Source organism: Homo sapiens, chromosome 15 (genome assembly GCF_000001405.40).
Source record: "Homo sapiens chromosome 15, GRCh38.p14 Primary Assembly".
In the NCBI taxonomy this organism is placed as follows: domain Eukaryota; kingdom Metazoa; phylum Chordata; class Mammalia; order Primates; family Hominidae; genus Homo; species Homo sapiens.
This window is the reverse complement of record NC_000015.10, coordinates 101,732,561-101,803,484: the sequence shown is the minus strand read 5'-3', so window position 1 is coordinate 101,803,484 and position 70,924 is coordinate 101,732,561. Positions and strand designations below refer to the sequence as shown.

The 70,924-nt window shown below is 46.3% G+C and overlaps 4 pseudogenes across 1 annotated transcript, besides 3 other annotated features; 3 read left to right on the top strand and 1 right to left on the bottom strand.

The window, feature by feature from the left end:
* On the top strand, nucleotides 23,971-28,204 carry GOLGA8VP (golgin A8 family member V, pseudogene; annotated as a pseudogene).
* Nucleotides 29,972-30,247, top strand: RN7SL209P (RNA, 7SL, cytoplasmic 209, pseudogene; annotated as a pseudogene).
* Nucleotides 36,203-36,282: an enhancer, noted in NCBI's record as "active region_10196". NCBI's record gives its function as "activates an Ori minimal core promoter by ATAC-STARR-seq in GM12878 lymphoblastoid cells {active_cell/tissue: GM12878}" and the evidence as "EXISTENCE:reporter gene assay evidence [ECO:0000049][PMID:35858748]".
* On the bottom strand, nucleotides 36,462-38,856 carry DNM1P47 (dynamin 1 pseudogene 47; annotated as a pseudogene).
* Nucleotides 39,114-40,313: an enhancer, noted in NCBI's record as "BRD4-independent group 4 enhancer chr15:102303375-102304574 (GRCh37/hg19 assembly coordinates)". NCBI's record gives its function as "activates an origin of replication core promoter dependent on BRD2, P300/CBP, MED14 and CDK7 cofactors, and independent of BRD4, by STARR-seq in HCT116 cells {active_cell/tissue: HCT116}" and the evidence as "EXISTENCE:reporter gene assay evidence [ECO:0000049][PMID:35650434]".
* Nucleotides 56,696-57,066: a silencer, noted in NCBI's record as "fragment chr15:102286622-102286992 (GRCh37/hg19 assembly coordinates)". NCBI's record gives its function as "represses an EF-1alpha promoter that drives an FKBP-Casp9 reporter gene in an ReSE screen in K562 erythroleukemia cells {active_cell/tissue: K562}" and the evidence as "EXISTENCE:reporter gene assay evidence [ECO:0000049][PMID:32094911]".
* UBE2Q2P13 (UBE2Q2 pseudogene 13) lies at nucleotides 57,747-66,391 on the top strand (annotated as a pseudogene). The gene is made up of 3 exons (NR_168283.1): nucleotides 57,747-57,850; nucleotides 58,889-59,044; nucleotides 66,116-66,391. The product of NR_168283.1 is annotated as a UBE2Q2 pseudogene 13 (transcript).
* Nucleotides 66,392-70,924: the final 4,533 nt, after the last annotated feature.

The following is a 70,924-nucleotide window of genomic DNA, read 5'->3' as shown; positions in this document are numbered from 1 at the left end:
CTTGGCATAAAAAGTCATGTGTAATACCTCCACAGGGGGAAAGGGAGCTAATTAGCAGCACAGAACAGTTACTGAAATGTTGCTATAGAGACCTGGGATTGCCATCCTGAGTACATTTGGCCAAGGGAATTCATTCTGTGCCATCCACGGAACCTTGGCCACAGCAATTAAAGGGGAAAGCTGGCAATGGGTCACTTGAAGGGAAGGAAGAGGAGAAACTAGGGACCTTTTGTGTATAAAAATTACAGAATTTTTTTTTTTTTTTTTTGACACGGAGTCTGCCCTTTCGCTCAGGCTGGAGTGCGGTGGCACGATCTCGGCTCACTGCAAGCTCCGCCTCCCAGGTTCACACCATTCTCCTGCCTCAGCCTCCTGAGCAGGTGGGACTACAGGTGCCTGCCACGCCCGGCTAATTTTTTGTGTTTTTAGTAGAGACGGGGTTTCACCGTGTTAGCCAGGATGGTCTCGATCTCCTGACCTCGTGATCCACCCGCTTCCGCCTCCCAAAGTGCTGGGATTACAGGCGTGAGCCATCGCGCCCTCCTGTTTTATCTTTTTACCTGCTTGTTTTCCTTATTTATGAGGGAAGAAACTCCGTAAGAAGGAAAATATATACTTTACAAAGGGTGAAATCAAGTTTACCATTGCGGAAGGAGGGAAGGAAGGAAGGAAGGAAGGAAGGAAGGAAGGAAGGAAGGAAGTGGGGGGAGGGAGGGAGGGAGAGAGGAAGGGAAAGAGGCCTCCAATGTGGCATCTAAAATGTGATCCATGCCCCACTAGGAAGGATAACTAAATTACAGGTAATAATAGGTACAGTTGTGTAGTCAACATTTGGTTAGTTCTTAATTGTGTGTGTGATATGGGGAGATGAATAAGGTGTTATAAAAGCAGCACACGAGGATGGACTCAAAATGCTAGTGCAGCTGAAATAGAGAAAATCAGTAATGGATTTAACCTCTCATAGATTAAGTTTTTTTTATTTATAAAACAAAATCAACAAAACAGAAAACCTCTGGTTATGTTTTATTTCTTTACATCAAAAATATGCAGAGAGTCAGTGAAAGGGCCACTGATAAATTCTAATTATACAGAGTATACTATATCACTTATCTATTGCTGCACAACAAAGTAGCTTAAATCAATAACATTTTACTTGCTCATGTGTCTGCAATTCAGGCTAAGCTCAGCTGGGCAGTTCTTCTGCTGGTCTCGCCTGGGCTTTCTCATGAGACGTTAGTTATCTGGCAGCTTGACTGGGGTTGGAGGGTCTATGATGGCCTTACTCACCTGTCTGAAGCCTAATGCGGGCTATAGACTGGGCCTCTCTCTCACAGGGTCTTTTATCATTCATTAGTCTTGCCCAAGCTTCCTTACATGGTGGTGGAGGATGCTATGAGTGGGTGGGCAAAGAGAGAAGCTACAAAGCAACTTATGCCTAAGTTCTGGAACTCATGCAACATACATTTTGTCATATTTCCTTCATCAAAGCAAGCATAACGCCAGGCCAGATTGAAGGTGGGGAAATAGACTCCACCTCTTCGCAGGAGGAGCTACAAAATATTGTAGCCATGATTTTCAATCAGCTAAATACTCCATAGCTAACAATTCTCAGTTGTATCGATTGACTAAGTTTCATTTAGAAATATTTTTTATATAGGCACGTGATACACATCCTATCCAGGGCTCTAAGGTGCTGTTACTCCAACTTTCACTAACTCAAAGGAACATCAGCTCTCTCCCACTCCTGCTTTTGTCTTAGATTCAACAGATTTGTAATAAGTAATTTTTATAGTTATTTTCTTAATGAGTTTATATCCCGATACAAAACTTCAGTTAAGTCACATGACCTTCTAGAGTCTTCACCACCAAGGACAGTCCAGCCTCCTACTTGTCAAAGAAGGTTCAAGAACACTGAGGTAGAGGCACAGTCACATTACTTGAAAGAAGTCTAGAGGCCCTGTGGAAAGAAACTTTTCACCATCAACAAATGAGATCAAACATATACAGAATGATTTGATGAACTTGAGTTGTCCAAAGGAGGGCAGTCCGATGCATCTCAAATAAAATCATTACAAAAGCAAAAGATATCTAGCAGAATAGACCAGACAAAGCAGCAAGTCCTGGTGACTGCATGGGCAGCAACTGAGCAGGGATGTACATGAACACACTCTAACACAGCCTCTCTACCCCTCCCCACACAGTCCCCAGATTCCTACAGTTTCAGGCAGTGGCATGCAGGCTATGCAGAGATAAGCAATTCAGGAGAGATGAACAGTGGCTCAAGCAGATAGCTGTGTGCCACAGAGTGGCTCCCATCCTAATACTCTAGAGAGAACAGTTGGGAAGAAGAATCCCAGAAAAGATTAAAATTCTGCTTATCAAGCAGGGCAGAGAAATGAGACTGGGAAGAATATTGTGTAAGTGTGACACATTTGTATTCAGCAGGTCTTGCAGCCTGGTGTTTTGATTGTCTTAATTTTATTATTTTAACTTGATTCCAGTGTGCGTCTGTTGATTGGCGTGTGATGTTATTATTCCAGTGTGCATCTGTTGATTAGCATGTGATGTCATTTATTAAAATATTGAATGCCAAGATAAATATTTTACTTACTCCAAATACTATTATCTTTACTAGCCAAGGGTTACATCTACAAAATGAATTTGCCAATATGAGGAAGGTTTTACTTACAAATCTCTTAATTTGAATGCCCATGAAGAAAGCATACCAATATCTGCTGATTTTAGATCTTGCGTATTCCACCTACTGGTGCCTTATACAGCACAGATGCATGGTTAGTGTCTGCTATTACATATGGCATCTATGTTTATTAATTGCGGCCATAAGAAGTCATTAGGGTTTCAGAAAAAGCTTATTTCCCAATTAGTTCACTTGCCAATTGGCTCACTTAATAAGAGAGGATTCTATTGTAACCAAAGCAAATTCACAGAAAGCTTGTCTATTCTTCCAAAATGTATGCTGAATTCATCAACTTTTGTTTTCTTTTTTATGGTTTGCTGATATCCTTTTTTTGTTGCTGTTTACAAATAGTAACTAAAATTTCATATACATTTTTCCATATGTTGCCTGACTATATTATCTTCTGTGCTGCTTTTTTCAACTTTTACTTTAAAATAAGGGGGTACATGTGCAGTTTGTTACACAGGTATATTGCATGGTGCTGAGGTTTGGAGTATAAAGGAATCCATCACCCAGGAGGTAAGCATCTACCCAATAGTTTTTTTCAGCCCTCACCCTGTTCTCTCCATCCCCACTCTTGCATTCTTCAGTGGCTATTGTGTGTGTGTGTGTGTGTGTGTGTGTGTGTGTGTGACAGAGACTCACTCTGTCACCCAGGCTGTAGTGCAATGGTGCAATCTCGGGTTACTGAACCTCTGCCTCCCGGGTTCAAGCAATTTTCCTGCCTCTGCCTCCTGAGTAGCTGGGGTTACAGGTGTGTACCACTAGGCCTGGCTAATTTTTGTATTTTTAGTAAAGAAGGGTTTCACCATGTTGGCCAGGCTGGTCTCGAATTCTTGACCTCCCCCTGCCTTGGCCTCTGAAAGTGCCAGGATTACAGTCATGAGCTACCTCACCCAACTTTATTGTTCCCATTTTTATAACCATGTGTACACAATGTTTAGCTCCCACTCACAAGTGAGAACATGTGGTATTTGGTTTTCTGTTTCTGCAGTCATTCACTTAGGATAATGGCTTCCAGCTGCATCCATGTTGCTGCAAAGAACATGATTTTGTCCTTCATGGCTTCATAGTATCCCACAGTGTACATGTACCACATTTTCTTTAGCCAATCCACTGCTGATGGCACTGGGCATCGACATATTTTTAAGTCATCACATTCGTACTAATTTGATATGACAGCCTTTGGAAACTAATACAGAGATTAATCTGTCGTTAGAAGTAAAGTGGATTCAAGAAAGAGATTATATTTATTTGTTTTATGTTTTCAAGCTTAGAAGAGATGTGGCCATGTTTGAATACTGATATAAACAAACCAAAAGAAAGGATGGTTTAAAAATATAGCAGGGGGAGGGAGTAACTGAAAGAGCAAAAGTCCTGAAGAGGTGGCAGAGGATGAGATCTATAACTCAACCACAGAAAGGGCCCTGCATCCTGGGGATCCTGCCTTCACCTAACCAATCATATTCTCCCTCCTGGAAATTTGAAATTTGGGGTTCATAAATGCTGGTCAGATTCTGCTGGTCCCTTAAACTAAAGTGATGTAGCTACAGGGATGGGACACAGAAAGAAATACAAATGAGAGGCCCGCGACCTCGAGCATTGGAAGAAATAGTGGGTTTAGTTCCTTCTCCTTCTCCCATTCATGGTGCAGTTCCTGGTGGTTCTGCTCTAGAATTCCACCAAATACTTCTGTGTGAAGATGTCTCCTCTTCTCATATCTGTTACTTGCAACAAGAAGCTGTGACTAAGAAACTGACAGAATTTGGTTTGAACCCCAAATCAATCACTTTCTAGGTGTGTGACTTCTAGGCTGAGGCTTTCTCATTTATGAAGCAGGGATAGCAAAACCTACCTCATAGGTTTTATGTGTTTTTAATGAGAATACATATGAAGGCCCTGAAGTATAGTAGATATTTGGTTACTGTTAGTTCCCCTGGCCATTCCCTAGGGGTAACTTGAGGAAAGCAGAAAGCTCTGCCCAAATAGTTTATTTGATAGTTAATTGTGATAAGCACTTCACTTGGAAATGGATACTAAAGAAAATCTCACCATCAAAAATGGTTGTAGAGGAGTATAGAGAAGTTTTAAGCTCCTTTGGAAATCTGGGAATACATAAGGCATAACAAAAACTGAGGCATAATACAAGAGGACGTTTCCATACAAGGCTGCCAAATCACTGTCTCTTCCCCAAGGTCCCTGCCAATCATCCCTATCTCTGTTTCTGTTCCCTACCCCATCTCCAGACAGTTAAAAAATAAAAGCTCACCCAGTAACCTATCATAGATAGTCTATAAAGGTATCCTAGATTCTGTTTATTTAACCTAAGACACAGTTCTTAAATTGTACTTTCCATAAGAAGCAACATTATGATTCTAGCACTGGAGTTGGAACAGAATAACTTCATCCTCACATTAGGAGTAGTACGCAAGGTCTTCGAAGTTACACAAGGTCTTTAAAATTACCCAATGGCAGGATTCATGCAGTTGACATCACCACAGATCTGGGTTTTGCTGCTGCAAACAGGCTGACCTTAGCACAAGGATGACTGTGTCTCGGATCATACTCTACACAGCACCTAAAAGATGCAACAGGGAAACTTTAGGCAAAATGATAGGAAATCGTTTTACCTCTCCAGATTTTCTTTTCTAAATGAGGGCATAACAATGCCTGCTCCATATAATTTTTATGTATACATTAGATAGTGCCTGGCACACAGCACTTAATAAATGGTAGCCGAAAGGAGGAGAGAAGCCCTACTGGTTAAATATACTAGCTAAGGAGGAAGCGTTTTATATACACCAGAAAGAGCTGTGCTTGAAGCTTAGTGTTTTTTTCTTTAAGCTTTTGTTGGAGTACTTCGGACATGTCTAATGGTATAGAATCAAGAAGCAGTGTATCAAGTTTTGTATGAACTGGTTTAGGCAAGTTTGTCAGGCTGCCACAAGTTCAGCTTATGATTTCTTTTTTTTTTTTCCAGATGTTATTGGGGTACAGGTGGTATCTGGTTACATGAGTAAGTTCTTTAGTGGTGATTTGTGAGATTTTGGTGCACCCATCACCCGGGCAGTATACACTGCACCCTATTTGTAGATTTTTATCCCTCGCCCCTCTCCCATCCTTTCCCCCAAGTTCCCGAGTTCACTGTATTATTCTTACGCCTTTGCATCCTCATAGCGTAGCTCCCACATATCAGTGAGAACATATGATGTTTGGTTTTCCATTCCCGAGTTTACTTCACTTAAAATAATAGTTCCCAGTCTCATCCAGGTCACTGCAAATGCCATTAATTCAATACTTTTTATAGCTGAGTAGTATTCCATCACATATATATACCACAGTTTCTTTATCCACTTGTTGTTGATGGGCATTTGGGTTGATTCCATGATTTTGCCATTACGAATTATGCTGCTATAAACATGCATGTACAAGTATCTTTCTCATATAATGACACCTTTATCTCTATGTGCCCAGTAGTGGAATTGCTGGATCAAATGGTAGTTCTACATTTAGCTCTTTAAGGAATCTCCACACTGATTTTCATAGTGGCTGTACTAGTTTACATGCCCACCAGCAGTGTATAAGTGCTCCCTGATCAACACATCCACACCAACATCTGGTTTTTTTAATGTTTTGATTATGGCCATTCTTGCAGGAATAAGGAGGTATCACATTTATTTGCTTGGTCCACATGGTTTTGATTTGCATTTCTAGGTTTGGGGTATATTTTCTGTTTCAGTTATGCCCTTTGCAGTGTCTAATTAATTCTCTTGACAAAATTTTTTAATGTTATACGTTATTGAGTAAGATGGTAGGGAAAAGGAGGAGATGACCAGGGTTCAAATCACTTCTACAAACACTAATTGGAATTGTAATATACCAAGTTCTATTATATAGAAGATGATCATAAAAAAGAAGAAGGAAGACGAGGAAGAAGAGTCATGGACTATCCCTCAAAGAATTCACAGTGCAGATGAGAGAAAGGTAAAGAAATATTTTTAAATAGAGTGATAAGTATAGTATTGAAAGGTCCACATAAAAGACAAAGTAATAAAATATGACTGGAAAATGTAAAGAGGCTTTACCAAAGAGGTGACAGCTGAATGATAGCTTGGCTTTGAGCTGTGGTAGACAAAGCTGCATATGCAGAAATGCAAAAATCTGAAGTAGCATAGCATGCTCAGGTGTTTACTAGCAGTTTGTGCATGGGAGGGCTGTGGTTTGCAAAGGGAGATGAGGTTTCCTGGATAACCATGTGTGCCTTGGACTAATGAGAGAAGATATGCTCAAAAATCACAGACCAGCTTGTTATCAAAGAGCACAGAGGGAGGCTGGGGTTTCCCACCCCCAATCCGGGCACAGTGGCTCACGTCTGTAATCCCAGCACTTTGGGAATCCAAGGCAGGTGGATTATTTGAGGTCAGGAGTTCAAGATCAGTCTGGCAAACATGGCGAAACCCCGCTTCTACTAAAAATACAAAAATTAACCAGACATTGGTGGCTTGCACCTGTAGTCCCAACTACATGGGAGGCTGAGGCACAAAAATCACTTGAACCTGGGAGGCGGAGGTATTGCCTAGTATATGAGACCATTCATGTCATTTTGATAACATTAATTCTATAATTCTTGCTTGGTATATTTACTTTTAATATTTTATTTTCTTTAATTAAAAATGACTATTATTCCCAATAAACCAACCACATTTTTTATCTTCATCAATTTTTGTGTTCTTTGCCTGAACGTAGAAGTTTACAGGCTGATCTCAACTTTTATGTTCAACTTGAAAAGAATAGTAGCCATAATAATAATTTTTCTTTTTAATTTTTGATTTTTTAACTAAAAATAATTTCCCATTACCAACAAAGAATTCTGAGTAGAATACAAAGACTTTTCACAGTTGGTTGTATGCCCTTTTGCTTGGAGGCAGGTTCAAATGTTAAATTACTATATTGATTATAGAGAAGAATAGATCTTGAAAGGCTGGCTCTCTGGGGCTATCCTATCAGAGCGTAATTAATTTATCCAGTCTGAGTTTGACAGATGCACAATGTCTAAGCAGAGAATTCCTTTAAAATTATGCTGTTTTATTCCTGGCAACTCATTTTGAGTTTCTCTGATGAGTCACTGAAGGAGACTTCCTTCACACATCTGCCTCCAGTGACTAAGTCAGCTGAAAATAAACATATGCAATACAATACCTCAAGCATCTGCATCAACTTCAGGACCCTATGTGGGGTCACAAATTATATTTTTAAATATATAAAATACATCATATTTAAGTTATGCTAAACAAATAACAATAATGTTTCCAGCTAATGAGAGTTAACCATGGTGCCCTAATGTCTGGCTTCAGTTGTCGGCTGCAGAGTGGAGATGGTCCTAGAGAGAAGGAACAAAGAAAATGCACATGTTTTGGGTGGGATGAAAGAAGAGTGGGAATAATTTCAATTATAAATATTCTTTTTTTTTAACTTCAGGTGACTATCCAGCAGGCAGTCAGGTATACATACCTGGGATTCATGGGTATTGTCAGAGCTGGAGATACAGATTTGAGAGTTGTAGGTGAGAGAAAAGATCACCTAATTAAAGTGTGAAGAGAGAGTTTAGATAAGATGAAAATCTGGGAACACTTTGCATTTAAGGGTTAAGCACAGTAGATTTAGAAAGGGAGACAGACAGAGAATGTTGAGTATGACTTGATCTAAGGGGAAAGCATCATTAGAACGAGAGACATTAAAGACTCAGGAGAGACAAATGACTGACAAAGTGCAAGAGGATTTGTGGGGGTGGGAAGGATTAAAAATATAATGGAGGCCAGGCAAGGTGGCTCATGCCTGTAATCCCAGTACTTTGGGAAGCCAAGGTGGGAGGATCACTTGAGGTCAGGAGTTTGAGACCAGCCTGGCCAACATGATGTCTCTACAAAAAAATACAAAAAATAGCTGGGCGTGATGGTGCACACCTGTAATCTCAGTTACCCAGGAAGCTGAAGCAGGAGAGTTGCTTGAAAAGGGAGGCAAAGGTTTCAGTGAGCTATAGATGATAGATAGATAGATAGATAGATAGATAGATAGATAGATAGATAGCATATATATATATATATATATGAGTTTGGAGGAGCTGATGGCTTTCGTGTCCAGTAACCTCACATTCCTGAAAGCATTAGTACAGGCGGCCATCTGTTGAACAAGAAAGGCAGGGGAGGGATGTGCAAAAAGGTAGCATAATGTCTCAGTTTCTGAGTAAAATGAACAGCTGACCAACTGCAAAGAAAACTATTCAGGTTCTCCCCTGGAACATCCAGATGATTTCACTCACCGCTATCATTTTCTCATTGCCAATATCCTGAAAACCCTACATTCTGCTCAGTTAACTTCATAAGCCCATGAATAGTCTTTCTCACTCCACATTATTCTGCTTCCATGGTCACCCCTCCCTATCTGAATCTCCTGGCTCACTCGACTCTTATGATTCCATTGAACTCACCCAGATAAGACAGGTTAATCCCTTCATGTCGAGCTCCTGAATTTAATCACATCTGCGGAGTACATCTGCAATGTAAGGCAACACAGTCACAGGTCTGGGAATGAGGGCTTGGGAGTCATCTCTGGGGAGGGGCATTTCCTACTCACCACAGTGGTTTTTAGTCTTCGAATGTAAACGTGAGGCCTGGGATAATCTGTCATCTTGTGACCAAGAGACAACAAACGGGAGAGAAAAACCGTTCCAAAATGCAAATACTAGCATGTACCTGGCCATGGAGCTATTACTAGTGGATGTATAACTGGGACTTCTTATATGACATAGGTAAACTCTCTATTGGTGAGCCTTCTTAAACTTGGGTTTTCTTTTTCTTGGAGCCATCCACAATAAGAAATGTATTTTATGTTATGACCAAATAGTGAGCCATAATCCTTATTTGAAAAACATTGTCCTAAGAATAAAGATTATTTAAGCTTTTTACTGTTTTTTTTTGTTTTCTGCACATTATACTGCATTTTATTTGAGCTATGTAAACAAGGCAATATTCCCATTTAAATCACTTGTTAAAAAGACTTCTCAGCACTGAACTCCATACAAATCTTAGCACCATCTAAGTCAGCTACTCTTTGCTAAAATCCCCCTACTGTTTGTATTGAAGATTCTGTTTCACTCTGCTTTTTCTACTCTGTAGTCTTTTTTTAATTATTATTTTTGTAGAGATGGGGGTCTGGGTTGCCCAGGCTGGTCTCAAACTCCTGATCTCAGGTGATCCTCCCAACAACACCTCCTAAAGCTCTGGGTTTACAGGCATGAACCACCATGCCTGGCCCACTTTGTATTCTTTCTGATGATTATCCTTCATCCTGCTGTCCTCTAACTGTAGCTCCCTCAAGGTATTTTACTTTTAAAATTTATGACCAGGACCTTTATTGAGAAATGCATTTTACATCACAAGTTACCACACACATAGGGGTAATGTTTGGTTTTCAGCTATATTTTCACAATTCGATTTTTCTCTGAAAAAATAACTGTTATGTGGATAAAACAACTAAATTCCTATCAGATGTCAGCCCCTTTGTGTGCTAGAGCCCACTGCCTTGCATCATCTGAGAACTTATTTATTTTGGACAATTATCCAATCTCTTTCCTGCATCGTTAATTTCTTACCTTCTACAGGATTATGCCCTAAATTTCATTCTGTTACACTCATGGAAAGAAGAAGAAACTGGAGATGGAGGAGAGGGAGGAGGGGGAACTATGTCTGCAGCTCTACTCTAGTTCTCTGCTACCCTTAAAAGTAAAACTTCTAGAGAGAGCCATCTATAGTCGCATTCTCTACGTCATCACCTGGATTCTCTCCTAAGACCACCCTAACCGAGCTTCCGTTTTCACTGCCTTTATGAACGTTTGTTAAGCTACGTGCAGTGAAATCCAAAGGTCGCTCTTCTATTCTTGTCCGAAATGTCTTAGAAGTGTTCAGTGAAGTTTATCACTTGCTTCTATGATGAAGGCTTTCTTCTCCTGGTTTCAGAAACCCCATCGTCTCCTTGCATCTCCTTTGTCACTGAAACTCTCTTACTGTCTCCTCGGCTCAATCATGGTATGCCCCTGGGCCCTTTCCTGGTCCTGTACTCCTTTCTATATAGAGGTAAAGCATTTTTTTTTTTTTTTTTTTTTTTTTTGAGACGGAGTCTTGCTCTTTCGCCCAGGCTGGAGTGCAGTGGCGCGATCTCGGCTCACTGCAAGCTCCGCCTCCCGGGTTCACGCCATTCTCCTGCCTCAGCCTCCCAAGTAGCTGGGACTACAGGCGCCCGCCACTACGCCCGGCTAATTTTTTGTATTTTTAGTAGAGACGGGGTTTCACCGTTTTAGCCGGGATGGTCTCGATCTCCTGACCTCGTGATCCGCCCGCCTCGGCCTCCCAAAGTGCTGGGATTACAGGCGTGAGCCACCGCGCCCGGCCGGTAAAGCATTTTAAACCCATCTAATCCCTGGGCTTTAACCAGTATCTGTATAAATAGGACTTTCAATTCTATATGTCTCATTCTGAACTCTTTTGGACTATGATTTGTGTAATCACATACGGACTTGATATCTCCACATAATACAGAATATTGGAGGTACATATTGCCTAATGATGATCTTCTTTGTCCACTTCATTTCCTGAAACTGAAATGTAGAGAGGTTGAATAACTTAACCGGTTTCCTATTGCTAGTCAGAGGCACAGTAGATATGCCTTCAAAACAGCGCTATCAGCTACTCCTTAGTAGGACCAAAAAATTAAAAAGCACATAATGCATGTATTAAATACTAACAAGCAAGAGTGTAAGATTTCTTTCTGTTTGTTAGGAAGCTTCAGTGTCGGATAAAGCTGTGCTGGACAGACTCCTGTAAATTCAAGCCCTGTGGTGGGGCTCTTTATGTCCCATGCTGAGTATGGCAGCCGAGGCATAACTGCATTTCTTTTAAGCTTTCCCCCAAAATTCAATCTGATTTTTACATTTTTATCTTTTCTCTCCCTGCTGGTAGGTTTCACTGGACTGATATAGATTTACATATTCCCCAATCTGATTATATTCCAGTTTATTGATTAAAAATTCCCACTGTGATATTGTTATTACAAAGTGAGGCATAAGTTTTTAGTGAATTATCACTTTTGCAGATAGTGATCACTTGATGGGAGGCTCTCTTTCAATTACCCCATCAAATAGTTATTGTTTATTTAGAGCTTGCTGAGAGTCAGATCATTTACGTAAATTTCTAAATCCCCAAGACTCAAAGCTGATTTCCAAAAATATTTGACTTTAACAGTATAGTTTCTTCAACTGAACTGTCTTTATTTACAAGCCTTTTAAGGATCAAGAGGAATTGCAGGTTTTGACACTCAGCATGTGAAGGCTTATATTAACTATTAAAGAATGAATTTCCTACAGAATATTTTTTCTCAACTGGGTCTTCATGCAATAATGTTAATTATCAAGATAAACGATCCAAAATGAGATGAAAGCTAAACATCAAAATACTGAACAATTTCTCCATGATCATGGGGATGACTCCATTAAAGCAAATTGCAGCTAAATGCAGGGCAGCAAGAAGGGAAACAGGGCAACAAGGAGATACATTATCTGTATCAACAACAAAGCTCTAAAGCCAAAATATTTAAGAGAAGTACGAATGGTCCGGCTTTGGGAAATAAACCAAATGTCAACAGTTTGCTATCACAATGATCATGAATGCCAGGTACTTTGAATACTTAGCATTTTGCATGCCAGATAGTTTACTGGGCAACACCGGTTACAGCAGTGTAGGCTGTACAGTGAATGGCTGCTGGTTTTCTTTTCCCCTGTAACAACATACCGCTACAGTAACTCTGCATGCTTTCATTTCAGTAACCTCTAGAGGTCCTTTATTACAAGGTATCAGAGCACTAAAAAGATTTCTGGGACTTCACTGAGTTCAAAAAACAGATGCATATGACAATTTCTGTAATTGTTAGCAGATACTTTTTTACATGGGGCAGGTTTTGGCTACAGCTACTTTTATTATAAAAACAGAAGATTTTCAAGGAAGAAACCTAATGCCCTCATTTTATGTTATCAATTTTAGAAAGAAATAACAATTAAGCATCAGTCAATTACCTTCACTTGGGAGAGGGAAGAAGAAAGCATAGCCCTCAGACAGACTGGGGAGGCAGGAGAGAATTATGCAAAACAGGAGGTTTACTAAGGTCCTACAGATACATGCCTGGGTTCTTCCAAAAATGCCTTCACCACTCTCAGATATTGGGCTTAGGATTCTAAAGTATTGAGCTCAGTTCTTGTGGCAACAGGACGTAAGATTCTAAACAGTCTTGGTTTGAAATGGAATAAGATTATGTGGAATTGCTTTAACAAGGCATGTGTACAAGTTGTTCTTCACTGCCAACCCTTTCCCTCCACTTTTGCTTCCTAAGATGTAAAGCCGTGGTTTCCTGAAGTGATTTTTTGCATAGGTGTGCCTAAATATTGTGGAACACAACAGCATTTGCTCATTATTAAATGTGTCAGATTCACTATCTTCTACTGTTTATTTTCAATGCTACATTTGTTCCTGTGTCCTTGCTCCACAGTTTGTGAGTATACTTCCTGGTTACAATTTACTAGTTAAAAGTAAAGTTGGCCTGGCATGGTGGCTCACACCTGTAATCCTAGCACTTTGGGAGGCTGAGGCGGGCAGATCACGAGGTCAGGAGATTGAGACCATCCTGGCTAACACAGTGAAACCCCGTCTTTACTAAAAACACAAAAAATTAGCCGGGCGCAGTGGCAGGCACCTGTAGTCCCAGCTACTCGGGAGGCTGAGGCAGGAGAAAGGCATGAACTCAGGAGGCAGAGCTTGCAGTGAGCCGAGATCGTGACACTGCACTCCAGCCTGGGTGACAGAGCGAGACTCCATCTCAAAAAAAAAAAAAGTTAGAGGAAGCACTAATGGTACTATTTTTACTACAATTAGAAAGACAGGTACTCATTTCCTTCACACTCAAAAAGAAAATTGGTTTTATGATTTTGTGGCAAGGCTTGATCTACGGATGGAGTATAACTTTTCTGTAATCACTGTATATTAGTTTTCCAACCTCAGCAGATATTTTTTCTGAATATATTTGAATAATTTCTCATACTCTTCCTGTCTTCTTCACTTTGTTGAAACAGATCAAGCCCAAGTATTTTTGGGTTGTCTACCAATTCCAATAGAGAGCCTTGATTTGGGATTAGGTTACTCTGAAATATTTTCCAAAGTAACTCAATTTTACAGAATCAAAGTGTACTTGTGGCTCATTTTATAGCTATGGAGAATATGTATTTCTAATTTCTACTTTAGAGGGTTTTTTTTTTAACCATCACAACTAGGAATTTTAATTCTTTGTCTGAAAAATTATACTGTACGTATTTCCCTCAAAACCATTTGGTACAAAGTACTGCCCATTAGAAGCAAGCTGAACATTTTGAATATATATTATTCATCTCATACAGGATGACCTTGCTCAGTAGGTCATAATTTGAAGATCTATTATGACTGTGATTAATAGGACTTCTCCCGACCAGTATCTGAAATAAATGCAAATGGCCACTGTAACACAATTACTTGGTTTCCATTTTAAAGTCTTTCCACTTAGAAACTAAGTTATACATAGAGGTTACACATCTCAGTCTGGCTGACAGACTCTCAGGTGGGTGGGCCTATTACAATCTATGCAAACAGGAAGACCAGGTCACTCATTAAACCATGGTCAATATAAATGGTGCAACGGGTTTTGTCCCAAGGACCGATGGCTAGATAATTTGACAAAAGGACAGAGAAGGATGGTGAAAAAAAAAAAAAAAAAAAAAAAACACAGATCAATGGCTATTAATTTGAAAGCAACACATATCCTAGAAAGAAACAGTTTATGCTGTTATTTAGAATAATTACCATTTTCAATTAGCTGACATTTCACATAGCTTTGGGACTATAGCAAGGCAATAACCCTCAACATCTAATCTCAGCCCTGCCTTTTGTCAATGATCTCCTGATACCGCTTCAAAGGCAAACCCAATACTTTGTGAGCAATGGCTTTCTTTGTCATAAATAGCAAGTAGTGCACAGAGTTCAAAGGAAGTTCAAGTGATATACACACTAAGGCAAAATATCTCATGTTAAAATTTCCCTGAGTACGTGAATATTTTTTTCCTGGCCATTTCCTTAATGAGCATATACTTCCAATGCAATAGAGCAGTAATTTTATTGTATTATGATGACACTATAAAAACATAAAGGAATTAAAAGTTCCAATGTAGATTTCTATCCCATCAGTGTCAATATAAAATTTACATAGCTTTTTAAAGCTAAATTATAAACTTAATTATTCATATCATTTTAAGATACTGTTTGGAATTTGAAAGTATAATATGATACATAGTTTAAAATAAATTAGCCATTTCCTATTTGAAAAATAAAATTCTCAATCTGTTAAGAGAACACATCATGATACTGATGAGAATCACTTGTGTTGAAATGCTTATTTGGTCAGCACACCAGACCATTAGTCCAAAAGCACAGGACTAAGTCTTGTCTATTCTGCGGCCCATGCCATACATACTTAGTCACCTAGTCCTCTGCCTGGTAGAAGGCTTCAATCACTACACTGGAGCTGAAGAGAAACAGTGTCACCGAGTATAAATAAAAACACTGCAACCCATAACTCCTGAAACACAAAACTCAAAGTCTGTATCTTATTGGTTACTGGTTAGTTGTATCATCTGTATTGGGCATTGAGGTACTAGCAATAATTAAAAATATAAGCTTGCAAAAATATTATAAATGCATTAGACCTAATAAAGATCTAGACAATGGATGAAAATATGTGGTTTGTGCTGTCCAGACCACAATCCTTGGAATCTAGTTGTGAAATGCTGCTCTATTCCCCTTAATAATTTTTAGAAATATCATCAATATCTGTTTTTGACAATTTTTATTAAAGTGGCAAATGGTCGTTAATCATTTTTAGATCAGTTTTTCCATTAGATACCAGACAGAATTATCTAGGTATGAAAAGCCAATCATAAATAAGGTACTATTCAGTTAAACCGCTTTGTTCACACAGAGAATCATGCTATTAGTTTGCATACTTCTTAAGATTTTAATTTCACACTCTTCAGTGTCACAATTATATTGTCAATTAAGTGTGTCATTAGCAAAACTGGGAACCCTCAGACATAACATTTCCATTCAAGTCAAAATTTATACTGAGTTGATGTCTAAAATGCTTACACTTACAAGATCTATCTTATTATAGCTCGGATAGTGTATTCCACTTTTTTGTCACTCTATATAGTCATCTACAAATAAGCAACAAAATAAAGTCATTTAAAGACCAGAATTAAGTGTCTGTTAAACTTCTTAGGTGTTGTAAAGTATTCATCTATTGACCCTGCTCTCCTAGGCTCTGAACAAGTTGTTCTATTTGGGCAACTGGCAAGAGGTATTTGGATCTTCTGAATAGAATGCCCTAAGAGATTCATAAACCTTTCAGAAGAAGAAAGGGTCTCAATACTTATTGAAACACTGCACATGAACTAACTTACTTATGTTATCTTATTTAATCTTCATAACAACCTTACTAGCCTGAAATTCCCAGCAGACCAGGAGTAGCACTGGTTTTACTCAACTTGTATCTTAAAGCAGCCAGCCAAGTGGAAAGAGAACAAACTTCCAATAAATATTCCTAGAAAGAGAAGCGGATAGAAGTGAAAGGAAAGATTAAGATGATATTATTGTACTCATTTTAAGGTTGAAAAATCTAAAATAAATACAGAAGGAGTAATATGTCCAAGATCACACTGGAGGAAGTTATGGGCCTAGCATTTCATTCCTGATCTTTCAGAATCCCAAACCGATGGTTTCTGGGCAAAATACGCTTCCATTCATATATGTACCTTCGTTCGCATTTTTACAACAATACTTCATTCATGCTAGCCACCAGCTAAGAGGGTCCCAATTATCTGGAATCTAAGTCCAAAGGAACACAATGATTGAACAAATGAGCTGTCAAAATATTTCTGCATCACTCACTTTCTGTAAAAACAGAACCACCTATTGTGGCAAGTCTGGGAACAGGTGAGCCCTTATTTCACCCTCCAGCTCCACATTTCGAGTCTCCTTATGAGTCAAGCATGCAAATGCCTGAGCTTCTTCACTTTGATGTTCACATAGTGAATATCTAACACATAGACATTCACAGAAATCTTCACAAAAGTAAGTTTTTGAAGAAATAAATTTTTTTATGAAGTGTTATTTGAGCACTCTGGAGCATCATACAAATGTAGGACAGACCGAAGGGCTACATGCAGCTTAATTTGAGTTAACATTTTTTGAAATTTTATATTGCAAAAGTATACGTATTTACCGTTGTGAAATTAGAAAGGATAGGCAAAGAGGGCGGTCTACAAAGCACTCCCTAGATCCACCATACTGAGACAATGCTTAATGCTTTGATGAATTTATTTATTTTATACTTTCTATGCGTATGCATGTATTGTATACATACATGTTCATGGTTAAATATAAACAGTTCTCCTTGGTGTTCTGTTTATCCATTTATTGTTATGAAGTAAATCCCCAAAGAGTACATTTCCTTTGCCCGAGGGAGTCTTTTGCTACATACTGCTGTACATAATGAAAACTAAAAAAGGGGCTAACTTTTCAGCCTTGTGACGTTATGGTGATTCAAACAGAGGCTTCATCAAAGGCAGATTCAGCAATGAACTTGGTGTGTGTAGGTGGTTATGCTTGGCATTATTGCCTGTAATAGTATGATAGGGATGATTTCAGTGTCTGCCAAAAGGGAATTGGTTAAGTAAACTGAGGTACATCCAAATGATGCATACTGTGTAGCTGAAAAGAAGAATGAGAAAGACTCTGTACTCACCTAGAACTTGGATGTATTCTGTGTGTTTTTTTAAAAGGGAGAAGGAATGGTATCGTATGTGTGGTATGCTACTTTTTGTGTTGAGAGAGAAGGGTAGAATAAGAATATACATGTGTATTTGCAAAGATAAATTCTGAAATGATATACAAGAAATGAATTAAAAGTGGCTGTGGAAGGAGAATAAGACTGTGAATGGGATTTTGTCACATACTTTTATAGATAGTTATATTTAAAATTTTTCTGGACTATATATTTGTACATATGACCCTTTTAAAAATAAGTGAATGAAGGAATGAAGTAGGATTATGAGAAAGAGATAAGAAAAAAGGATCTAAGGGGTTGCCCATCTTCTTAGTACCCAGTGAATATTAATACATAATAATAGCAGCAAAAATTGGAAGAGTAGCCCCAAGAGGGTGGTAGGGAGTCAGCCTTTCCTTTCTCTTTTCCTCAATTTCATATATTAAAAACATATATATACTGAGAACAATAAAACAATTTGAAACAAAAATGTCTCCAGATCTCTTCAAAGGAAGATGGGCAGCTTTATGTAGGGCACTTTCCAAAAATGGGCTGGTTTCCCTCAAGAGGCGGGGATTCTAGCCTACATGGGATACATATGGGAGAAAAAATAAGAAAAAGAAAAGAGATTTAAATATAAATAAATGAAAACACTTCTCCCTGATTATAATAATTTGGATGACAAATATTAGAAAAATCTCTGCCGCTCAAAACATTCTGGTTTGTTGCTTTTTATACTTTTTTATGCATGTAAACATTTTAAAAAGTAGAATCTTAATAGATAGCCTTTTGTCACTTACTATATTTTGGGCATATTTCTGTGGCAGTATTTTCTGGCGTCATCATTTTTAATGGTTGGATGTATATTAATTCATTTCCTTTCCTTTCCTTTTTTTCCTTTCCTTTCCTTTTTTTCCTTTCCTTTCTTTTCTTTTTTCTTTGTTTCCTTCCTTTCCTTCGTTTCCTTCCTTTCTTTCCTTTTCCTTCCTTCCTTCTTCCTTTCCTTTTTCCTTTTCCTTTTGTCCTTCCTTCCTTCTTTCTTTCCCTCCCTCCCTCCCTTCCCTCCCTTCTTCCTTCCTTCCTTCTTTCTTTCCCTCCCTCCCTCCTTCCCTCCCTCCTTCCCTCCCTCCCTCCCTTCCTTCCTTCCTTTCTTCCTTCCTTCCTTCCTTCTTTCTTTCTCTCTCCAAACTCCAGAGTCACATTTCACTTAATTTTTATCCTGTCAAATTTCAAAGCATTTTAACTTGGTGATTTTAATGTAAACAGGAGCAGGAGATAATGTAATTATCTAGGTCTTGCTCTGTCACCCAGGCTGGAGTGCAGTGCCATAGTCTTAGCTACTGCAGCCTCAAATTCCTGGGCAGAAGCAATTTTCCCACCTCAGCCTGCCGAGTAGCTAGGACTACAGATGTGCGCCACCACACCTAGCTATTTTTTAAAATTTTCTGTGGATATGTGAATTCGCTATGCTGCCTAGGCTTGTCTTGAACTCCTGACTTCAAGTAATCCTCCCACCTTGGCTTGTCAAAGTGCTGGGATTACAGGTGCGAACTACTGCTCCCAGCCGAGAGTTTAGTTTTGTTCACTAGTGGTGTTCTTGGTATCTTTTCTTATTTGAGGCTTTGGTGCTAGTGCTGAAGTATTACACTCAACACCCAAGGTTTACAGGACTTTTGTTTTAATATGGAAGAGATGGAACTGTTTAGTTCTGCATCTTTGCAGGTATACAAAATGTGCCTACCAGGACTCTGCTTTATATCCATTGAAAGTAAGAAGTAATACAGTAAAACTTTGCCAGGCTAGAGGCTTTGAAGGAATGGAGTGTTCTGGTTGAATTCTATTAACTTGGAAGTATGAAGGTGAACAAATTCAGAACTTAAATTTCCTTTGAATGCAATTTGAAAATACAGCCAATGATTCCACTTTTCTTCTCTAGTAAGTTTGGACATTCCATTCTACTTGGTGTTTTATTACAGAACTCCTAGTGTGCCTGAGTCTTACATTGTGAAGATACTTTTTTAAAGCTTTAGCAGTAAGAGGATGTAAATGGTTTTGTATGAGATCAGGCTGGATGAGAACTGATACTTGTAAACATACTTTTTAGAGTAAACCTCTGATTGCCACTTGTTTTCTTATGGAACTCATAAAAATAAAACACATTGGATGGAGGGTGGGAGTAGGAAGGAGAGTTATGTGTTATATGTTTTAATTGGATGTCATTGTTTCGTATCAAGACAGAACATATGGTATCCCTGGCTTTGGACCTACAGAAGGAAACACATTTTTCTACCTGCTGTATGGCAGAGGTTCTTAAACAGCTGGAGGGATTACTGCAGCAAAGATTGCTGATCCCTACTCCAGAGTTTCTGATTCACCAGGTCCAGGGTAGGGCCTGGGAATTTGCACTTATAAAGAGTTCTCAGGTGCTGCTGGTGCTGCTAGTCCAGAGACTACATTACTCTTCTCTACTAACTATAAATTGCAGAACTCTAGACAAAAACTTGGTTTGGTCTGGGATAAGAAGCACACAGGTTATGGAGCAAATCTGAAAGATTCAACCCTTGATCCCAGCCTAGTGTGGATTTCAGGTAACAAGCAGTACACAGTGACATAACACAATTCTTGGTTTTCATGATTGCAAGTCACAGGCAAGTATCAAGTGAGAAATTCAGTTTCATTTGCAAGGCTTAGAAAGGCCAGGTGATTCTAGAAAAATGGGCCTTGTATTTGTTTTAAACCGGTAAAGAGCTTTGAGTGCTTATTAAATTGAAAGCTCTTTAAATTTATTTTGTATTTTATTTTATTTTATTTCTTTTGAGATGAAGTTTCACTCTGTCACCCAGGCTGGACTGCAGTGGTGTGAGCTTGGCTCACTGCAAACTCCGTCTCCCAGGTTCAAGTGATTCTCCTGCCTCAGCTCCTGAACAGCTGGGATTACAGGCACCCACTACCATGCCTGGCTAGTTTTTGTATTTTTAGTAGAGATGGGGTTTCACCATGTTGGCCAGGCTGGTCTCGAACTCCTGACCTCAGGTGATCCACCCGCCTCAGGCTCCCAAAGTGCTGGGATTACAGGCGCAAGCCACCGCATCTGGCCCAAAATCTTTATGTTGTTACAGATATTAGACATGTTTCTTGTTTAAGAAAAAACTTTTTAACAGTAACATAGGAGAATAAGAGAAACGTTTTTCCAAAAAAGAGAAACTATTGTGATTATTTTATCTTACTGGAATGTTGGATAATATAGTCTGCTTCATTAATCATCAAGCGTGCTATGAATTTTTCATTTTTATAGGATCTTTATCTCATTTATGGTAATACTGGTAATTTTTGTACTGTGTTTGAAGGTGAAAAATATAGGCCAAAATCATAGACCTTGCATAGAAGCTGGATAATGAAGACAGCTCTGGAGGAACACATAGATACACACACACAGACACACATATATATAAAGTATGCACACATACATTTTTTAAAGTTTTAAAACTTTTAAAGCAAAAGCCAGCCCCTCCCCTGTCCCAGAGTGGGTGGTCCCTCCACTCTCTTAGAGTGGGCGGGGACAGCAGTTGCATGGGCAGCTTTCCTTGTGAGCCACAGGGCCCTCTGGACATACTGCTGCCTGGCCAAGCCCCCTTTCCCTTTCATCTTTGTCACTGACCAATGGGCTTGGAGCATTAAGGCCACGCCCCTGTTCTGCATTCTATTGGGGCCCTGGTTACACCTCCTCTGGCTCAGTCACACAGCTGCCTGGTAGGCAAGTGGAGGTGTTCATCAGTGCTCCCTGGGATTTCGCTCACGTGGCCCCAACCCCGCCTCCCTCCCCACCCCACCTCCCTCCCCACCCCGCGATGGCAGAAGAAACTCAACAGAGCAAATTGGCCGCAGCAAAGAAAAAGGTAAAAACGCACCAGATCACGGCCCGCCAACCCAACCACAGATCCCCTCTGACGACAAGACCACTGCCAGAGTCCATACCACTCCTGAGGCACACTGGACTGGGCCCCCCAACTGTGGCACCTCTGGGGTTCCCCCAACAAAGTCTTGTCAGTCAGCCCCACTCCTTCAGCAAGCAGCCCAGTCCCTGCCCTCACCAATTGCCCCAGGTTGACTTTGGGCGGGTGAGTCCTGGGGATCCCCACTCCATTACTGGGCCCTCACCTCCAGACGCCCCAAGCTCAACCTCCCTGGGCTCTTTGGGCTTGCATCTCCAAGGACCTGGGTCCCCCAGCCCCTGGCCCCACCCTCGTCAGTCATCCCTGGGTGACTTTGGGCTGGTGACTCCTGGGGCTCCCTGCTGCAGACTGTGCCCTCCCCTCCTGCTGCCTCAAGGTCGACCTCCCTGGGCTCTTTGCGCTGGTGTCTCCAAAGACCTGGGTCCCAACCCTGTGTTTCCCTCCCCTGTTGTAGAGCGGCAACTCAGACATCGTGCTGATGTGGTCCCTCCACCCCACCAGGAGGAGTGGAATGTAGTGATGTCACAGTCTGCCTAGGAACTGTCATTACTGCAAGACCAGCATTTGATCTTATGACCCAGCCCCTAAGCATTCTTTCCCCATTTCTGGTTCCTCTGGTCACAGCACAAATTTCCAGCTGGAAGGGGAATGGACTATGGGACCTAGGAGCAAGAGGTTTCAGGCTGCCTTACTCTCTTAACATAGACATTGACAGTGGGAAAAGCCTACACTTTCCCCATGAGCATAAAATGTTCACAGTATCTCTGGTTGGCAGTGGGGGAATGGGTTGGGTTTGGTTTTTCTCCCAGGCTTCTACTTTCCAGAGAGATTTTAACATTTTTTTCCTGAATTCTCCACCTCATATTCTAATTCTCCATGGTTCTGGGACCAGACTGCCCTTCATTCAGTGGTCTCCGAAGTGAGATTGGCTCATCTTCTGTGGAATAGATCTTGGTAAAATGAACATGACAGCTTGAATCTTCCTCATATTATCTCAACCTGGGGTACTTTGAGTGCCACAGGATAATTGTGGGACATCTTCCTGAAGCATCAGTTTCCCTTGATTCTCCTGAGATCATGAGAAAAAGCATTAATGTACTTATGGATGACAGTCACATAGGTTTCTAAGAATATACCAGATTTCTCTCTTAAATGAGGGTTGGGCTGTCCTCTTTCTGATAAATTCCCAGATTTAACAGAAAGGCTGCCTTCTGCCATGAGGACACATTGATATAAAAGTTTGAGAGGTACTGGTGCACTTCTTCACACTAACAGACGTGTGAGGATGTATGACTCTAAACCACATGGCATACAGTTCCTGCCTACTTAATGTTTACTTTTCTACCTCTGCCTCTGGTTTTGGTCTCTGGCAGCTGCTAATTCTTGGCAAAACCCCAGAGCATGGAGTCAGAAGGCTGAGTTTCAAAGTTCCAGTATTGCCTTTTTCTTTCTTTCTTTCTTTTTCTCTTTCTTTCTTTCTATCTTTCTTTCTTTTCTTTATTCTTTCTTTCCTTCCTTCCTTCTTTCTTTTCTTTTCTTCTTTCTTTTTTTCTTTTTCTTTCTTTTTCTTTCTCTGTCTCTTCCTTCCTTTCTTCTTTTTTTTCTAGCCATGATATCAATCCCTCTCAGTCACTAAATGATTGTGACAACACCTTGTACAGTTGTTGGTGTCATTAAATCAGATGGTGTATAAGAGTATTTTGTAAAAATTATAAAGGAGGATGTGGCTGATAGTTCTCATGAGTATTACTGCTCTTCTTTCCCACAGTTAAAAGAATATTGGCAGAGAAACAGCCCTGGTGTTCCAGCAGGAGCAGAGAGGAACAGGAAAACAAATGGCAGTGGCCCTGAGACAGCCACCTCTGGTGGTGGCCACTCACCTGGGGATGTGAGTCTTGGCTGGCCAGGCTCCTGGGGACAGGGGACCCAAGGGGCAGTAGAGGATAATTGTTAGGATTGTGGATGGACTGTTAGGTACTGGTTAAGAATTCTGGGTTTGAATCCTGCCTCTCCATCTGCTAGGGCAAGTTGCTTGAGCTCTTTGGGCCTCTCTTTTCACATCTGTATGATAGAGGTGGTATTGTTTGACTTCCTTTTGTGAAGTTTAAATGAGATTTGTTATTGTTGTTTTTATGTTAATCCCTAGTACATGGCCTGCTGTAAACACTGAGGACACCCAGGATATGGTCATTGCTGTTTGATTTTCCTCATCCCCAGTCTCAAGGGGAAGCCAGGACAATGAGAACAGCCACTTGCCATCAGGAGTCACTGAAAGGGCCCCAGGGTGGGATGGTGGGGAGATAAGAACCATGAGAGAAGTTGGCACAAAGGAGTTTTGGGAGAAAGGGTCCAAGATAGGCAGAAAAGAAAATGTTGCCAGTTGATGGGGAAGAAAGGAAGTCAGAGGGCTTAGACACTAAGGGGGAAAGAACATCTCCACGTGCACTCTCATCTCTTGTAGTCAGCACCAGGTGTCCATGGGGAGGGCCCTACATCATCTGCTACCCTGAAGGATCTGGAGGTAAGAGGCTCTGGGCGGAGGTGCAGTGACCCTGCAGGCCAGCCCTCCAACCTCCTCCCACAGCGGGGACTAGGTGCCCCTCTGCCTCCTGAGACAGTCCACACACACCTCAGCCCTAATGATTGTTCTCTCTACCTCTTCCCCTACTCCACTCCTCCTGCACCTCCTCCTCGCTGCATGTGCCTCAGAGCCCATGCCAAGAACCAGCAGTAGTCCCAGACTCCAGGTCTGTAAAAATCAGTCAACTGAAGAACACCATCAAATCTTTGGTAAGAGTCCAGTGGGGTCCCCCAATTCCACGCTGCCAATCCTGGGCTCGTTTCCCCTTGGGGCCCTGAAGAAAGGGGCTGGGGGCCCCTGGTGCCAAGGGCAAATAGGGAGCTGGGGCATCCAGGCCTCACCTGGAGGGACCCCAGAACATGCAGCATGGCTCTTCTTTTGCTGCCCTCTTTGCCGACTCTCTCCTCTCCAGACACCCCTGCTCGAGTCCTTGCTACACACGCCCTGGGGTTGTTGCCTCTCGGGGAAGTGCTAGCCTGACTGGTTTTCAGCGGCCCCGTATTTCTGCCATGACTCAGTCCCTAATTTGCTCTTTGATTCTGGACAAGCCACCTTTCCTTTTTGGGCTTGTGTTTTGAGAGGAGGTAGTGAGTATCAAAGGTCTCTGTCAGCTCTGAAAGTCCGAGATTTAAAGGCCCCCTAGAATGGAAACCTCAGGGCCAAGGGCTCCTGTCAGTCCTTTTCCACCCTATATCTGCTGTGAAGAACCGTACCTGGCCCGTACGGGCTCAGTAAATATTTATTGAATGAACGCACTTTTCTAAATCACAAGCTGGCAGAAGGAGGGGCCTTTCTCAAACTCCATCTCTAGAGGTTTATGTTACTCTCCTCTCAAGAGATTCCAGATTCCGACTTTGAGTTTTGTGGCTGTAGGTGAAAGCCAACAAAGACCCAAATCCTCTGTCCTTGGGAGCTTGAAGAGAGTTTACCAGTTCATGTTCCCATTGGGTCTGAGAACTTTGCCTTTAAAATCCATTCCTGGTCCCTGCCTACCACTTCCTGGTCTGGGGAATAGAGCTGAGGGGGCCACCCTCCATCACCTTAATTTGACTCTCCCCACAGGAGCAACAGAAGAAACAAGTGGAACATCAGCTGGAAGAAGTAACGTGATTTCTGTGTTTGCTCATGACATGACTGCTGGGTTTGGGGGGCACTCAGATGTAGAGGCCCCAGTCTCATCTTGTCCACTCCCAGCCTGGGAAAGAAGGCTCACCCCTCAGATTCCACCCCATCTCTACAGGGTCCCTGATAACCTGGTCCCACAGATGGGCCTGTCCTGGGGCATTGGTGGCATTCTGGGGGCATGTCTCTTGCTGTGCCATCTCTGCCTCCCCCTGGTAAGAGCTCTGTCTTCCTCTTTCTATAGGAAAAGAAAGCAAACAATGAGAAACAGAAAGCCGAAAGGGAGCTAGAGGTGAGTGGAGGGTGTGCAGTTCCCTCCTGTCCTCCAGAGAATGTTTCTTTCCTTCTCTTTCAGCACTTGCTTGGCTTTTCTCCCAAAGGTTCAAATCCAGAGATTGAACACACAGAAAGGGAAACTAAATATGGACCTATATCATACGAAACGTTCTCTCAAGTATTTTGAAGGTAGGAATCTGGGCACCCTGTCACCTTTCCGCCTGGCACTTTGACATGTCTTTAGGGAGAGTCCTTTGGGTCCCATCTCAAATCTCTCATTACAGATGAGTCCAAGGGTCTGGCCATTCGCCTGCAACATTCATTGCAGCGTATAGCAGAGTTAGAGCGGGCTCTCTTTGCTGTCACCACCACACAGGAGAAGAAGGAGGACAGTGTGAGTTCAGCCACTTGCCCCATCCCCTGGCAGCTTGGCTTCCTAGATGGAGGAGTGAGCCTAAAGTTCCCTTCTGCAGGATGGACTGTCCTGCCCAGAATGCAGCATGGCCATTTCCCGCTGCTTTTGTGTATGGTTGTTAGAGCAGCCTGGGGCTGAGTCAGCTGCTGTGGGTGAGTTGGGGGCCACTGTGGGGAGCAAGCACTGGACGCAGAGCTTGGAGGCCAAGTGCCTGCCCTGCCCTTACCTGGCTGTGGTGTTGGCCAAGTCCTACATAGGGTATTAGGTACTTCTACTGTGAAGGTACAGAAGAGTACCTTTAATATGTTACCATTTCTGTAGAGAGAGGAAACATGAGTGTGTGTGTGTGCACGTACTATGATAATATACATAAAACATGTGTGCAAGGGTTCATAAAAAACTCAGGAGAGAGCAACAGGGTGGCTGGGAGATACTTCCCTTCTGTACCTTCTGAGTTTTGGACTATGCGAATGTATCATCCATTCAAAAAGTGAACAAAAGATTAATTTTCCCCTTCCAATCTATGCCCCTACCCCCAGCAAGAAAAATGGGCTTAGAGAATTGCATAGACCTGGGTGTTCAAATCCCAGCTCTGCCTAAGTGATCTTAGGCAAGCACTTAACCTCGAATACTCCATGTGTTTTCATCTACACAATAGAGGTAATCATAGTAACTGTCTCCTATGGTGGTTGCAAGGATTAAATGGGATTGCCAGCATGGTATCTGGTGAAGCACTCCATAAATGTTCAAACAGTGGTAGCAATAACAGTAATTACAAAGCAATATTATCTGATCTCTCTGGGCCTCTGTTAGCCAGCTGTAAATTCAATCTCTTTCCCTGTCCCTTCCAACTTGACTGAGTTCTTTTAAAAAACCATACCACGAGCTTGGAAAGGCCTTGATCTTTACTGACAAAGTTGTATACTGAGCCTAGCCCAGGCCTTTTAAGGGGCACTGTGTGGAATGGCCTGGGCTCTCCAGATCGAAACTTCTCACTCTTCACCTTCAGACCTTGAGCCGCAGTAAAGCAGTTATCGAGTGGTAGTTAGAGTGGTCCATACAGGAGCAGGCACTGCTGAATGCACACACTACATGGGTGAGGTTTTGCAGTGGGAGGGATGTGGAAGGAAGATGAGCCAGGTGGCCAGGAGCAGCTGAGGACCAGTGACAGCCCTTCCTAACTTCTGTGCCCATTCTTGCAGTTGAAGGAGTTGCTTAAACAAATCCGGCTAGAGAGAGATGAATATGCTCAACATATAAAAGAAGAGAGGGCCCAGTGGCAGCAGAGCAGCAGAGGATGAGGAAAATGTCGCAGGAGGTGAGATCTGACCCTTCAACCCCCCACCTTAGATAAGTCACTGGATCTTTCTGGGCATCTGTAAAATGGGAATAGTACAGCCAGAGGTGGTCCTGGGTCTGGGCTTTGTGGAGGTGGGGGCAGAGAGGGAGATGGCAGCCTGTCCAGCCACCAGCCCCTCTCTCCAGGGCTCTTTACCCCTGTGGTTTGGGCAGGTTCACACATTGAAGAAGGAGAAGTATGAAACACATCGGGGAGAGAAGCTGGAGAGGAGCTTGTCCAAACTCAAAAACCAGATGGGTAAGATGGGGCTGGCATGACCTGGGAGCAGGACTGGCATCAGAGGGCTGTGGGAGTGGCTTAGAATGCCCCAGAGAGGTGGGTCAATGGAAGGGCTTTGAGGCAGAAGGAAAGAGGTCTGTGCCAGAGACAGCAAGTCTTGTCATCTCCATGATCCTCAGTGTCCCCATCAGCAAAGAGGGCCCGTTGTCAGCCACCCACAGTGCTCTCTATCTGAAAGTGGCTTGGAAGATTGGCTACCATCTGGGTGTGAGGAATCAGTAGCAGTGAGGCCAAGTTCGGGGAGCCTGAGAGGAGCTGTGCACCAAGAGGAGGGTTTTTCTTTTGTTTGTTTTTTTGAGAATCCAGAGGCCTTTATTGTCTGCTTCCTTTCTCAGCTGAACCCCTGCTCCCGGAGCCTCCAGGAGTGCCCTCTGAGGTGGAGCTGCAGCACCTGAGGAAGGAGGTTGAGAGAGTGGCAGCAGAACTCCAAGCCCAGGTGGACAACAATAAGCGCATGAGTGTCCTGATATTGGGGCAAAAGGAGAGGCTTCAGGAGCAGGATGAGAGGCTTCGGGAGCAGGACGCGAGGCCTCAGCAGCTGGCCGAGCCACAGAGTAGCTTCGAGGAGCTGGTGCGTTGCCCCACCTAGGGAGCCTGCCCTCCTCCCTAGCCCTCCAGGCCTTTGTTTCCCCACCTGTAAAATGGGGCAGTGTAGCCCTCAAGTGAAACGTTACTTCTAAAGGCACCTGTGAGCCAGAGCCGTGCTCTGGTGGCTGTGGGAGACGGGATGATTTTTCTAACCTGCCTCCACCCTTCCCGGTGCCATGGGAGGCAGACACCAAGTTCTGGGGTCTCCAGCTGCAATGGGTGGCTGCTGATTGCTTCTCTCTGTCCAGAACAAGAACAAAAGTGCACTGCAGTTGGAGCAGCAAGTAGAGGAGCTGCAGGAGAAGCTTGGCGAGGTGAAGGAGACAGTAACCTCTGCCCCATCCAAGAAGGGCTGGGAGGCGGGCACCAGCCTGTTGGGAGGGGAGGTGCCAGGCCAGAGGCAGCACTAGCCTGTGGGCAGGTGACCTCAGCACCCTCCAGGGCAGTCCTGTGACTATTTCTTGCTTCCTGCCTTCTGACTTTTAGAGGTGGGTAGCCCTGGGCTCCTCCCAGGTCTAGACATCATCATCTCAGCTAGCGGCATGGAGGCCCCAGTCACAGGGGAAGAGACAGTGGTATAAGAGGCTCCTTATGCCAGGTGCAGTGGCTCACGCCTATAATCCCAGCACTTTGGGAGGCTAAGGCAGGAGAATTACTTGAGGTCGGGAGTTTGAGATCAGCCTGACCAACATGGTAAAACCTCATCTTTACTAAAATTACCAAAAAAAAAAAAATTAGCCGGGCATGATGGCACATACCTGTAATCCCACCTACTCAGGAGGCTGAGGCATGAGAATCACTTGAGGCCAGGAGGTGGAGATTGCAGTGAGCTGAGATTGCACCACTGCACTCCAGCCTGGGCCACAGAGTGACATTCTGTCTCCAAACAAAACAAAAAGGCTTCTTAGGTTAAAACTGGATTCCAGCCTCGGTTCCACTGGTCACCATTCAAGTACTTTGCATCTCTAAGTCTCTGTTCACTTAACTTCAGAAGGAAGTTAACATTTTCCTTACAGACGTGCTGAGGATTAACTGAGATAATACTTGGAAAGCATTAGCAGATGGTGGTTGGCTCCCAGTGCTTTTCCACCAGTCTGTGGCCTACAGTTTAAATGGTGAGAAGAGGATATGAGATTTGAGGCTGGGGAAGGAGGCATGGGGTTCTAGGAAAAGGAGGCAGTCACTTAGGCCTGGAGCAAGGGGCCAGGGGCCTGGGCAGGCGACAGAGCCCCACAATGCCCTCACTACCCTATTAATGGGCCCAGAATCTGGAAGCCAGCAACCACAAGCCCTCACACCCAGGGTCTTCCTGCAGGTGGAGCTGAAGAGCCGAGAGGCTCAGAGTCTGCAGCAGCACCCAGATTATTACCTGGGTCACCTGCAGCAGTATGTGGCCACCTGTCAGGAGCAGGTGGCCGCCTATCAGCAGCTGACCTCTGAGGAGGCACTGCACAGCCAGTTACTGCAGCAGACCCAGCTAATGAACCAGCTGCATCAGCAGGAAGCTCGAGGCAAAGCGATAGCCGACCTGGCCCGCCAAAAGTTGCAGGAGACCCAGGGGAGGGAGCTGCTGAGGCTGGGGCCCTAAGGGGGACAACCTGGCAAACTCTGTGCCTTCTCACCCTTTCCTGGCCCCTTAGGAGTGCCTGGAAGCTGCCAGCCAGCAAAACCAGCCCCTACAGGCCCAGTTGAGCCTCATGGCTCTCCCTGGGGAAGGTAAGGGAGACTGCCCAGAGGAAGAGGAGAGAGCTCCAGGAGGAAGTGGGGACTGTTAGCAGCATAGGATTGAGGAGATGGAAGAGACCTTTAGAACAGCTGGTCCTTATGCCGACCGGGTGCCCGCACTAAGTTCAGCATCAATATGGTGACCTCCTGGGAGCAGGGGGCCACCAAGTTGCCTAAGGATGGCTGAACTGGCCCAGGTCAGAAAGGGAGCAGGTCAGAACTCCCGCACTGACCGTAGTGGGATTATGCCTGATCTTGGTTCTTAAAAGTAAAAATAAAGAACAGCAGCTCATTTCTCTCTGGGTAGTGGCTGGCTCAGGGTTACACAGTGAGGGTGGAGGCAGCGGTGGGCCCACAGTACCCCCCTTGTTGGGTTGTCTGAGGACCCTTCTGGCCACCCCCCACAGGAGATGGAGGAGGACATCTGGACAGTGAGGAGGAGGAGGCACCTCGGCCCATGCCGAGCAACCCGGAGCACCTGGAGAGCTGGGAGGCCACGGTGAGCCTGACTCCCCCTGTACCCATTTTGCCACCTCCCTCTGTGGTCCCTCCAAGACCCCTTTATGCTCTTGGTTTCCCTGCCTTCTGATTTCTCTGGACACTCACCCTTTCCGGGAGCCAGTGGTCAGACACCATTTCACCTGTGACCAACAGATGCACTCTCTGAGACCCCAAGGGAAGGGGCTGCACTCCACCTCTCTGCCCTGTTTGTTCTGTGTATGCCTCTACAATAATGCTCACCTCTTGCCCTCAGGTTGCATTTTTCAACTCCGCTGGAGCCAATGCCCAGGAGGAGCAGGCACGGTTACGAGAGCAGGTGAAAGAGCAGAGGGTGTGCTGCCAGCGCATGGCTCACCTGGTGGCCTCAGTCCAGAAGAAGCCAGAGGCAGCGGTCCCAGCCCCAGTGACTGGGGGTGACTCTGTGAGTGGGGAGACCCACCAGGCTATGCAGGAGGTCATGGAGAAGCTGGAGGTGAGTGAGTCCTGGCATGGACCAAGAAGGGCAGGGGTGGGGCAGGTCACTGCCGAGATGTGAACCCATTATTTTGGCTCCAGAGTGGCCTTATGGACCTCCTGGAGGAGAAGGCGGACCTGAGGGAGCGAGTGGAGAAGCTAGAACTTTGATTCATCCAGTACTGGAAAGACAGAAGCCATCAGTGAGCGGGAGGCCAGGGCACGGCAGCGGGAGCTGCAGGGCTGTTGGAGGGGCCTCAGCGTCAGAGTCCTGTCCTCCCACAGGAAAGTTCATCACCTTTGAACAGAGCCAGGGGGCAGTACCAAAGATGCGGCAACTGGAGGAGGACATCATCAGGCTGGTCCAGGACAAGGAAGAGATGAAGGTAGGGTGTGCAACATCTCTGCAGGGGTGGGGGTGGGCGTGAGGGTGGGCGCCGGTAGATGCATAACAGCTGAGCACCCCTCCCTTCCAGGTGAAGCTGCTGGAGCTGCTGGAGACGATGTTGTGGCTTGTGGTGACTACAACGAGGGACACAGCAAATTTCCCGGCCACTGCCCTGAAGCTTGCTGATGAGCCTGGTCCAGGAGCCCCAGCCCCCCAGGAGCTTGTGGGTGCTGACAAGCATGGTGGTGAGTAGAGTCCTCAGGCAGGGTGGGCAGGCAGGGGCAGGGGAGGCTCTCACTGCACTCGGATCCCCACCTCCTTCTCTCCAAAGATCTTTGTGAGGTGAGCCTCACTGACAGCGTGGAGCACCCAGGCTTGTGCAGCAACTCCCGTATGCCATTCTTTCGCTGGGCTTGGCTGCTGAGAAGAAGGAGATAAACATCACCATCATCAAAGAGCTGCTCAAGAAATTTTAAAAAAGGAAAAAAAGTTATGGGGTTCATCTCCTACCCAATTCATTTACTTCACTTGAATGTTAGAGCCACTCATGATTATTTGTGTTTGTAATTTATAGTTTAAGTTTATTTGTAAAAAGTTAAAGGAGAGTGGGTCTCTGTGGCTTTCACTGATGTTCACTCTGGCATCCTTCAGCATTTTTCTTTTTTAGTTTCATAGTTGTAGGTCATTAGCATGCATATCGAGTTTGCCCTTATGTGGTGGGAGTTCAAATACACAAAGACCCACTATTTGCACAAAATTATTCTTGCTGGTTTGGAATAGGCTGCCATGCTTTTTTAATGTTATTGCAGCATGTATATTCATTACGGAATTCAGATAAAATTTGCTTATGTTCTGCTATTGTTTGATCTAATCTTAATCACAGTGACCTCTTCATTAGCTCAATATGTGGTTTGCCCCCAAGTGTGCACTTTTTATTACTTTGTAATATGGCACTATGAGTACTGACATTTAGAGTTGTTTAAAGGCTGAGAACTGGAAACAGCCTTTCCCCTATTTTCTGTGTATTGGCGATGGGAGTAATAACATTTTGGGGGAGCTTTTAAAATCTCACAGAAGAGGAAAGTGGCCTGCCGTGGCAGGTATGTGCAGGATAGAGTGTGTTTCATTTGTTCCGGTGCCAACAGTTAGCGCTGTACTATGGTAGTTCCCTTCGGATTTGTATGTGCTCTGGGCTCATGAAGATATTGCATCATGAGCTGCAGCAGTTGTACTCTTTCTCGATGACCTAAAAACCGATCATTTCTGAGGAACGAAAGGCTCCCTTCGTTGACTGTAGATGTGGAAAACATTTCCTAGCTTAGAGCATTTGTGTCTATAATACATTTTAAAGTCAGAGTTGATGTTACCTGTTTTAATCACATGACCACATGTCCCAGTACACAAAAGAGTGCTGGCTGGCATTCTTCTTATTTAGTAAAGATCATAAGAAATCCTTTAGGAGTTTAAATGTCCCTGGAACAGGCATACAGGCTCTAGTCAAGAATGAATTAGAGTGAAGGAAAGCTTGTGACACCTGGCATTCCTCTCTGTTCATGGAGCTTCTTTGAGGCTTGAAGATTGATTTTTACCATCTAGACCTCTGTGGCTAATACCTATTCTTCAACCACCTTGCTTACTCTGACATAGGAATTTACTTCTTTTCCTTGAATGGAAAACACTTTAAAAAATAATAACAAACATTATTATAAACTAATATAAGTGAGAGTACTTAGTTGAAATAAAAAGGAGTTTTAGTAGACAGTATTTTATAGACAGCATATTATATTTGAAAATCAAGGAGAAGTTTATGCAATTTAAAATGTTTATAAACTGCAGTGCAATCTACTGTTTGTGAATGTCAATGTATTATCAGGAAATGTGTCTATACAATCACAGAGTTATATTTCCTGACAAACTTGTTTACTAAGAGTGAAATATGTTTTTGTACCTCTCGGTTTCAGTTAGGGACATATTTTGTGCAATATTTATGTGATTGTGCCTATGCATGATGAACAAATGATTTCAGTCATACATTGCCTAAATCATAACTTGATGATGCTTGGGAAAGACTCAACAGTTCAAACTTCATGAAGTTCTAATGTCTGTGTTCCAAAACACATCACATTATTAGGATGTAGGGAGATGTGTATGTGCGCTCCCTGGGGTGGGGATTTCTAGTTACTAGACCATCTCCATTTTTAGCATTTGGCGTCCTCATGATACTTTTCTAAATATGACATTAACAGGAGAGCAACAATATGATTTTACCGATGGAATAACAGATTTGCCTGCATTCACTGCAAGAGCGCAAATATTGGGTCCTTGTGACTTCAACTGACTCTTCCAAATTGTATGAATGTATCAATGTATTAGATAAACCCAGTTTCAGAATGACAAAGAAAAAATGTTAGACCAAATAATGCAGCTAATTAACAATGGTACGATTTCTAGCCCATGGGTTTAAAATGGACCTAAAGTTCTGTTCTTGCCTTTTATTTTCTGAACTTGCTGCTTTTGCATTCTTTGAGTTCAGTTTAAAGACAGTTACTTTAAGTCCATTTTAAACCCTCAGGCTAGAAATCATACCACTGTTAATTAGCCACATCTATTTGGCCTAACGTTTTTTCTTTATCATTCTGAAACTGGGTTTATCTAATACATTGGTAAATTATTTCAAAGGTACTTTTATTGTTGAAATCACTTCACTTTTACCCTGATAAATATCAATGACTACGAATGACCTTCAGATAGCGTTTAGCATCTGTAACCAATCTGACAATAATGTGTTCATCAGGTGCCTATGGATTAAATCACATACTGGCATATTTAAGCTGAACGTCAGTCTGGAAATAAATTTACTACATTAACTGAAATACCACTCTTTGTGTAAGTATTTGTCATATATTTAAGAGAAAGCTAAAAAGAATGGAAATCATATGACTAACTTGTCTTTCTTCAAAGTGCATACAGTCTTTTGCGATACCTCATTGAGCCAAGTATTTGTGCTCTTCCTCATTCAGTACAATGCAGCTTTTGATTTGCTTAGAAGGAAGGTTAGAGTTCATCAGAAACATAGAATTTTAAAATGCTAGTTCAACTGAATCAATTTGAATTTCTGCAGGAATAATCAAAACACCTATTTAAAGATTGCAATATATAATAATTATTTTTAAAGTATTTGATTAAACCTGATAGGTTTTCCAGAAATGAAAAAAAGAAATCAGTTCTAAAACCAAAGCTGATTTTTAGAAAATTTGAAAATGTAAATCAGCCCTATCCATAATACAGTTTCTCTAAAACTTTATCTTAAAGAGTCATTTAAAAATAATGTAACTATTAAAAAATGTAACTGCTATCTTAAAGTTCTGAAATAAAACATTTTAAAATATGAATGCTATAGTTTAAAAGAAAGAAATGGTGGAAAGGAAAAGTAGAGAAAGAAATGCCAATTCCAGTCCAAAGCTTTATTTGCCAAGTTTTCTTAGAATGAATTTTACCAATTTATGAATTCTTGTAAACAGAAGGTATAATGGAAATACTGAAAAACTTTTGCCTAAAGTGGCATTATTGACTGCTAGTGTGATGCTACTGTAATGTAATAAATTATTAAATGTTGCAAAGCGCTGTTTTTGACTTAAAATTTTGTTTTGCATGTCTTGAAAAACTATAGTATTAAAGGTGTTGATAGTGTGCAAATGCTGGGCACGCTTGGCATGAGATAATCTGTTTCATTTTTACAAAATTGTAATATAGCTATGCAAGTGTTTGTTAAAAGAACACAAAATAAAAAAGTTACGGGATTAAAAAATGTTACAGAGTGAAAAAGTTATGGGATAAAAAATGTAAAAAAGTTGTGGCAAAAAAGTAGAAAAAAATTTTATGAAAAGTTACAAAAAAAGTTATGAAAAAGAAGTTACGGGATTTTAAAAAAAGTCATGGGATAAAAACAAAAATTAAAAGCAGGCCTCTGTCAGCAAAGCCTGGAGAAGTAGGGCTGGAGTCTCCACTGCCACCATGACCCTACCACCCCTTCCCAGTCACCCCTTTACAATTAGGGTAGCCACACAAGACCTCTGTCTAATGGGGAAAGACAGACCCTTTGCCGCCTTGACCAGGGCTGAGTCCTCAAATTTCTGGATGATGATGATTGTTATTTAAGAGCCAGAGGCTGGCAGAGGTGGTTTGTTTGGAGGAGGTCTGATGGCCTCCTTACTCTCACCATAGTAACTTTTCCCTCGGGGGGGCTCCCATCTTCTTATTCAGAGAGGCAGCTGAGGCGGGACAGTGGGGCTAACTGTGGACCAGGTGAGGGCACGGGCTGCTGGGGTGGCCCCCCTTCCCGGTTTACATATTGTATCTATGTAACGTTTTGTATATTCCAGAGGGTAGGGCCGCCCCTGTATCATACCTAGAGGAGGTTGGAGCTGGCACATGGGGAGGAGGGTCTGATCATTATTTGTGGCTGGGAAACTTATGTATTGCTAGCACAGGACAGAGAAAGGAGGCGGGGATGGGGTCATGGCTCCTGGTGATGCGACTCCTGTTTATTTTGCTTTTTATTTTGGAATAAACGGATTTAGCCATACTGCTCAGCCTGGTGTGTTCCCATTTCCCTCACTGGGTCCTGGTGTTTGTGCCACTGAACGAGAAGCCCTGGAGTGTCTGAGTGTGTCCAGCTGGGCTGTTGGGGACCTTCCAGGCCTGTTACCTGTATGCTGCCTGGTGACGCCTGGGGGATTCCACGGGGACTGCCATGGCACCTATGGGGCGCAGCCCGGCCCTGACAGCCAACAGGCTCAGAAGCGTGATCTAGCCATGGCTGGGAAGACAGGTACCAGCACCTAAGGGCACTGCCTTCCACCCACCCCAGGTGTCTTCCGTTCCATCCCCTTGCCTCCCTCTCCTGTCTGCACCTGGTGGCCTGTTATGTCTGTGTCCCTCCAGAGTGCCGGCTGCCCCTCAGGCTCCCTCCAGGCTGAGTTCACGGCCCTGCCCCCTGGTGGCCAGAGCCGGCTTCACAGGATAAGAGCCAGCTAAGCTCCAGGGGCTTTCCAGGAAAAGTGTCCCTTGGAAAGGGTGTGACCTTTTCACAGCTCCCAACAGCACCCTAGAAATGGCTTGGCCTTTCCCGTCCTCTGAGCTCCACACAGAACACAGCCAGCAGAGGACACACTTCCCTGCCATCCAGAAATGGGTTTGATTCTCAGCCAAGGGACAGCAGGACTGGTAGAGACTGTCAGGCCACACAGAGGCCTGCACAGCACCCCCATGCTTGGTGGGGGGTGGGAGGGATGGAGGGGCTGGCTGTCCACAGGCTGGGCATGACAGGGAGGCTCACTGGAGGTGGCGCACTTTGGAGGAGCAATGTCAGGGGACAGCTTTCTCTTGTTGGGCCACAAGACTCCAAAAGGACAGCAGGGTGACTGATTCCCAGCGCTAGAGACGAGGCGGTCGGCCAGGTGTTGCTGCATGTGTGTGTGTATATGTATATATATATATATATATATATATATATGTATTTATAGATATTTATAGAGCAGGACGGGACATATCACAAAGGGGGCACAAGTTTTCAGCAGTGGTCACACCTGGATGTGTCAGCTCACCACTACAACAGACTAAGTCGCAGATGTAGGGGGCTGGCTTTGGGGCTGGGGGAGCCACTGTCAAGTCACAGAACAGCCGCTCAGGCAGGCTTGGAAAGGGAGGTCACTGAGAAGAGGAGGGATCTGTTTAGACGTTGAAGGAGGGGCTGGGGCTCTGAGGATGGGATGGTCTTGCCGGACCCAATCAGCTGGCAGTTGGAGAGAAAGCAGAGAGAAGCAGGAGAGAGAAAAGCAAGCAGAGAGAAGCAGGAGAGAGAAAAGTGAGCAGAGAGCTGATGAGGCAAGTGCAGAGCACAGGCATGCCACAGCAGCTGTGGGAGGGCAGGGGTGGGGAGGGCACAGGTGCGGGTATGGCGAGGCTCCTGGGAAAGTGGGGCTGGAAAGGAAAGGAGAGGAAGAAGGAGGGAGGCAGAGCTTCACAGTTAGTGCCTGGGGGTTGCAGCGGCCCTCCCCACCCCACACACGCTGGCATCTTTCAGGGCACCCAGGGCGGTGCAGCCACCGTTCAGAGCAATGCTCCACAGTTAGTGCCTGGGGGCTCCGGCGGCCCTCCCCACCCCACACACGCTGGCCTCTTTCAGGGCACCCAGGGCGGTGCACCCACCGTTCAGAGCAATGCTCAGCCCCCTCCAGTGTCCCTCTTCTCTGGTCACCCTGTCTTTGAACCCACTGGCCCGGGGCCATCTCTTGCTTTTGGGAACCCAAAACAACAGCCACCAGTCCTGATAGAGAAGGAACACTGCTTGAACCAGGATGATGAAGCTAAAAGGGATGGATGGCTGGAGTGATCGCCGGAGCCCCTTTTGGGCAGTCAGAAAGCCCAGGACCCTCTGAAGGGACCCTGGGGGAGGTAGGGAGGACAGGCAGCTGGATGCCACTGGCTATAGACTTATAAGTCTAAGAGGGGAGCCTCAGCTTGTTGGGGGTTGCAGGTCACAAAGGTGAGGGCTGGGAAAAGCAGAAGAGGGAGAGTCCATGGCAAGGGAGGTGGGTGGGCTTGCTGGGTGGAGCTCAGCCGGGCCAGCATGCACTATGGTCCCCTCGGCTGAATAGCAGAAGCAACCTCTAGAAGCAACAGACCAAGGTGCGTGAGCCTGCTGGCTGGCGGTAGTGCTTCAGCGGGGGCCAGGGACCCTGCCTTCAGCCACACGCTAGCAGCTATGATGGTACCTGGGAGGGAGGGAAGGGGACTGTGTGTCCCTGCCTGGCCTGTGAGGTGTGTTGTGGGTTGACCGTGTGTATGGGAGTCTCAAGGTTTTATCTTAGATCACCACTGGATTGTCAACAGATAGAGGAGGTGGGACCCTGACTATCACCCCTGCTCTGCAGTAGATTTGGCTCTAAGCACTCCCAGGCTGGGAGCTGGATGCCCTCCCTGGCAGCATGACTCAGACTTCACAACAGCTACAGCGTGCCCAGGATGACATTCCTAGGCCTCTGGCCGCCTCAGAGTACAGCCCTGCACACAACCCCCTCCAAGCTCTCAGCCCTTACACCATAAACCACGAGCTCTCTGACAGCTCCAGAGAGAGCCCATGTCTGCCAGCTTGGGCACAGAGCCTGTTCCAAGAGCCCACAAGCTCAGCCATGGAGGCTGGGGGGCTTTGGGGCTAGTGGGGGCCAGCCCTGGTACCTGGGTCCAGCCGGGACGCTCTGTACCTGCAACTAGGAGTCGTCCACGGGCCCCCGTAGCTGTGCTGATGGTGTTCATGTTGATGTCGCCGATGATGCTGAGAGCCTCTTTCAGCACGTGGTGCATGCACAGCATCTCGTCGCGCCGCTATGCCTGCTCCGCCGACTCCTCCAGGAGTGTCTTCTTGTCCCTACGCGAGTGCAGGTTGGACAGCAGCTCTGAGAAGATGAACTCCTTGGTCTGCCTGCTCTGCCGACTCCTCCAGGAGTGTCTTCTCGTTCCCACGCGAGTACAGGTTGGACAGCAGCTCCGAGAAGATGAACTCCTTGTTCTGCCTACTCTGCCGACTCCTCCAGGAGTGTCTTCTTCTTCCCACGCGAGTCTCGTCACGCCGCTGTGCCTGCTCTGCCGACTCCTCCACGAGTGTCTTCTCGTTCCCACGCGAGTGCAGGTTGGACAGCAGCTCTGAGAAGCAGCATCTCGTCGCACCGCTGTGCCTGCTCTGCCGACCCCTCCACAAGTGTCTGCAGGTTCCGACGCGAGTACAGGTTGGACAGCAGCTCCGAGAAGATGAACTCCTTCGTCTGCCTGCTCTGCCGACTCCTCCAGGAGTGTCTTCTTCTTCCCACGCGAGTCTCGTCACACCGCTGTGCCTGCTCTGCCGACTCCTCCATGAGTGTCTTCTCGTTCCCACGCAAGTGCAGTTTGGACAGCAGCTCTGAGAAGATGAACTCCTTGGTCTGCCTGCTCTGCCGACGCCTCCACGAGTGTCTTCTCGTTCCCACGCGAGTGCAGGTTGGACAGCAGCTCTGAGAAGATGAACTCCTTGGTCTGCCTGCTCTGCCGACGCCTCCACGAGTGTCTTCTCGTTCCCACGCGAGTACAGGTTGGACAGCAGCTCTGAGAAGATGAACTCCTTGGTCTGCCTGCTCTGCCGACGCCTCCACGAGTGTCTTCTCGTTCCCACGCCAGTGCAGGTTGGACAGCAGCTCTGAGAAGCAGCATCTCGTCGCACCGCTGTGCCTGCTCTGCCGACTCCTCCACAAGTGTCTGCAGGTTCCGACGCGAGTACAGGTTGGACAGCAGCTCCGAGAAGATGAACTCCTTGGTCTGCCTGCTCTGCCGACTCCTCCAGGAGTGTCTTCTTCTTCCCACGCGAGTCTCGTCACGCCGCTGTGCCTGCTCGGCCGACTCCTCCATGAGTGTCTTCTCGTTCCCACGCGAGTGCAGGTTGGACAGCAGCTCTGAGAAGATGAACTCCTTGGTCTGCCTACTCTGCCGACGCCTCCACGAGTGTCTTCTCGTTCCCACGCGAGTACAGGTTGGACAGCAGCTCTGAGAAGATGAACTCCTTGGTCTGCCTGCTCTGCCGACGCCTCCACGAGTGTCTTCTGGTTCCCACGCGAGGGCTGGTTGGACAGCAGCTCTGAGAAGCAGCATCTCGTCGCACCGCTGTGCCTGCTCTGCCGACTCCTCCACAAGTGTCTGCAGGTTCCGACGCGAGTACAGGTTGGACAGCAGCTCCGAGAAGATGAACTCCTTGGTCTGCCTGCTCTGCCGACTCCTCCAGGAGTGTCTTCTTCTTCCCACGCGAGTCTCGTCACACCGCTGTGCCTGCTCTGCCGACTCCTCCATGAGTGTCTTCTCGTTCCCACGCAAGTGCAGGTTGGACAGCAGCTCTGAGAAGATGAACTCCTTGGTCTGCCTGCTCTGCCGACGCCTCCACGAGTGTCTTCTTGTTCCCACGCGAGTGCAGGTTGGGCAGCAGCTCTGAGAAGATGAACTCCTTGGTCTGCCTTCTCTGCTGACGCCTCCACGAGTGTCTTCTCGTTCCCACGCGAGTGCAGGTTGGACAGCAGCTCTGAGAAGATGAACTCCTTGGTCTGCCTGCTCTGCCGACGCCTCCACGAGTGTCTTCTCGTTCCCACGCGAGTGCAGGTTGGACAGCAGCTCTGAGAAGATGAACTCCTTGGTCTGCCTGCTCTGCCGACGCCTCCACGAGTGTCTTCTCGTTCCCACGCTAGTGCAGGTTGGACAGCAGCTCTGAGAAGCAGCATCTCGTCGCACCGGTGTGCCTGCTCTGCCGACTCCTCCACAAGTGTCTGCAGGTTCCGATGCGAGTACAGGTTGGACAGCAGCTCCGAGAAGATGAACTCCTTGGTCTGCCTGCTCTGCCGACTCCTCCAGGAGTGTCTTCTTCTTCCCACGCGAGTCTCGTCACGCCGCTGTGCCTGCTCGGCCGACTCCTCCATGAGTGTCTTCTCGTTCCCACGCGAGTGCAGGTTGGACAGCAGCTCTGAGAAGATGAACTCCTTGGTCTGCCTGCTCTGCCGACGCCTCCACGAGTGTCTTCTCGTTCCCACGCGAGTACAGGTTGGACAGCAGCTCTGAGAAGATGAACTCCTTGGTCTGCCTGCTCTGCCAACGCCTCCACGAGTGTCTTCTCGTTCCCACGCGAGTGCAGGTTGGACAGCAGCTCTGAGAAGCAGCATCTCGTCGCACCGCTGTGCCTGCTCTGCCGACTCCTCCACAAGTGTCTGCAGGTTCCGACGCGAGTACAGTTTGGACAGCAGCTCCGAGAAGATGAACTCCTTGGTCTGCCTGCTCTGCCGACGCCTCCACGAGTGTCTTCTCGTTCCCACGCGAGTGCAGGTTGGACAGCAGCTCTGAGAAGATGAACTCCTTGGTCTGCCTTCTCTGCCGACGCCTTCACGAGTGTCTTCTCATTCCCACGCGAGTGCAGGTTGGACAGCAGCTCTGAGAAGATGAATTCCTTGGTCTGCCTGCTCTGCCAACGCCTCCACGAGTGTCTGCTCGTTCCCACGCGAGTACAGGTTGGACAGCAGCTCTGAGAAGATGAACTCCTTGGTCTGCCTGCTCTGCCGATGCCTCCACGAGTGTCTTCTCGTTCCCACGCCAGTGCAGGTTGGACAGCAGCTCTGAGAAGCAGCATCTCGTCGCACCGCTGTGCCTGCTCTGCCGACTCCTCCACAAGTGTCTGCAGGTTCCGACGCGAGTACAGGTTGGACAGCAGCTCCGAGAAGATGAACTCCTTGGTCTGCCTGCTCTGCCGACTCCTCCAGGAGTGTCTTCTTCTTCCCACGCGAGTCTCGTCACGCCGCTGTGCCTGCTCGGCCGACTCCTCCATGAGTGTCTTCTCGTTCCCACGCGAGTGCAGGTTGGACAGCAGCTCTGAGAAGATGAACTCCTTGGTCTGCCTGCTCTGCCGACGCCTCCACGAGTGTCTTCTCGTTCCCACGCGAGTACAGGTTGGACAGCAGCTCTGAGAAGATGAACTCCTTGGTCTGCCTGCTCTGCCGACGCCTCCACGAGTGTCTTCTGGTTCCCACGCGAGTGCAGGTTGGACAGCAGCTCTGAGAAGCAGCATCTCGTCGCACCGCTGTGCCTGCTCTGCCGACTCCTCCACAAGTGTCTGCAGGTTCCGACGCGAGTACAGGTTGGACAGCAGCTCCGAGAAGATGAACTCCTTGCTCTGCCTGCTCTGCCGACTCCTCCAGGAATGTCTTCTTCTTCCCACGCGAGTCTCGTCACGCCGCTGTGCCTGCTCTGCCGACTCCTACATGAGTGTCTTCTCGTTCCCACGCGAGTGCAGGTTGGACAGCAGCTCTGAGAAGATGAACTCCTTGGTCTGCCTGCTCTGCCGACGCCTCCACGAGTGTCTTCTCGTTCCCACGCGAGTACAGGTTGGACAGCAGCTCTGAGAAGATGAACTCCTTGGTCTGCCTGCTCTGCCAACGCCTCCACGAGTGTCTTCTTGTTCCCACGCGAGTGCAGGTTGGACAGCAGCTCTGAGAAGCAGCATCTCGTCGCACCGCTGTGCCTGCTCTGCCGACTCCTCCACAAGTGTCTGCAGGTTCCGACGCGAGTACAGGTTGGACAGCAGCTCCGAGAAGATGAACTCCTTGGTCTGCCTGCTCTGCCGACTCCTCCAGGAGTGTCTTCTTCTTCCCACGCGAGTCTCGTCACACCTCTGTGCCTGCTCTGCCGACTCCTCCATGAGTGTCTTCTCGTTCCCACGCGAGTGCAGTTTGGACAGCAGCTCTGAGAAGATGAACTCCTTGGTCTGCCTGCTCTGCCGACGCCTCCACGAGTGTCTTCTCGTTCCCACGCGAGTGCAGGTTGGACAGCAGCTCTGAGAAGATGAACTCCTTGGTCTGCCTTCTCTGCCGACGCCTTCACGAGTGTCTTCTCATTCCCACGCGAGTGCAGGTTGGACAGCAGCTCTGAGAAGATGAACTCCTTGGTCTGCCTGCTCTGCCGACGCCTCCACGAGTGTCTGCTCGTTCCCACGTGAGTACAGGTTGGACAGCAGCTCTGAGAAGATGAACTCCTTGGTCTGCCTGCTCTGCCGACGCCTCCACGAGTGTCTTCTCGTTCCCACGCCAGTGCAGGTTGGACAGCAGCTCTGAGAAGCAGCATCTCGTCGCACCGCTGTGCCTGCTCTGCCGACTCCTCCACAAGTGTCTGCAGGTTCCGATGCGAGTACAGGTTGGACAGCAGCTCCGAGAAGATGAACTCCTTGGTCTGCCTGCTCTGCCGACTCCTCCAGGAGTGTCTTCTTCTTCCCACGCGAGTCTCGTCACGCCGCTGTGCCTGCTCGGCCGACTCCTCCATGAGTGTCTTCTCGTTCCCACGCGAGTGCAGGTTGGACAGCAGCTCTGAGAAGATGAACTCCTTGGTCTGCCTGCTCTGCCGACGCCTCCACGAGTGTCTTCTCGTTCCCACGCGAGTACAGGTTGGACAGCAGCTCTGAGAAGATGAACTCCTTGGTCTGCCTGCTCTGCCAACGCCTCCACGAGTGTCTTCTCGTTCCCACGCGAGTGCAGGTTGGACAGCAGCTCTGAGAAGCAGCATCTCGTCGCACCGCTGTGCCTGCTCTGCCGACTCCTCCACAAGTGTCTGCAGGTTCCGACGCGAGTACAGGTTGGACAGCAGCTCCGAGAAGATGAACTCCTTGGTCTGCCTGCTCTACCGACTAGTCCAGGAGTGTCTTCTTCTTCCCACGCGAGTCTCGTCACACCGCTGTGCCTGCTCTGCCGACTCCTCCATGAGTGTCTTCTCGTTCCCACGCGAGTGCAGGTTGGACAGCAGCTCTGAGAAGATGAACTCCTTGGTCTGCCTGCTCTGCCGACGCCTCCACGAGTGTCTTCTCGTTCCCACGCGAGTACAGGTTGGACAGCAGCTCTGAGAAGATGAACTCCTTGGTCTGCCTGCTCTGCCGACGCCTCCACGAGTGTCTGCAGGTTCCGACGCGAGTACAGGTTGGACAGCAGCTCCGAGAAGATGAACTCCTTGGTCTGCCTGCTCTGCCGACTCCTCCAGGAGTGTCTTCTTCTTCCCACGCGAGTCTCGTCACACCTCTGTGCCTGCTCTGCCGACTCCTCCATGAGTGTCTTCTCGTTCCCACGCGAGTGCAGTTTGGACAGCAGCTCTGAGAAGATGAACTCCTTGGTCTGCCTGCTCTGCCGACGCCTCCACGAGTGTCTTCTCGTTCCCACGCGAGTGCAGGTTGGACAGCAGCTCTGAGAAGATGAACTCCTTGGTCTGCCTTCTCTGCCGACGCCTTCACGAGTGTCTTCTCATTCCCACGCGAGTGCAGGTTGGACAGCAGCTCTGAGAAGATGAATTCCTTGGTCTGCCTGCTCTGCCAACGCCTCCACGAGTGTCTGCTCGTTCCCACGCGAGTACAGGTTGGACAGCAGCTCTGAGAAGATGAACTCCTTGGTCTGCCTGCTCTGCCGATGCCTCCACGAGTGTCTTCTCGTTCCCACGCCAGTGCAGGTTGGACAGCAGCTCTGAGAAGCAGCATCTCGTCGCACCGCTGTGCCTGCTCTGCCGACTCCTCCACAAGTGTCTGCAGGTTCCGACGCGAGTACAGGTTGGACAGCAGCTCCGAGAAGATGAACTCCTTGGTCTGCCTGCTCTGCCGACTCCTCCAGGAGTGTCTTCTTCTTCCCACGCGAGTCTCGTCACGCCGCTGTGCCTGCTCGGCCGACTCCTCCATGAGTGTCTTCTCGTTCCCACGCGAGTGCAGGTTGGACAGCAGCTCTGAGAAGATGAACTCCTTGGTCTGCCTGCTCTGCCGACGCCTCCACGAGTGTCTTCTCGTTCCCACGCGAGTACAGGTTGGACAGCAGCTCTGAGAAGATGAACTCCTTGGTCTGCCTGCTCTGCCGACGCCTCCACGAGTGTCTTCTGGTTCCCACGCGAGTGCAGGTTGGACAGCAGCTCTGAGAAGCAGCATCTCGTCGCACCGCTGTGCCTGCTCTGCCGACTCCTCCACAAGTGTCTGCAGGTTCCGACGCGAGTACAGGTTGGACAGCAGCTCCGAGAAGATGAACTCCTTGCTCTGCCTGCTCTGCCGACTCCTCCAGGAATGTCTTCTTCTTCCCACGCGAGTCTCGTCACGCCGCTGTGCCTGCTCTGCCGACTCCTACATGAGTGTCTTCTCGTTCCCACGCGAGTGCAGGTTGGACAGCAGCTCTGAGAAGATGAACTCCTTGGTCTGCCTGCTCTGCCGACGCCTCCACGAGTGTCTTCTCGTTCCCACGCGAGTACAGGTTGGACAGCAGCTCTGAGAAGATGAACTCCTTTGGTCTGCCTGCTCTGCCAACGCCTCCACGAGTGTCTTCTTGTTCCCACGCGAGTGCAGGTTGGACAGCAGCTCTGAGAAGCAGCATCTCGTCGCACCGCTGTGCCTGCTCTGCCGACTCCTCCACAAGTGTCTGCAGGTTCCGACGCGAGTACAGGTTGGACAGCAGCTCCGAGAAGATGAACTCCTTGGTCTGCCTGCTCTGCCGACTCCTCCAGGAGTGTCTTCTTCTTCCCACGCGAGTCTCGTCACGCCGCTGTGCCTGCTCGGCCGACTCCTCCATGAGTGTCTTCTCGTTCCCACGCGAGTGCAGGTTGGACAGCAGCTCTGAGAAGATGAACTCCTTGGTCTGCCTGCTCTGCCGACGCCTCCACGAGTGTCTTCTCGTTCCCACGCGAGTGCAGGTTGGACAGCAGCTCTGAGAAGATGAACTCCTTGGTCTGCCTGCTCTGCCGACGCCTCCACGAGTGTCTTCTCGTTCCCACGCCAGTGCAGGTTGGACAGCATCTCTGAGAAGCAGCATCTCGTCGCACCGCTGTGCCTGCTCTGCCGACTCCTCCACAAGTGTCTGCAGGTTCCGACGCGAGTATAGGTTGGACAGCAGCTCCGAGAAGATGAACTCCTTGATCTGCCTGCTCTGCCGACTCCTCCAGGAGTGTCTTCTTCTTCCCATGCGAGTCTCGTCACGCCGCTGTGCCTGCTCGGCCGACTCCTCCATGAGTGTCTTCTCGTTCCCACGCGAGTGCAGGTTGGACAGCAGCTCTGAGAAGATGAACTCCTTGGTCTGCCTGCTCTGCCGACGCCTCCACGAGTGTCTTCTCGTTCCCACGCGAGTACAGGTTGGACAGCAGCTCTGAGAAGATGAACTCCTTGGTCTGCCTGCTCTGCCGACGCCTCCACGAGTGTCTTCTCGTTCCCACGCGAGTACAGGTTGGACAGAAGCTCTGAGAAGATGAACTCCTTGGTCTGCCTGCTCTGCCGACGCCTCCACGAGTGTCTGCAGGTTCCGACGCGAGTACAGGTTGGACAGCAGCTCCGAGAAGATGAACTCCTTGGTCTGCCTGCTCTGCCGACTCCTCCAGGAGTGTCTTCTTCTTCCCACGCGAGTCTCGTCACACCTCTGTGCCTGCTCTGCCGACTCCTCCATGAGTGTCTTCTCGTTCCCACGCGAGTGCAGTTTGGACAGCAGCTCTGAGAAGATGAACTCCTTGGTCTGCCTGCTCTGCCGACGCCTCCACGAGTGTCTTCTCGTTCCCACGCGAGTGCAGGTTGGACAGCAGCTCTGAGAAGATGAACTCCTTGGTCTGCCTGCTCTGCCAACGCCTCCACGAGTGTCTGCTCGTTCCCACGCGAGTACAGGTTGGACAGCAGCTCTGAGAAGATGAACTCCTTGGTCTGCCTGCTCTGCCGACGCCTCCACGAGTGTCTTCTCGTTGCCACGCCAGTGCAGGTTGGACAGCAGCTCTGAGAAGCAGCATCTCGTCGCACCGCTGTGCCTGCTCTGCCGACTCCTCCACAAGTGTCTGCAGGTTCCGACGCGAGTACAGGTTGGACAGCAGCTCCGAGAAGATGAACTCCTTGGTCTGCCTGCTCTGCCGACTCCTCCAGGAGTGTCTTCTTCTTCCCACGCGAGTCTCGTCACACCTCTGTGCCTGCTCTGCCGACTCCTCCATGAGTGTCTTCTCGTTCCCACGCGAGTGCAGTTTGGACAGCAGCTCTGAGAAGATGAACTCCTTGGTCTGCCTGCTCTGCCGACGCCTCCACGAGTGTCTTCTCGTTCCCACGCGAGTGCAGGTTGGACAGCAGCTCTGAGAAGATGAACTCCTTGGTCTGCCTTCTCTGCCGACGCCTTCACGAGTGTCTTCTCATTCCCACGCGAGTGCAGGTTGGACAGCAGCTCTGAGAAGATGAACTCCTTGGTCTGCCTGCTCTGCCGACGCCTCCACGAGTGTCTGCTCGTTCCCACGTGAGTACAGGTTGGACAGCAGCTCTGAGAAGATGAACTCCTTGGTCTGCCTGCTCTGCCGACGCCTCCACGAGTGTCTTCTCGTTCCCACGCCAGTGCAGGTTGGACAGCAGCTCTGAGAAGCAGCATCTCGTCGCACCGCTGTGCCTGCTCTGCCGACTCCTCCACAAGTGTCTGCAGGTTCCGACGCGAGTACAGGTTGGACAGCAGCTCCGAGAAGATGAACTCCTTGGTCTGCCTGCTCTGCCGACTCCTCCAGGAGTGTCTTCTTCTTCCCACGCGAGTCTCGTCACGCCGCTGTGCCTGCTCGGCCGACTCCTCCATGAGTGTCTTCTCGTTCCCACGCGAGTGCAGGTTGGACAGCAGCTCTGAGAAGATGAACTCCTTGGTCTGCCTGCTCTGCCGACGCCTCCACGAGTGTCTTCTCGTTCCCACGCGAGTGCAGGTTGGACAGCAGCTCTGAGATGAACTCCTTGGTCTGCCTGCTCTGCCGACGCCTCCACGAGTGTCTGCAGGTTCCGACGCGAGTACAGGTTGGACAGCAGCTCCGAGAAGATGAACTCCTTGGTCTGCCTGCTCTGCCGACTCCTCCAGGAGTGTCTTCTTCTTCCCACGCGAGTCTCGTCACACCTCTGTGCCTGCTCTGCCGACTCCTCCATGAGTGTCTTCTCGTTCCCACGCGAGTGCAGTTTGGACAGCAGCTCTGAGAAGATGAACTCCTTGGTCTGCCTGCTCTGCCGACGCCTCCACGAGTGTCTTCTCGTTCCCACGCGAGTGCAGGTTGGACAGCAGCTCTGAGAAGATGAACTCCTTGGTCTGCCTGCTCTGCCAACGCCTCCACGAGTGTCTGCTCGTTCCCACGCGAGTACAGGTTGGACAGCAGCTCTGAGAAGATGAACTCCTTGGTCTGCCTGCTCTGCCGACGCCTCCACGAGTGTCTTCTCGTTCCCACGCCAGTGCAGGTTGGACAGCAGCTCTGAGAAGCAGCATCTCGTCGCACCGCTGTGCCTGCTCTGCCGACGCCTCCACGAGTGTCTGCAGGTTCCGACGCGAGTACAGGTTGGACAGCAGCTCCGAGAAGATGAACTTCTTGGTCTGCCTGCTCTGCCGACTCCTCCAGGAGTGTCTTCTTCTTCCCACGCGAGTCTCGTCACACCTCTGTGCCTGCTCTGCCGACTCCTCCATGAGTGTCTTCTCGTTCCCACGCGAGTGCAGTTTGGACAGCAGCTCTGAGAAGATGAACTCCTTGGTCTGCCTGCTCTGCCGACGCCTCCACGAGTGTCTTCTCGTTCCCACGCGAGTGCAGGTTGGACAGCAGCTCTGAGAAGATGAACTCCTTGGTCTGCCTGCTCTGCCAACGCCTCCACGAGTGTCTGCTCGTTCCCACGCGAGTACAGGTTGGACAGCAGCTCTGAGAAGATGAACTCCTTGGTCTGCCTGCTCTGCCGACGCCTCCACGAGTGTCTTCTCGTTCCCAAGCCAGTGCAGGTTGGACAGCATCTCTGAGAAGCAGCATCTCGTCGCACCGCTGTGCCTGCTCTGCCGACTCCTCCACAAGTGTCTGCAGGTTCCGACGCGAGTACAGGTTGGACAGCAGCTCCGAGAAGATGAACTCCTTGATCTGCCTGCTCTGCCGACTCCTCCAGGAGTGTCTTCTTCTTCCCATGCGAGTCTCGTCACGCCGCTGTGCCTGCTCGGCCGACTCCTCCATGAGTGTCTTCTCGTTCCCACGCGAGTGCAGGTTGGACAGCAGGTCTGAGAAGATGAACTCCTTGGTCTGCCTGCTCTGCCGACGCCTCCACGAGTGTCTTCTCGTTCCCACGCGAGTACAGGTTGGACAGCAGCTCTGAGAAGATGAACTCCTTGGTCTGCCTGCTCTGCCGACGCCTCCACGAGTGTCTTCTTGTTCCCAAGCGAGTGCAGGTTGGACAGCAGCTCTGAGAAGCAGCATCTCGTCGCACCGCTGTGCCTGCTCTGCCGACTCCTCCACAAGTGTCTGCAGGTTCCGACGCGAGTACAGGTTGGACAGCAGCTCCGAGAAGATGAACTCCTTGGTCTGCCTGCTCTGCCGACTCCTCCAGGAGTGTCTTCTTCTTCCCACGCGAGTCTCGTCACACCGCTGTGCCTGCTCTGCCGACTCCTCCATGAGTGTCTTCTCGTTCCCACGCGAGTGCAGTTTGGACAGCAGCTCTGAGAAGATGAACTCCTTGGTCTGCCTGCTCTGCCGACGCCTCCACGAGTGTCTTCTCGTTCCCACGCGAGTGCAGGTTGGACAGCAGCTCTGAGAAGATGAACTCCTTGGTCTGCCTGCTCTGCCGACGCCTCCACGAGTGTCTTCTCGTTCCCACGCGAGGACAGGTTGGACGGCAGCTCTGAGAAGATGAACTCCTTGGTCTGCCTGCTCTGCCGACGCCTCCACGAGTGTCTTCTCGTTCCCACGCCAGTGCAGGTTGGACAGCAGCTCTGAGAAGCAGCATCTTGTCGCACCGCTGTGCCTGCTCTGCCGACTCCTCCACAAGTGTCTGCAGGTTCCGACGCGAGTACAGGTTGGACAGCAGCTCCGAGAAGATGAACTCCTTGGTCTGCCTGCTCTGCCGACTCCTCCAGGAGTGTCTTCTTCTTCCCACGCGAGTCTCGTCACGCCGCTGTGCCTGCTCGGCCGACTCCTCCATGAGTGTCTTCTCGTTCCCACGCGAGTGCAGGTTGGACAGCAGCTCTGAGAAGATGAACTCCTTGGTCTGCCTGCTCTGCCGACGCCTCCACGAGTGTCTTCTCGTTCCCACGCCAGTGCAGGTTGGACAGCAGCTCTGAGAAGCAGCATCTCGTCGCACCGCTGTGCCTGCTCTGCCGACTCCTCCACAAGTGTCTGCAGGTTCCGACGCGAGTACAGGTTGGACAGCAGCTCCGAGAAGATGAACTCCTTGGTCTGCCTGCTCTGCCGACTCCTCCAGGAGTGTCTTCTTCTTCCCACGCGAGTCTCGTCACGCCGCTGTGCCTGCTCGGCCGACTCCTCCATGAGTGTCTTCTCGTTCCCACGCGAGTGCAGGTTGGACAGCAGCTCTGAGAAGATGAACTCCTTGGTCTGCCTGCTCTGCCGACGCCTCCACGAGTGTCTTCTCGTTCCCACGCGAGTGCAGGTTGGACAGCAGCTCTGAGAAGATGAACTCCTTGGTCTGCCTGCTCTGCCGACGCCTCCACGAGTGTCTTCTCGTTCCCACGCGAGTACAGGTTGGACAGCAGCTCTGAGAAGATGAACTCCTTGGTCTGCCTGCTCTGCCGACGCCTCCACGAGTGTCTTCTCGTTCCCACGCGAGTACAGGTTGGACAGAAGCTCTGAGAAGATGAACTCCTTGGTCTGCCTGCTCTGCCGACGCCTCCACGAGTGTCTTCTCGTTCCCACGCGAGTGCAGGTTGGACAGCAGCTCTGAGAAGATGAACTCCTTGGTCTGCCTGCTCTGCCGACGCCTCCACGAGTGTCTTCTCGTTCCCACGCGAGTACAGGTTGGACAGCAGCTCTGAGAAGATGAACTCCTTGGTCTGCCTGCTCTGCCGACGCCTCCACGAGTGTCTTCTTGTTCCCACGCGAGTGCAGGTTGGACAGCAGCTCTGAGAAGCAGCATCTCGTCGCACCGCTGTGCCTGCTCTGCCGACTCCTCCATGAGTGTCTTCTCGTTCCCACGCAAGTGCAGTTTGGACAGCAGCTCTGAGAAGATGAACTCCTTGGTCTGCCTGCTCTGCCGACGCCTCCACGAGTGTCTTCTCGTTCCCACGCGAGTGCAGGTTGGACAGCAGCTCTGAGAAGCAGCATCTCGTCGCGCCGCTGTGCCTGCTCTGCCGACTCCTCCAGGAGTGTCTCCTTGTTCCCACGCGAGTACAGGTTGGACAGCAGCTCTGAGAAGATGAACTCCTTGGTCTGAGAGTGGGCAAAGAAGGAAGGAGTTTGGGTCCTGATGCCCGTGCTGCCCTGGCCTCCCGCTGGCGCCTGCTGGGACTGTGTGCTGGAGTTGAAGCCCTGAGTATGGCTTTTCAGATGTGGCTTCTACACAGCTTAAACTCAAAGATCTGCCTCCCCATTGCCCTTTTCTCACTCAGATAGGGACGCTGAGGTCCAGAGGAAAGGTCGCCTGTGCAAGTCACAGATCTGGGAGGGGACCCTGGACCTATCATGCTACCAGGACACCTGTCTACTCAGGTTTTTCAAATTTTTTTTGGAGATAGGATCTCACTCTGTCGCTAGGCTGGAGTATAGAGGGCGAGATCACCGCTCACTGCATCCTCAACCTCTTGGGCTCAAAGTGATCCTCTAATGTCAGCCTGTCGAGTAGCTAGGACTATAGGCACGTGCCACCACCAAGCCCAGCTATTTTTAAAATTTTTGTGTAGAGGCCAGGTCTCACTATGTTGCCCAGGCTGGTCTCGAACTCCTGGGCTCAAGCTATCCTCCCGCCTTGGCCTCCCAAAGTGCTGGGATTACAGGCATGGACCACTGTCCTCAGTCCCATGTTATATTTCTATGAGACAGCTCTGGTCTGGACCATGCCTCCCTCCCTGGACCTGGTCCCATAGGGCTGGTCAGCATCTCCCCCAGGCCAACATGGCCACCTGCATCCCCAGTGCCACAGGAGCCGCCTACCCCCATGAGGCGGTGCATGCACATTGTAGATCATGATGTGCATGATGGTCTTGGGCTTCGCACCAACCATGAGGTTCCACACGGTCTTGTTGACAATGGCCATGTAGGAGTCCACCAGGTTCTGGGTGGTTTCCATTTGCCGCTCCAGCTGTGGGTCCATGGAGTGCATGAAGCTGTGGGAGCCATTCTCCTCAGCCTTGCTGTCCTGTCACGGAGAATGCAAGCGCATCAGGGTGGCCAGGCCATGCAGCCAGGCTCCAGCAATCCCTAGGATCTCAGTCCCTCCAAGGGTACCTGGAACATTGAAGCACAGAGAAAGGCAACTGGCCTGAACACACACCCAGGTCCCCACATGCTCTAGATGGTTTCAGGCCTCTGCCTCTCAGGACCCCAGACTCCCCTGATTCAAGTCTCATCTTAGTCCTGACTCTAGTGCCCAGAATTTGCCTCAAGTTACCAATCCAGAAATTGGAAAAGAACATCTCCAGGTACCTTGCTTGAAGACCTGGCCAGAGCTTGCGCCAGGCTGCAGATGCCTGGCAGGAAGCAAGAAAAGGGCATACTCACTTTCCCCTTGTCCTAGGAGGCCCATGCACCAACATTGCCACCGCCGCTGCCACCAGGGAACAGAGCAAAGTAGACACACACAGACAAGAAAACGGGAAGGGTTGAGTGAACCTGGGACACTGCACCCCAACTTTAATGTGTTGTTGAATTCAATTAGCTAATATTTTGTTGAGGATTTTTGCATCAATATTCATCAGTGATCCTGGCCTGTAGTTTTCTTTTTTGGATGTATCTTTAGTTTTGGTATCAGGGTAATACTAGCCTTGTAGAATGAGTTTGGAAGTATTCCCTCCTTCTCTATTTTTGGAATCGTTTGGGTAAGGTTGGTATTAGTTCTTCTTTAAATGTTTGCTAGAATTCAGCAGTGAATCATCAGGTCCCAGGCTTTTCTTTGCTGGGAGACTTTTCATTACTGCTTCGATCCCATTATTTGTTGTTGGTCTGTTCTGGCTTTGGATTTCATCCCGGTTCAGTCTTGGTAGTCTGGATGTGTCTGGAAATTTATCCATTTTTAGTAGGTTTTCCCATTTGTTTGCATATAGTTGCTGATAATAGCCACTAGTGATCCTTTGAGTTTTTGTGGTATCAGTTGTCATGTTTCCTTTTGTTTGTCAATGTTATCTTTTTAAAAAAATAATTTTTTTTTTTGAGATGGAATCTTGCTTTGTCACCCAGGCTGGAGTGCAATGGCACAATCCTGGCTCACTGCAACCTCTGCCTCCCAGGTTCAAGTGATTCTCCTGCCTCAGCCTCCTGAGTAGCTGGGATTACAGGCGCGTACCACCACCCTGGGTAATTTTTCTATTTTTAGTAGAGACATGGTTTCACCATGTTGATCAGGCTGGTATTGAACTCCTGACCTCATAAGGTACCCACTTCGGCCCCGCAAAGTGCTGGGGTTACAGGCATGAGAATCCGTGCCCAGCCCACATTTTGTTTTTAAATTTTACTTATTTACTTGTTTTTCTCTTTTGCAAACAGGGTCTCATTCTGTTGCCCAGGCTGGAGTGCAGTGGTGCAATCATGGGCTCACTGTAACCTTGAACACCTAAACTCAAGAGATCCTCCCGTCTCAGCCTCATGAGTAGCTAGGACTACATGCCTGCACCACCACACCTGGCTAATTTTTCTAGTTTTTGTAGAGAAAGGGTTTTGCTATGTTGCCCAGGCTGGTCTTGAACTCCTGGCCTCAAGCAATCCTCCTGCCTTGGCCTCCCAAAGTGCCAGGATTACAGGCATGAGCCACCATGCTGGGTCTATACATTTTCTTTTCCATGTTATATAAAGTATTCTGTATGCATCCTTCTGGAATTTGTTTTTCTCACAATATTATATTGCTAAAGTTCTTATTGTTGTTTATTGCTGGCGTTCATTCTTTTTGACTGCTTGTGAAATCACCAGAAGATAGACATCCTGAGATCTCTTAAGAACTGCTGCTGGGAGTATACACTGGTATGACCACTTTGGAAAACAGTTTGGCTCCATCTCATAAGGTTCAATATTCACACTCCTCCTAGCCCAGTAATTCTACTCTACGTGGAAGAGAAATTCTTGCCTATATAAAACAGGGGATGTGGACAAGGAATGTTCCTAACAGCTCTGTTCAAAATAGCAAAAACCTATTGCCCATCAACTGGAGAGTAGGTGACTAAATTGTGCTTTTTATTCCCTTTGATTTCCTGTAGTCTTACAATGCGAGTGGCTTTCCCATGGCTAGCTTGGGGAGGGGGATACTCTTGGCAACTGAGTCTGTGGTGGCAGCCCTGCTTAGCCCTAGGGCAATCGGTGCTGACCAAAACAAGAGTAAACAGAACAAGGTGCCCCACTGAGCCAATGCCTTGAGTCCCTGGAGGTACAGTCTTGTATCTGTAGGAAATAGCCATCATACAAATCAGTCTTTTCAAATGCTCTGTCATTTGAAAGGCTGAGTCCAAAGGACATTCTCCTTTAAAACATTATAAAGTTTACTGAGGCTACCATTTATCGAGCAGTTATCATGTGCCTGATCATGTACTAGTGTACTAATTGCATGCATTATTTTATTATTTTATTTATTTACTTATTCATTTATTTGAGATAGGGTCTCTCTCTGTTTCCTGGGCGGGAGTGCAGTGGTGCAATCACAGCTCACTGCAGCCTCAAGCTCCTGGGCTCAAGTGGTCTCACCTCAGCCTCTCGAGTAGCTGGACTGTAGGCCCAAGCCACCAAGTCCAGCTAATTTTTTAAAAAAACATTTTCATAGAAATGTGGTCTGGCTTTGTTGCCCAGGCTAGTCTCAAACTCCTGGCTTCAAGCGATCCTCCTCCTTCAGCCTTATTATTGCATTTAATCGTCACCATCACCCTGTAAGAGTGGCTGGGGGTAGGTGCTCCACACAGTAGCAATGTAGCAACCTCCACTCATAGGTGACAATGAGACTCAGTGTAGTCAAGCAACTTCTCAAAGGTCACACAGCTGGAGGGTGGCTGAGCCAGGATGAAGACCTAGGACTCGAAAGCTGGTGCACCAGTAAATGAGAAAATCTCTGGGGGTTCAGGATCGCTTCCTCCCAACAAATCTTTCTCCAAAGGTTCTAAAAACAATAACAGATCCATCTTTCATAAAGCAAACAAAACTAGCAGCCCCTTCATTTTAGAGGGGGGAGGGGGGATAAAGGTTAGCTAAGCTCCAGGGCATCCCATTTTAATCCTACACATTTATCAGGCAACTGCCAGCACAGCACCCCAAACCTAAAGAACCATGCACAGCTGTCTCTGTGGGGCATGGCGTGTCCACGGACGTAAAGATTGTCCAATGTGTGTTTACAGGCCAGTGGCATCACCCTCAGTCACAGCTTAAACGGCAGCTAGGCCTGGCCTGCTAGGCACCACCGTGAGAATCTGCTGAGTTTTCCAACTAGTTTATCTACTGTTTGCAATGAAAGACGCCCTGAAAAGAAGGGGTGTGGGTGGGAAGAGTTCTGATTTGAGGTGCCCTGATCCAGCACGATCTCCTTCCCCAGTCACAGGAATCAGAGGACTCCATCTGTAAACACAGCCTCAAGCTCTGTCCCCCAACCCCCTCTTTCAACCAGGTGCCACCCTCTGCTTCTCTTCCATAGACAGCCTAGGCTGCCAGCATTCCCTTAGGATCTGTGCCCTCGGGCCTAGCTTAATTTTTTCCTCTCCAAAGAGTCATCTGTAGGGCCAGAAGCCAGCAAAGCCTAACTCATTACTGGACGGCAGTTCCTCTGCCTTTCACTGATTCCTACCTTACCCTGGGGTTTTACGTTTCTTGTCTCAACACTAACATTTCTCACTCCTCCACAAGTTGAATTGCTCACTCCAGCCAACTGAAGCATGCTCTTCTTGACACAGTTAGCTCTCGGCACATGGTCGGTGCTAAAAAAAAAATGAGCATTATGTCAATTTCATTGATCAACAAAAGTGATGCCTCCACTGCAAAGTCAAGTTGATAGTGCCTGGGCCTCTGAGTTCAAGAGCCTTCTAGACAAAGCGCTCTGAGCTGAAACATGAGCATGCACACATATGCATCTCTCTCGGTCTCATGAGATAATCTGGATACTTGGTTGTTATCCTTGAGCATTTTCCTACCTCATTAATGCACGTGTAGCCAACACAATAATTATCATAGCTAATAACGGCTAAAGCTGAGGACTTTCCTGAGCCAGGCAGTGGCTTTAAAAACTTTAATGTTTTCACAGACTCTCATTGAATAATTTCTGTTTTTCAGATCAAGAAACTGAGACTTACTATCACATTTGGGATTAAGTTTAAAAAAAAGAAAGAAACTGAGGCTTAAAGTTGTCTAGTATTTCACAGTCAGCAAATGGCAAAGTTGGAAATTGAACCAGGCAGTAGAGCCCCAGGATCCTGTGCCTTTACCCATTACCTAGTGTTGGCTACACAAAACTAGTGTGTACACAACTTCAACTATAGTTTAAGCTATAGTTTAAGTGGGTGACATATTTTTCACTACACTTTATGTAGGTGACTTTCAGTTTGGGGGTATTCTACTTATGCAATCTATTGAGGTGGATATTAACTGAGAACAAATAGAAACTAATGAACTCTGAAAAACATAAAACATGAGCAACATGATGTCACCGCAAAACACAAAACAGCCCACAGCCTTCTTGTGACTGCATTTTGCTGACAGTCCACGACCTAATAATCAACCTGAACTCAGCAGTGCTCTGTTCCCTTGGGAGACACACACACACACACTCGGGAGAAACACACACACTACAGTTGGTGGTTGTGCCGCCCTGAGCCTCCAGTAGGCGAGTGTGAGGAATGTAGGGACTAGATGGGTCGGGCAGAAAGGTGCTGGGTCAAGGGGAGGAGGGGGCAGCCGGGAGCGCGCGCACGCTCTGGACTCGTGCAACCGCCAAAACGGGTGCGCGCCGGGTTGAGGGGTGACAGGGAAGGTGGCAGGGTTGGGGCAGCCCTTTCCCAGGCGGTAGCGGGGACGGTGGTGCTGTTGTCCTTTTTCTTTTTCTTTTTTTTTTTTTTTGAGACGGAGTCTCGCTCTGTCGCCCAGGCTGGAGTGCGGTGGCGCGATCTCGGCTCACTGCAAGCTCCGCCTCCCGGGTTCGCGCCATTCTCCTGCCCCAGCCTCCCGAGTAGCTGGGACCACAGGCGCCCGCCACCGCGCCCGGCTCATTTTTTGTATTTTTAGTAGAGACGGGGTTTCCCCGTGTTAGCCAGGATGGTCTCGATCTCCTGACCTCGTGATCCGCCCGCCTCGGCCTCCCAAAGTGCTAGGATTACAGGCGTGAGCCACCGCGCCCGGCTAATTTTTTGTATTTTTAGTGGAGACGGGGTTTCCCCGTGTTAGCCGGGATGGTCTCGATCTCCTGACCTCGTGATCCGCCCGCCTCGGCCTCCCAAAGTGCTGGGATGACAGGCGGGAGCCCCCGCGCCCGGCCGCTGTTGCCCTTTTAAGCTGAGGCTTGACAGGAGCCGCCCCTCCTATCGGTGGCGTCGGTCGCAAAGGGAGCAGCCCCCGAGGCCGCCGCGCAGCTCCCCGCCGAGGCCTCGGTGCCCCTTCCCATTTTCCATCCGCGCTCCCACGAAGGTTGAGGCGGCGGGGAGAGGCGAAGCCGCGAGCGCTCGGCCGGGCGGTCCCGCTGGGTGGTCGCAGCCATGACAGCGGCTCCCCTTCCGCGCCCCTCCCGCCGGAGATGAGGGAAGATGTCCCTGTCAGGGTTAAGGCCAAGCTGAAGTTGCTGGCGTCTACCTTCCACAAGAACCAGGAGCCGCAGCCGCGGCTCACGCTCCACTGCAACAGACGGTGGGGCGCGCGGCGGCGGCCTCGCAGGGCAGGGCGGGGGCGCAGATGGGGGAGTCTCGGGACCAACGGCAGCCTAACGGGTAGAGGCCCCGGGTCCCCGCCCCTTCCTCCCTCAGCTGGCCCCGCCCCGCCCCCGGGACTGCGCGAGGCTTGGGTGGGAGGAGGCGGAGGGCGCGTCTCTCCGGCTCCTGGCGCGGGGCTGACTCGGGGGCCGCTGGCCCCTCTTGGCCGCCGTCGCCACGCACCGAGGTGGGAGCCCGCGGCGGCCGGAGCCCTCTTGGGACCCATGGTCGCCCTCAGTCAGCGGGACTGCTCCCGGGACCGCGACGGGGCGGGGCGGGGCGCTCCAGCGTCGTTTGAGCCCAGGCGCGGAAGGGAAAAGGCCTCTGAGATGCTCGCGTTTTTTGCCTGGGCGCGGTGGCGCACGCCTGTAATCCCAGCACTTTGGGAGGCCGAGGCGGGCGGATCTCCTGAGGTCAGGAGTTCGAGACCAGCGTGGCCAACATGGTCAAACCGCGTTTCTACTAAAAACTACAAAAATTAGCCGGGCGTGGTGGCAGGCGCCTTAATCCCAGCTACTTGGGAGGCAGAGGCAGGAGAATCGTTTGAACCCGGGAGGCGGAGGTTGCAGTGAGCCCAGATTAAGCCATTGCACTCAAACCTGGGGGACAAGAGCGAGACTTCTCTCAAAAAAAAAAAAAAGTTTTTTTTTCTTTTCTTTTTTTTTTTTGAGACAGTCTCATTGTCGCCCAGGCTGGAGTGCAGTGGTGGGATCTCGGCTCACTGCAGCCTATGTCTCTTGACAGTCCACGGGTTAAAGCGATTCTCCTGCCTCAGCCTCCCCAGTAGCTGGATTACAGGCCCCGCCACCAAGGCTGGTGAACTTTTGTGTTTTTAGTAGAGAGGGGGTTTCACCGTGTTGGCCAGGCTGGTCTCGAACTCCTGACCTCAAATGACCCACCTCTGCCTCCCAAAGTGCTGGGATTCCAGGCGTGAGCCACCGCGCCGGGACCCAAGGCCCTTAAGTTTTAAGGCCTCATTCTTCAGTCAGGTTTTCCCTGTTCCCGCGTGTTCGGCCAATTTTTTGTTGTTGTTTTGTTTTTGTTTTTGTTTTTGAGTCAATTTTCCAGACATCTTTAATTAGCAATATGTTTAAGTAGTTACAAGCCTTTCCTTCTTTTCTTGTGACAGTTTGGGTTGAATTTCTATCGTTTGCAGCCTGTCACTGTAAGGCACAAACATGATCACGCAAGATGCGATAGTAGATTTAAGCCAGTTGTTTTTAAGTTTGTGTTTAAGGAGAAACTAACAATGAAAACGGCCTCGTTGACGGAGGAAAAGTTGGAATGCAGCCTCTGGTGCTGTTTGAGCGATCCCTCTCCCCGGGGCCTGGCCGCGCGCTGCTGTGTTCTGGAAGGGCTCATTGTACAGTCAAGGCGGCAGGTAAGAGTCCCGTACAGGTGTCTGCCCGCTTTTCCTTTCAGGCTTCTGTGTGAGCTGTTTTTCCCCTGTAGGATGCGTCCCTGACCTCCACCCCTTCACCCTACCCAATTTGTCTTTACATGTCTGACCATCAAGGCTCTCCTGGGTCATATTCAGTTCATGCTGATATTTTCCCTTCCTCCCCTCTTTGGTCCTCACTATTTTTGCTTTGGTCATGTTATGCTATATTCTGTAGGCCTTTTTAATTTTTTTTTTATGGTGGCAGGGGAAAATATTTTATAATTATGCTTTGTGCTTTTTATCTTCCAGTCAGTAAATGCTTGGTAAATATTTGTTTTATTGAGTATATGACCCTATTCTAGCTATATCGTGCTTGAACAGAAATCTTAACTGCCTTGAAAGTTAACTGCTAAGAATTTGTCAAAAGTGCAGAGCTACATCAAGAACTTGTCATGGATAGTACAAAAAGGTCTCTAAGGGCTTGAAGGAAGTCTGTAAATTGATTTCATATGAGAGCGTAAGAAGTGAAAATGTAAAGCATGACTGGAGAGCCAGAGAGATAAAGCAAGGGTCCCTTTCTCCAGATCCTTTGTAACAGTATTATGTGATCTCTTTTAGAAATCACTCTGAAAGATAATGCCAACTCGGAACCTAGGAAACCATCCAGTGGGTTTCTGCAGGTTAGGTGGTTCAATTCCTCATCAGCACCTTTGTTTTCTCTGCCTCAGTTTGCTTACAATGATGTTCTCAGTAGCTGTAATTGCTGTCTGTCTTTGAATGCTTAAGCATTTTTTTTTAGCTCACAGCGGTATATGTGCATTTTTATTTAACCAAGTGTTAGAATTTTTACTCTGCTGTTGTGGGCTCTGGGTTAGCTACTTTGGTTGTTTAGTTGTAAAATGATTAGCAGGGAAAACTGTGTGTGAGAGAGAGAGTGTGTGTGTGTGTGTGTTTTAAGTTTCTTTTGTTGTCAGAGCACTTAGAATTTTATTTTATATGGTAATTCTGTCAGTTTACTTTATTCTCCACCCCACATTTATTGAACAGCAAAGTGTGAAAGTAATGTGTCCCATAACTAGCTTTCAGAAGAATTACAACTGCTGTATATCTGAACTTTTTCTTTTCTTTTCTTTTAAGACGGATTCTCACTCTGTCACCCAGGCTGGAGTGCAGTGGCACGATCTGGTCTCACTGCAACCTCCGCCACCCAGGTTCAAGCGATTCTCCTGCCTCAGCCTCCCGAGTAGCTGGGATTACAGGCACCTGCCACCCCACCTGGCTAAGTTTTGTGGTTTTAGTAGAGACGGGGTTCACCATCTTGGCCAGGCTGGTTTTGAACTCCTGACCTCGTGATCCACCTGCCTCTGCCTCCTAAAATGCTGGGATTACAGGCGTGAGCCACTGTGCCTGGCTGAACTTTCAAGAAGAAGTTTGTGCATCAATTTTCAAATAATTATGATATCAAAAGAGAGCTGTGTCCTACATTTGGAAAGATACAAAAACTGAACCTTCTGGCAGGCAGTTTTGCTTGCTGGAGCTTGAGATAGAGCCACACATTGGCCTCAGTGGATTTATGGAGAAAAATAGATACAGAAAGTTAATTCTAAATAAGACCAAAAAATCCTTTTCTTGAGCAGTGACAGGTAAAGAGGTTGTCTTGGTTAACCTTGAAATGTGTTGCCCTTGATCAAGACAGTTTTATGGTGGGGATGGTAGTGGAGATAAACTTGTTGGAAATTTGTCCACTTATAGTAACCTTTGTGGTAGCCATCACAGACAACTTCATCCTCACAGGCCTTAAAATTACTATAAAACTGATAGAATGGAGGAGAAACAAGGGACCTGAATAATTAGATGCTTAGATAATTGTAATGTGTTTTCATAACTGGTGAAAAACAGCAGTGTTAGAAGCACTTAAACATTCTATGTAAGGAACACTGCCTGAATTTATATTGCGGTTTTTGAGCACCATTCGCTGTTTAAAAACTGGCCTATTTTAGGTCATATTTTGAAGACAAATAGAAAACTTACCTTTTCAAGGTGGATATAAAGCTTAACCTTATCAAAATTACAAAATTTAAAGCATATGATTGAAAAATATTAATGCATAGGTTTAAATATTGGTCATCATTTTAGATGTCTTTCAAAATAGATTGTCTCTTAAATATTAAACTGAACAAACTTTGAACATGTTGTAGAGTTTGTGCTGAAGGTTAAGTTTCCTGGGGTGGTGGATCTTTTATAATATGGATAACAAAACCTTATTTTAAGAAATTTAGAAAATTTTTAGGCAAAACTAGAAAATATTACTGATAATTCTACCACTCAGAAGGTACCACTATCAGAATTTTGTATTTTTCCAGTCATCTGCTCATCTCTTTTCTCCTATGCTTGTATATGTTCCCTCTCCCTTGAAAAATCAGATTTTTTTTGTAATCTGCTTTTTCACTCAACAATATTGTAGATCCGTGTCGTAACTTACTCCTCTGCAGTGGCTTCAGTTATTGTGCGCTTTCTGTTGGATGATTATACCATCTAGCCCGTCATGTTTCCTGGTACTGAATACATAGGCTGTATGTGTGTGTGTGTGTGTGTGTTTCTACCTTAACTAATGCTTTAGACATCAATAGGTAGAGCTGAATCCTTGAAACCTTCCAAGTGGTGGCTTTCAGTTCTCATTGCTGAATTGGTTTCTAGAGATGGAACAAATTATATTATATGGAAACTTTTTTTTTGAGACAAAGTCTCACTCTTGTCACCCAGGCTGCCGTGCAATGGTGTGATCTCAGCTCACTGCAACCTCTGCCTCCCAGGTTCAAGCAATTCTCCTGCCTCAGCTGCCCAAGTAGATGGGATTACAGGTGCCTGCCACCACACCCAGCTAATTTTTGTATTTTTAGTGGAGACGGGGTTTCACCATATTGGCCAGGCTGGTCTCAAACTCCTGACCTCAGGTGATCTGTCTGCCTCGGCCTCTCAAAGTGCTGGGATTACAGATGTAAGCCCCCACACCCGGCCTTTTTTTCTTCTAGGTACCAGCTTTTATTTATCAGTTTGGTAAAAATGTTAGAAAATGGGCATTCTCACAGTTGTGGCAGAAAGTATAATTATCTTTGACTTTCTAGAAAGCAGTTTGGCTTTCTAGAAACTTGCCTAACCTCTCCCCATTTAGGCAAGATGAATTCTGACTATCCCAAGGTAGCCAGCCTTGCCCCTGTGATTCCAATCTCCCAGAAAGAGAGGGCTAGTCTCAGAGAAAACCCAGATTTTCTTGGCTTAGCCCACCTTGACAGCTAATCACTGGAAATGGGGTGGGCTGGTAAAGTCCTTTGGTTAGGTTTTGTGTCAAGAGAGGGAGGTGGAAAGATGGGAGGGAGGTAGCAAAACTGGCCTCAGTGGAACTCTGTAAGTTAATATGGAATGGCAAAGGGATGTTTCTTCCCAGGAAGAAATTCTAGGGAAGGAAGGAAAGTGGAGGGGAAGGCAGCAGTTCTCAAAGTTTTGGAATCAGGACTCCTTTATACTCTTAAAAATATATTGAGGGCCCAAGGAGCTTTGGTTTATGTAGGTTATATCTATTGGTATTTATCACTAGAAATTAAATCAGAAATATTTAAACTATTCTTTAAAAGCTCACCACATATTGTTATAAATGCTTTTATGAAAACATTTCTAAACCAAAAGTAGCACAGTCTTACATTTTTTGCAAATTTCTTTGATGTTTGGTATGTCATTTTCATCTGCATTCAATTTATTGTGTGATATTTGCTTTAAAAAACATGAACAATGTCCAATCTTATACAGATAGCCATTTTAGATCATTGTGGAGATATATATATATATTTTTTTTTAATTTTTTTTGAGATGGGGTCTTGCTGTGTTGCCCAGGCTGGAATGCAGCGGTGTGATCACAGCTCACTGCAGCCTTAGTCTCCGGGGACTCAGGTGATCCTCCCACCTCAGCCTCCAGAGTAGTTGGGACTACAGGTGTGTATCACCACACCTGGCTAATTTTTTGTATCTTTTTGTAGAGACAGGGTTTTGCCATGTTGCCTAGGCTTCTTTTTTGATACTCCATCAAAACTTGGTTTTTCTTGAACTTTGGATCTTTTACCTTTGCATGATATTACAACATCATGCATTGGTCATTTAGAAAATAATGGTTCAAGATCTTCTACATGTTGATACGTTTGATTATACAATATCAAAATACATTCATCAATATCACCATCAATCTCATCAGAATACTTTTGGAAAGCTATGGTGGATATAAGTTTTCTAAAACTAATTTTTTGTTCAAAAGCTTGAATTTTATTATTAGCAATTTTATTATTGAATTTTATTATGGCCTGCCTGTTGTTTTTCTTGAAATGACAGAATCTCATTTTTTTGAGAAAATGTCTCCCAAAAACCCAAGTTGAAATAACATTGTTTGTCAGTCATCCTTTCAAGTAAAAATGGTATTCCATTAAAGTGGTTAATTCACTTCACGACTTAGTCACACGAGGGTTTTTTCTCAGGCAGTCTGTAGAAATGCTCATGTGTACTTCCAATTTCATCACTTGAAATATTAAAAAGACATATTCAAGGATAAAAATGTAGTAAAATTTTCACTGATTCATCATAGACATTCTTTTTATTTTTGAGACAGGGCCTTATTCTGTCACCCAGGCTGGAGTGCAGTAGCATGATCACAGCTCACTGTAGCCTCCACCTTCTGGGCTCAATCAATCCTCCTGCCTCAGCCTTCTAAGTAGCTGGGACTACAGGCATACAACCACCATGTCCAGCTAAATTTTGTATTTTTTGTAAAGATAGGGTTTCACCATGTTGGCCAGGCTGGTCTCAAACTCCTGACCTCAGGTGATCCACCTGCCTCCACCTCCCAAAGTGCTGGGATTACAGGCGTGAGACACCATGCCCAGCCTGCCCTTCCTTTTTAAACCTTTCCTGTGCATAGTGAAGAATACCATGACTAGTTTGGTGTTACTGCCTCTGTTTGTGCTAAAGTACCAGCATTTTTACCCACTATTGTATTTGCACCCTTAAAGCAAATGTCACCATGTTAGTGTTCCTGTTAAAATAGTTTGGACCTGGGCATCTGAGGGCCCCACTTTGGGAACCGTTGAAATAGGTAGTTAAACCTACTATATATCATATCTTTTCATCTACAAGATTTTTAAAAACATGATTTCAGTTCATTTATTTTTATAATTTTTAAAATATGGTTTTGAGGGGTTTCAGTCCAGAATAACAACACGTATTTTATTTTGCTTATGCTGAAGTTTACTAGACAAATACTAACCTAATAGAATGAGGTCCTAAATCTAGTTGCAGTTTCTTTAGCCAAAAAAAAAAAAAAAAAAAAACAACCCAAAACTAAACACATAAAAATGGTCCATAGGGTGTATTCCCAATGCATGTTGAAGAATTTGAAGAAGAAAATGCAATACTCAGTAAGTGGTGTTCTTCATGAATAGGATTAATTCTGAAGAGTTTCTTTTAGCCTGTAAAGAGATTTGGGACATAGTAAGAGAGGAATGAGAAGAATGAGAATAGTAAAATAAACCATTATTGAAGAGATATACTGTTAATGATGTCCTCCTTCCAGAAAACTTGTTTTTCTTTTTTCTTTTTTTTGGGGGGTGGACAGAGTCTTTCTCTGTCACCAGGCTGGAGTGCAGTGGTGCAATCTCAGGTCACTGCAACCTCTGCTTCCCTGGTTCAAGTGATTCCCCTGTGTCAGCCTCCTGAGTAGCTGGGACTACAGGCGCATGCCATCACGCCCCGCTAATTTTTTTTTTATTTTAGTAGAGACAGGGTTTCTTGATCAAGACAGGATGGTCTTGATCTCCTGACCTCGTGATCCACCCACCTCGGCCTCCCAGAATGCTGGGATTACAGGCATGAGCCATCACGCCCGGCCAACTTGTTTTTCTTAAAAGAACCTTTGGTAAATAATTGGTTTCTGTGGCTTCAGCTATAATTCAGATTACAGTTTTCAAAGCAGTGTTTCCTAAAGTTTGTGCGAAATTGTTTTCCATGACTTGAACCTAGTTGTTGTGAAGCTAATATATAATAATAATGGCTTCTCCCCAATTTATAATAGGAAACAGTAGAAAGTAACAGAGTAAATGTCTGTTAGTGGTAAAAGCACATAATGCTTAGTTCATTAGCTTTTTAAAAAAAATCACATGTAATTGTGTTCCAAAAATACATGTATAGCAATGGCATTTCTTGGTATTACTTGGTTTGTGTGATAGAATAAAATATTAGAATTTTATGGTGTTTGAATTAGTTATCTATTGCTCTGTAACAAATTTAGCAGCTTAAAACAACAAACATTATCTCACAGTTTCTGTGGGTCAGGATTCTGTGCAGTTTACCTTGGGTTCACTTGCTTGGCCTCTCACCAGGCAGTGAAGGTGTTGGTGGCGGCTATGATCATCCCAAGGCAGGATAGGGAGGGAATCCATCTCCAAGCTCACTCACGTATATGTTGGCAGGATTTATCTCACAGGCTGTTGTACTGGGCCTCTGTTTCTAGATGACTATTGGTCAGAGGGCTTTTACAATACCTTGTCACGTGGGCCTCTCCATAGGGCACCTCATCACATGGCAACTGGCTTCCATCAGAGGGAGCAATGGAAAGAGCAGGAGAAGGGTGACCAAGGCAGGCATCGTTTTGTCCTTGTAGCCTCATCTCAGAAGTGATGTTATTACTTCTGTTGCATTCTCTTTGTTAGAAGTGAGTCACTAGGTCCAGAGGTGGGAATTTTACAAGGGTGTGAATGCCAGGAGGTGAGGGTGATTGGGGCCATTTAGAGGCTGCCTACCAGTGCTGAAGAAAATTATTGACTTCTATGAGCTGTAGTAGCAGACAGTGCTATGCAAAGAGAATGGCTGCCTCAAAAGTCCAACTCCTCACATTGGTTTTAATGTGTTGCCTTTTCCCCCCCATACATTTTGTTTAAATCCATGTTAATCTTGCCATTTAGTGGTGTGGTTTAATTGCATATTTGGGTTAGTCTGTATGTAAATGTTTAACATAGGTGTCTCTGTGCTAAACAGGAATCCTCTTCATCTTTCTCACCAATATGTTTTGTGGACTCTGACGAGCCAAATCTGACATCAGTTCTGGAACATCTAGAAGATACTAAGAACAACCATTCAGTGAAGAGAGAAGCCAAGCTATTTTCTCTTTTCCTCATGAACATTATATTTAGAAATTAAATGTTAAGAGATAATATGATATAATGTTAAGAGATAATATGATATAAAAGCATGATTAATGACTATAATCTTAGAGGAATTAAAGTCTGGGTATTTTAAGTCCTTCAAATCTTATTTACTACCTGGTTTCTCTTTATTATTTCCCACATGTATAACCTTAGTTTAGATTAGGAATTCAAGATCTCCTTTTCCTGAATGCTAACCATTAAGCCAAGCAAGCATTTTGGGTAGAGATGACTAGCCAAGGTGGGAGGTAGAAAAAAGACCAAGGTGGAACTGAAGGGAGAGATGGGTAGAGTCACACCAGAACTAGTGCGAGGGAATTGCCTTTTCTTTCAAGGGTCTGTAAGTCTGCAGTAAAAGTCAAAGGTATTTAAATAGAAAGTTTTGTTTTTGTTTTTAGTATATAAAGAAGTATAACTTTCCATGTTGCAAAAATTTTAAAAACCTTTATTATAAAACTCATAAGCAACCATAAGCTTATAAAACTCATAAGCAATCAATAGTAAAATATAGAAAAGAAAAAAAATTAAAGTCTCTCATAATTTTTCTACCTAATATAATCACTGTTGACATGATGGCTATTTTCTACCAGTATATATTTTTTCTTTGCTAGTAAAATACATAACCCTTATACATATTTTTAAATAGTTGAGGTCATATTCTCTATAGTTTTATATTCTTTTAAAAAGCATTTACTAGGCTGGGCATGGTGGCTTACATCTGTAATCCCAGCACTTTGGGAGGCCGAGGCAGGCGGATCATGAGGTCAGAAGATCGAAACCATCCTGGCTAACACGGTGAAACCCCATCTCTACTAAAAATATAAAAATTATCCGGGTATGGTGGCTGGTGCACCTGTAGTCCCAGCTACTCGGGAGATTGAGGCAGGAGAATGGCGTGAACCTGGGAGACGGAGCTTGCAGTGAGCCGAGATCATGCCACTGCACTCCAGCCTGGGGGACAGAGTGAGACTCCATCTCTAAAAAAATTAAAAATTAAAAATTTTAAAAAAGCATTTACCGTATTTTCCCATGATGTCATAATCTTTATAGAAAAATAACAATCATTATTTTAAGTTGACATAATTGTTTACCTAAAAATATCCAAAGGAACCAACTGACAACAATTTTTAAGGTTGCTGGTTAAAAGCCCCATTACTGAAAAATCAATAGCCTACCCCAATATTAGCTATAATCACATAGGAGATATAGTGATAAAGTATTTTTTCAAGTATTTCAGCAAAAATTAAATACCTAGGAATAAACTTAGATGTGCAGGACTTTTATCAAGAACATGACAAAATTTTGCTGAGTGGAATGAAAGATTTGCATTCTATGTCCCTGGATGAGCAGATTTCATATTATAAATATGTTAATTATCACCATGTCTTCATATTAATTTATAAATATAATTTCTGCTGGGCACAGTGGCTCACACTAGTAATCCCAAAAGTTTGGGAAGCTGAGGCGGGTAGATGACAATTAGCTGGGTGTGATGGCACACACTTGTAGTCTCAACTACTCAGGAGGCTGAGGTGGGAGGATCACTTGAGCCTTGGAAACAAAGATTGCAGTGATCTGAGATCATGCCTCTGAACTCCAGCCTAGGTGACAGAGTGAGACCCTGTCTTAAAAAAAAAAAAAAAAACCCAGCAGATTTATTTTTGGAACTTGAAAAAATGACTCTAAAGTTTGTGTAGAAGAGTAAATAATAAAAAATAATAAAGAATAGACTTGTTCAACCAGATATTAAATAAAATATTGTGGAATAGCCCTGGGCCAGACAGATAAAGGCAATAGAAGTTTAGAACCAGAGTCATGCTAATGAGAATTTTATAAGACAAAGGTGGTATTTTAACTTAATAGGGAAAAGATAGATTATTCTGTAAATAGTCTTAGGAGAACTGACCATCTGAGGAAGTTTGGGTCTTAACTCCAGTTTTTGTCAAAATAAGTTATAGTTGGTTTAAACGCATATATTCTTAAGAAATGAAGAACAGGGATTTGAAGATATTTTAAGAGTTAAGGCTGAGGCTGGGCACAGTGGTTCATGCCTGTAATCCCAGCACTTTGCGAGGCCAAGGTGGAAGGATTGCTTGAGCCCAGGAGTTTGAGATCAGCCTGGGCAACATGGCAAGACCCCCTCTTCTCTCTCTGTCTCTCTCTCTAGTTATAGATATACATACACATATACCAAAAAAAGAGTTAAGTTTTATATGGAGAGCCATGAAGATAAGAGGTAAAAATTAATTAAAAGCTAGATGGACACATGTTTCCTTCTCCAGCAAGGGGGTTGATGGGAAAGAATGATAGACATAGCTCTGTTATTGCTACCTCCTTTTAGGAAGTTGCTTCTGAACATCTAAAGATAACAGTTTTATAATAGCAAAAATGAGTTATTTTTTACTAAAACATTACATAAACATGTTCATAAAGTTAAATGAAGTAGGATATAAAATTGGGCCTAGTGTTTATAAAAGTAAATATATTTACATGAAGGAGAAAACTCACCTCCCACTCTTACAGCCTCTGCCAGTTTACCATAGCTAGTTTCTTGAGCAGATAATCTATATGTCTTCAGCTTTTTTCATTGAATTCATTATAATCTGGATTCTGCCTTCATCATTGCACTAAAATTTATCTCCTAGTTGCCAAATCCAGTGTCTCCTCTCTTAGTCCCCAAATTGACCCCTCTGCAGTATTTTGATACTGTTGATTGTTCCCTTGTTGAAACATTCCTCCATTCTGAATGTCCACCAATAAACAGTTGGTTAAATAAAAATTATAGTGTATAGTTTTATAATAGAGTATTCTGTTGTAGACCAAAAAATGCAGCCAGTCCTTCCATAAGCATGTGCAAACTTCTAAGATATATTAAGTAAAAAAGTAAGGCATAAAATACTGTGTATAATCTGGCCCCTTTAGTACACAGTGTAAAAAAATCCATATCTGTGCTTGTTTATACTTTTTTCTCCCCTGGTGGATACAGCAAACTGTGAATAGTAGAACCCAATTTAAAAAAACATTGAGTGGCTTCTGTGTCAGGCCCTGTGATAATTGAGTATAAAAGACAAAAAAGGCATGTCCCTATCCTCTGGGAAGGGACATGATAATCTAATGGGACTTCCATCAGATTCCTTTCTTCTGTTTTGATCTTATCACCCTGCCTTGGTCTCCTCCAATCTCTTCTTCCTTGGCCTACTTCTTTCTTCTCTTTTCATTCTGTGCTTTCTCTGAGTAATCTTTGACTCCCATTACTGAAGTCATGACCTGTGTTCCAGGGATTCCTAAATTCGCATTCACCTCTAGAGTTTCAAACTCATATATCTGTCTGTATATCATATATGTTAGGGAATCTCACTTGGAGTGCCATGGGTGTTCAAAATGATGACATTTACATTTTCATGTATCCACCTCCTAGCACTCTATCAGCCCCATCATGTGTTCCCTCAGTAATTCTCCTTGTCATTGTGAGTGGGACAAAATGATATAATCAAACTAGTCACCCATGCCTAACCCTGGGAACTGTCTTAGCGTTCTTTCATATGCTACTGTTCTCTGACCTCCCCAAACTAGTAAATCTCTAAGACCAGCCCTTCTGAATGTCTCTTACTATTTTCCCTGTGATCTCAGCTTCTTCTTCCCATCCTTCAAATGCTTTGTATGTGTGTATCATGAGGGAAGGGAGTAAAATTGAAATTTGTGGAAAATGTACTAACTTGTGTTTCTTGTTGCTTGATATGACTCCGCTACCCTGCTGCCTCTCTCCCCCAGCACTCCTGTAGCCAATTCTGTGCCAGAGGTCAGAGTGTCCAGGTCTGTGTCCGGATCACCCCGCCTCATCTTCATTATGTAGTTAGCACAAACAGCGTATTGGGTGCATAACAAATCCACACTGGGGCTTCGAGCTTCCTTTTAAGCATGAGGATTTTTGGTGGATCCAAATTTACTGTTCAACTTTCCTTGTTTCCACTTGCTTCATTGCTCACTTTGGGAAGGCTTATTCTTTGCTTTGTTAACCCATTCTAATCCTGTGTCTTCTTTCCTTGTCCTTTGTAAACCTGCTTCTTTCTCTTCATCTCTTTTCTTGATCAGAGACACCCAGGAAATTGTTCCTGACCAAGTGAAGTGAGTGCCTTATTAGATCCCATTTGAGTCACCTTATACATTGAAAATCATTTTAAACAACGAAAACCATACTTGTGCACATAGTTTACGTTACTTGCTTAAAGTAAATATGCTTACAACACAATTTCGACTTAAATTTGGAAATTTACAGTTATTCTTTGCAGTTTCCTAGTGAATTATTATTTTTTAGACAGACACTTACAAGCCAACTAAGTATCCAGTGTTTTCACAGGTTTCAGTTAATCTTTACCATTCTGGGAAAGTTTTCATTTCTTTGTTTTACAGATGGGGAGACTCAAACTCAGGGAATTAGATTCGATATCCAAGGTCATCTAGATTCCCAGGCTCTGTCTGCTAGATCACATTTGCTTATGTACTTTTAACTGACTATGACTGGAATGTATAATTTTATAATCCATGTGTAGCAACACTGCCTATGTGTTTTTTTTCTTTTTCTTTTTGGTAGCCTCATTAATGCATTAATGTTCTCTTGTCTGAAGTTGTAAGTTCCTAAGAA